This window comes from Siniperca chuatsi, linkage group LG12 (assembly GCF_020085105.1).
Source record: "Siniperca chuatsi isolate FFG_IHB_CAS linkage group LG12, ASM2008510v1, whole genome shotgun sequence".
In the NCBI taxonomy this organism is placed as follows: domain Eukaryota; kingdom Metazoa; phylum Chordata; class Actinopteri; order Centrarchiformes; family Sinipercidae; genus Siniperca; species Siniperca chuatsi.
The window spans coordinates 10,643,432-10,714,936 of record NC_058053.1 but is presented as its reverse complement, the minus strand read 5'-3'; the positions used below and the strand labels follow the sequence as shown (position 1 = coordinate 10,714,936).

The window sequence follows — 71,505 nt, the reverse complement described above, 5'->3', positions numbered from 1 at the left end:
ATGTCCAACAATTCCTTTAAACCAGAGTTTGAATTACACAACAAAAGCAACAAAGCAACACAATTTCGAGCATAGGGGGGTCTGTCAATAATGCTTATAACATGATTGACCTCCAGTGATTGTCCAGACATGTGCAGGGTGTTTTGATGTATCATGGCTCATGGGCTGCTTTCACCCTACATTGTTTTGACTATGTATTCTCAAAGACCAGCTACTGGAGTGATAGCACATTCAGTTCAGTTCTTATCATTTCTGTCACGTATTAAAGCTGACTATCCTCTCTGTCCATCATCATGCAGTGAAGACTTTAGTGCCCTTCCCAATCACACACCTTTGTGAAGCAGGTTTCTCCTTTATATTAGCCACAAAAACACGATATCGGAAAAAGTATGGATGTAGAAAACACCATCCCATAGCGATTTGAACATACATTGCCAGATTAGTTATGTAGAAACATAAGGCCAAATTTGTCACTGATGAGTTTAATTTTATATAAGTAGCAACATTCATTTGGAGTCGTGTTTCTGGTGATCTGACTGGTCTGTTTTGGTCTCCACTAAGTCCTGAGGGAAATATCTGTCTCTTTAGCTGCTAAATTCTCCACTACGTTCACCAGCTAGTCGCTAACTTTGTCTGTCTGCCGTGGTGCTGAGCAGGTGGCAATCAGTTGATTTTTAAAGCTTTTTCATTGAAAACAGCTGCCTGCTGCTGTTGAAAACAATACTGTGAGTGCAGTGAAACTGAACAAACAGTAAACCCAAAAGCAATGAGCCAAAAGAAGCTCAGCTTAGGGGAATTTGAAAAATGTTTCAACTTGAGTTAAATTTTGTTGTTGTTCTGGATGGTATGACTTCATAAATTAACAGTTGTGGGTGCAGAATGAAGAGTTTCTGGAGGAAAATAAGAGAAACTGGAGATGCTGGTAAGTTTAGAAATCAGACTGTTTGAGCTGTCACACAGAACTGCTGCTTGTTGACACAGCAAACGCCAGTCAGGAAAATCTTCTATTGACTGCTTTTGGCCAAAAGACACAGTCCAGAAAAACCCTCCAACAAGCCAAATTTTCACCTCATTTTTTTTATCTAAATGCAGCTCGCTCGTTATTTTGGAGTGAGAGAGAACACAGACTCCCCAACCAAAAACGAGTGCTCCACACAACATCACTCTACTCCCACTCTTTAAAACACACACAGCCAATTGATAACATTTTGTTGATACTGGGATACATTTTTCAGCTTCAGAATGCATATTGCCAAGTGTGCAAAATCTCATGCAATGATATTGTTACACCAGCTGCTTGAGAGTGTCAGTTCAAATTTGACCTAAGGTAACATTTCACTGAAAAGAGAGTGGAGTAACTCAAAGGAATGATAAGGTGAGATAAATACAAAATGCATTCTGATCAAAAGCCAATCAGTCATTGCCTCTGAATTGTGTTGCCACTGTGTATTGAGTTAGAATAAAAAGAGAAGATTCACTTTTTCAATTCAATGAATGGCTCCAATGAACAATTTGATCTATTTGCCACAGAGAGAGACTGTGCCCAAAAGCTGAACTGAAGTTTGGCTAAGACCTCAAGGACATGGAGCTGATGGGAATAAAACCACTCAAGCCAATGACCAGATTTAGAAACAAAGAATGCCAGGTGGTAGTATATAGTTTTAACAAGCTTAAAAAATAATTATTTCTCCAGCAGAGAAGAAAAAACAACACACCCACCTCTCTCAGGCACTATCGTCTCAAATCAATGCTCTGTGTTCCCGTGAATATATAGAAAATATCAATGGTAGAAGATGCCCTCATTTCCCCATTCAGTGAGTATGTGAGTTTGTTTGAGGCAGCATGCATTGTCAATGCCGTTCATCAGATTGAACTGGTATTGTCTTTATCTGCTTCTATTTTTTAGCACTGCCTCAGTTGTTGCTGAGATTTGAGAGTGACTGCTATTCAGAGTGACTCATCTCCTCTCAACTGAACTAGATACACACTTGTAGTTGTGTACGAGTAGGCTTTTGAGCACATGTGTTTGCATGTGTGTGGTCTTTTTAGTGTGTGGCAGCAACCTCTATTGTCCTATTTGTGAACCCACCCTCAGATGGGGCACTTTCCGTCCCTCCCTTTGCGTTTTTTGGCTGGACTGAGGGAGCACTGAGCGGAAGCCAAACCCACTGCAATTTGCGGTAATGTGTTGACTGGCACGGACCTTTATAGTGTCTGACTGATAAGTGCTTTTAGACGTTTGAAACCCATGTCAGTTTTTAGACTGATGCTGCCAGGATTTTTGTGCTGACACAATATACTTGGGTTTGACTATTTATATTCCAAAAACACCCCTGAAAAAGAATGCATGGGCAGTGTAATAAGCCTCTGAAACAGCATTTGGACCATCAAAGGACACTTAAACAAGCCAGTAAAAGCCAGGCTAATGAGGGCAGATGCGTACATGGGTTTTGCAGCTCCATAAGGCAGAGTGACACAGGTTTCATTAAAACCTCCCACACAGTTAGTAGTAGTTAGTAAGAACAAAATGCAAAAAACTGTTATTTATAGGATAAATTATTTGTTAGGCTGCACTTGAGGAACTGCATGTATAGCATCAGTATGCAATTCAGACAAAGGCTGGACAGACATGTGTGATAAATGCAAAGTGAGTCTCAGCATTGTCACTGGACAAAATGCTCAGAACAGCTTTTCTTACCTTTCACTGTCAGTGAGATGTTGACTTAGCTTGGAGAATTGCCACTATTTATGGCCACACAAGGTGTTTAGTTATACTATAATGGGCTTTTAACAGTTTTATTTTTAAAGAAATGTTTATATTAAGTTATTCTATTAAGAAAAAAAATGTTTTTAGCCGTGCAACGGCATAATTCACCACCTTGGTCCAGATTGGAATATGTCAACATTTATTGGATGGATTGTCATGCAATTTTATACAGTCATTCCTGGTTCACAGAGGATGAATCCTTGTAACTTTGGTCATCTCCTTACTTTTCTTCTAGCGCATCCAGCAGGTCAAAGTTTATCCTGTAAAATATCTTTAATATTGAGTGAAATGCCTCTGCAACTATTGGATAAATTGCCATGAAATTTAGAACAAACATTCATGTTCCCCTCAGGATGAATTGTAATAACTTCGGTGATCCCTAAACATTTCATGTAGTGCCATCATCAGGTACATTTTTTAATTTGTCTGACTTTGTATGACTACATACCTGCAAAACTAATTGCATTACCATCAGCCTCAGTTGTACTTTATGTTTAGTGCTAATCAGCAAATTTTAATATGCTATCAGTCTAATCTAACATGGTGAACATTAGCATGTTGGCATTGTCATTAGGATCATGTTAGCATGCTCAATGCACCCCTGTGCCTAAGTACAGCCTCACAAGTCTCAGAAAAAGAGAGCAAATAAGGGCTGTTTTACCCATAATATAAAACATCCAGCTACAATACTGTTCACAATGTGGAATGTGTGAAAGCCTGCACAGAATAATGCAATCGAAATGCAATTGCCCTGCATTATGAAGCTTTTAATGTTCGATTTTTGTTAAAACTGAGCCAGAGTGGTGGTGATTCAGCTTCTTGGTAATTTTTGAAGCTGTGGTTTGTGTTGGTGGTGTTGTATAAGGTGTTCCTGAGAATGCAGGCTGCTCATGCAAGAACTTGTTTCGAATACATTTAATATCAGCGCTAAAATCCTCGAAGAAAACAGTAAGAGTTACAATATTACATCACTTGTGAATTAGATTCAAAGATATTCACCAGTGATCAAAACAAGTGCTTTCGTTGTTTGCAAAATCATGATTTATTTGTATGTGAATCTGCCTCTACTTCTTCCTCACTAAGTCTGTCAAAACCCAAGGCAGAAGTATGGAGAAACTGACTTTTAGAAGAAAGTTTTTTTGTCTGTTTCTGTATACATTCCTGTGTGTGTGTGTGTGTGTGTGTGTGTGTGTGTTTTACTAAACCTGTCATGGTACAGCTGTACCACTCCTAGTGTCTCTGTTGTCTATTTGTCCCCTGTTGGTACTGTGTCTGTGTATGTGTGTGCTGGTGGGGCGTGGCCTCCGGTAAACCTCCACTCAGAATCTGACACACCTGCAACTCATCTGCTGCTACTCACCTGTTCTCCATCCACCAATCCAGACCATGCAGTATATCTACCCGGCTCTTCTCGTCAGTCTTTGCCAGATTGTCTGTCTATGTTAGTGGTACAATAGCTTGGCCTCTGAGTGCATTGCAGAACGTTTTCCTGCATGTTTCCTGAGTCCACGACTAATCCTCACACTCCTTGTGTTCGGGTTCGTTCCTCAAACCAACACCTGCCTCCGATCTGCTCACCGGCTTCTCAGAAGCTTCTCACCACGGGTTCACCTCAGCTCCACTCCAGCCAGCTGTCCTCGCTCCGCCTGCCTGATCTCACCAGCTACGCTCCAACCGGCTGTCCTCGCCCAGTCTATCTGTGCTCATGGGCTGTCTATCTCAGTCTGGGAATCATCCTTGTTTCACGGAGCTTCCCTCCACACACCTGGCTACTTTTCAACTTGTTCGTACAATAAACCAAAGACTAACTACTTTAACTCACTGTTTTCGTGTCTTGCTTTTGGGTCTAGAATCTCTGTACTATAACAAAACTCATAACTGTAAACACAAGTTCACACTGTAGGAACCAACCACTCTAAGCAGCAGCAACTTCCATTTTCTACCCAAAACCTCAATTTAACCCTAACCTAATAACCAGTGTTATTTCAATTACCATATTTCAAAGGTTTTTTTTTTCCCCCTTTACTTATTCAAGGAAACGATGTTCTCATGTGAAAAATCTTTCAGTTATTTACATAACTATACTAGTAAAATTATATGGGTTTAGCTATAAAAACGTAGCTTTATAAAAACACGGGGGGGTGACAAACTAGATGTTTGCCTTTAAAAGCAGGAGCTTTCCAAAAATGATTAATAATGCCCTTATGTCTCTTATTGTGAACAAAAACTACCTAAACAAATATTCAGAAGGTGCTCATATATACATCTCAGCTTGAAGACAGTTACATCAAAATAGAGTTTTTAGGGCTTCCTTCCTTGAAATTAATGATTCGCCAGAAAATGTCCAACACTACTGTGGAAACCAGAAAAAGTGGTTCTCTCATACTCTGCATTTACTATAGGAAAAATATTATGTCATATTTTAATTAAGCAAATAAAGAAAAGCATCATTAATAATATAAGAAGAATCATATGAGCATTTTCTGCTCCACTGAGCCAGTGGATACAGAAGGGCTACCTTTAAGGAAACTAAACATACTTAAGATTAAGATTCTGGAAAGATCCCATTCTTAGTGACAAACCAAAGTTGACTCGATACAGTCAACTCTGGTGTTGGAGTCAAACACTTTATACATCCACTCATACTATGAACTCCTTACCACTTTTTGCTGCGCTATAAAAACATAAACATTTCTGCTTTAGTCCTGAACATAAACAGGTCAGCAGACACCCCAAGGTGTCGTTTTCTTACAAGGTCTCTATTAAAAAAACATTAATGAGCCACACTATTGCACTGCGTAACATGTTAATTCATCAACATTGGCACTGTAGTTTATTTTGAGTCAATCCCAGTTCATTTTGAAAATTAAACTAGGTATGTGTGGCTCTTTTTTTAAATTTACGTCGAAACATTGCGCTTGGGGCAGCCACAGGCAGGGTAGAGAAGATGGAAAGTATTGAGGGAATTCATTTTTTTCTGTTGACAAAAGGAAAAATATAGAATAACAGCTTTAAGTGCTTCACATCAAAGACACTGTGTGTCCTTGTTGTTGTTTGACTCTTAAAAGATTAACAGATAAACCATGTTAACCTTAGTCTAGTTAGCACATCAATGATCGCCAGGGAACAACAACATGCTAGTGGTGCAGATTGTTGTTGCTCAGCCTTCAGAATGCGTCCTGTGTCAGCTCTAACAATTCCCTTAGAGGGCTGAAAATCATTAGGTAATGATTATGTCGTGATGACATTAAAGAAGCCGTGCCATCCATCTGTCTCTCTTAATGACTAATAGCTGATGGTGGAGAACACAGCACTCTTATGTTATACAAGTACGACCTGGGGTTGTTTTGCGCTGTCTACCTTCACTACTGTTCCCACGCTCTGGATAAAACATTTGGTTCAAATTATTTGTGTTGCTCTTGATATGCAATTGTGTAGGTGGTGAAATAGCTGATTTGTTTTGGAAATAATGGACTCCAGTTCAGTAAAACAGAAAAACGATATTTGAATGCTCTTTTACCAAGTGATCCTTCATCCTCAAACCTCTAATTTATCGAAGTTCAAGTCATTGAAGGCATGCGGTGTGTATACAAAGGAAAGAAGGAATTGAAACCATTGTAAGTTTAAAGACTGGATGTCCCTCAGGCTTTAAAAAAAAATAAATCAACATGTAGATCAGATATGACACGAGGCACACACTCGCAGACACACTCTGATTCAAATAAGCCCTAATCACCACCAGAGCTGTGTTGTGACACATGAGAGGCTGGTATCTCTGCAGGGGTGTCATCACAACTTAAGCATCTTTTACTGATCTGATACTATGTATCCACCCGACTCCAACTTTGTTTCAAATACCTAAAAAGCCAGAGGAATGAAAGAGATATCAACACTCTGATGAAAGTGATGTCATATAACTACTGAGTATCCTCATTTCTCTCAGCTTTTCTTAGAGGTTGCTTAAAAACTACACGTGTGAGAGGTATGGCATTGTGACTTAGTGGTTACAACTTCTGATTCACAGCAACAAGTTCCTGAGTTTAAATGCTCACCCCGGTCCCTCCTGTGGACAGTTTATGTTCCCTTTGCAGGGTTGTTCTCCGGTTAATCCAAAGTTATGAAAGTCAGGTGCACTAAAAACAGTCCAAAAACTCTCATAGGTGTGAAACAGAAGCATAAGTTAGTACTGCATTACTTCGAAGAACCTATAATTTGCATCTCAGGATAAGGAATGGAAAATGTATGTAGTACATGACACCATTACATGCCTATATTGTTATTAAGTTATTTCTGAATTCTAGTCTCTCCATTGGAATTGTGAGTAGATGAGAATGTGTTTTACTTACATACAGGAAGGTTGGGGTTGGGTTTTTTTGTTATCTCTAATAAAAGTGGGTATTGCCTGATTCCAGCTTAATTACCTAAAATGTTCTCAATAATCTCTGTTGAATTAAATAGCTCTAAAACATGCACAGCTTGAGACAATTCTTCTCTTTGCTCTGTCTCCCCTTGTTTCAAATCTTTGCAGCAAGACAAACACATTGTGTTGTCACAAAAACAACATTGAATAAAACATAAGATTCTCAGTGAGAAGGCCATACTGATGTAACCCCCTGTTATTCTGAGCTATTCTATCTTAGCTAAATGAATAGCAGACAACACACCGCTTCCATAGTCTTGCAGAATAACTACAGAGTTTGTGTGGCACATCTGCTGACCTTGTTACATAACTTGCATGACGACATAAAGGAGTGAGTAAAATAGGATATACAGTAGTGGGAGTAGACAAGCAAATCCTGTATTTTTATTTTTACCGTTGTTGTTGAAGGAAACACATGGACAAATGCAGTAGATATTTTTTGAAGTCAATGATGATTGTTGGGTCAAATATTTTGACTAATTTACCACTCAACATTAAAGATTCAGAAATGGTCTTGTGTTTGTCATTGTTAATAAGCAAGGCAGAATTAAACTGGCTGAGTTCAGGATAGTGAGAAGCACCACACGCATGGCTAAACTGTGGATATAGTTAATTCATTTTTTTGTTTAATCTTCAAAAATGACAAGAAAAGAAAAAAAAACATCACTGCTAATTAATAACAACATGGTTTACTGTAATTTCTCTATTAAGGGATCCTAATTATGTCTCTTTCTATTACAGAATTAAAATGAAACCTTGGTGTGACTATGAAGGTTCAAAACAATGAAACAAAAAGATGGGAAGATGATTAGAAGCAGTTTGGAGATACATATTAGGTGAAGATTTTTGATACTTGGCATTGAAGGGTAGAACTATAGTTTTCGAAGTGACAAGAAAAACAGTAGGACTTGATGAATACAGTAATGGACCAAGATCCCTCTCAAAAGTGGGTTAAGCTTCTGCCAGCTGGCAGGAAGCTCAAAATTCTCTCTTTCAATTTCACGAGTTCATGAAGCATGATCTTATTGTTTACTTTGGACAACTGCATGTCCAAGGCCTCAGAGGAGAGAGTGCAGACACATGCTAGTTACATTTATACATTGATCATTTTATTAGTTATTAAGGCATTTATAAAACAGTGTGACTAACCCTACAATGAAAAAAACATGAATCTTTCATACTGCACAGTCTTTTGCTGCACCTTTTCCTGTTTTCCTTTAAACTCTGAATATCTGTGTTCCTCACACAATATACTGGAAAATGATTAATTAATGTGAACATGGCACACATTTGAATTTTGTAAATTTAGGGCTTCCTTCAGTTTGTCTCCATCTCATTATTATACTGAAGGTTTTTATAATAAACCCACAATAATCCTTAAATGTAATACAAAAGTTAAAGCTGAAATAATGTAAATTTTTGTACAATTATATTGTTATTATCTTCCTGTATGTCGGATGAACGCAACATGATGCATTGCTCTAAATACTCCTGTTGTTGTCCTGACGAAAATGCCAGTGCTGTCTAACATCATTTTCAGTTAATGAAATATTTACAATCACTTCATTACTTGGTTGGTTGATGAGATTTTCACTGCATACTAACAAACAACAAGAACTTCACAAATGCCAGGCGCTTCTTCATCTTTGCTGCAGTGTGAATGTGCGTAAACATACGGATTGCAGCTTATTTTAATGGATAAAAGCAACTAAAACCATTTGGTTTAGGTGAGGAAAAGACAGTGGTTTAAAAATAGTTATATGCCCTTCCACTCTCCACCTTCACTTTTCTCTGTGCTTAGTGAACAACAACAGTGGTAGTATCCCCTGCATGCACTAACCTTTCAAATGTAAATTGCAAATGCAGACTAACTGCAATTTCATTTGGATGTATTTAAAGATGATGTGTTTATTTATACTTAAGCAATAGCTCATGACAGGCCATGGTATTGTGATTATGTCACAGCCAGGGGGCGTTGTTCGGCCCGACACAATGCAAAGTCTAATTCAAAGAAGAATAGGGGGTCATTACAGCGTACACCCATTAACAACTGTATACATTATTATAATTGCCATTTTTGCATTTACTTGCTTTTTGTCATGTTTGAAATACCACATTGATGGTGTCAAACCTTGCTTGAAATAATTGCTTCCCCAGCAAACAAAAAAGTTCCTAATAAGAAGACAGATGTGACAAGAAAGTTTGTAAGGCAACACATTTCTGAGTGATTATTTCCTGGCAGAGATGATAAATTCTAAAGAAGTTAAAGTTTTCAAATATTCTAGCTGTGGCTGCAATACTATAAACATATAGTGAGTGTAAGCGTTTACTACAAAAACAATAGAATCATCATTAAAACCACTTACAATATTTGCTCACAGATGTTGTAATACATTCTTAAAAAGTTATGGCTACACATCTCACACATGGCTTTTCCCACAGGACAATTTGGGTTTAATTTTTCTATGATCTTATAAAAACAATGGTTGAATTACTTCACTTTCTGAGGGGCATTTCATAAAGAAAAATCAAATTTCTGTTATGATAGTGTTGTGACTTACCAGAGTTACTCAAGCACAATTCTCCCAGGGAACATAAGGGCTCTTACCGCCCACTGTACAGCTACTAGACGAGGAGCAACTGTAGCAGATGTATTTCAGGAAGGAGGACTCCATTTTTTTTTTTAACTGAGGTTGGTTGGAAGCTGGTGTACTGCTGTAATGCTGTTGTGTGGCTGCAGGCAATAGTTTTGAGAAACAGTCCTCGTCATTCTCTAAAGTCGGCCTTAAGACTTTATGGCTGGTAACTTTGTTTTTAATGTTGTACAACCACAGTCCTCACAGAGCCACTCACACTTTGCAATTTCATACTATGACTTATCTCTGAGGAAATTGAGCATTTGTCCAAGAGTCACTTTATATCCTTGTTTGATCTTTTTCTCTGTCAATTCTTGATTAAATTGTTTTTTTTTTTATTATCATTTTATCATTTGGCAGCAGACATTTTGTTCCCAGTGACTAATATAAGCTTGAGCTTCACTGAAGTGTTGTTGTAGGCAGCAGCCATCATACAGCTTCATCACTGTATCCAAGACAAGTGACTGCAATACAGAAAATGTCTGGCTTAATAACACATTTATTTTCTTTTTCAGCCTTAAGATGTTAGTTTTTTTTAAATTAAATTAAACAGCAAAATAGCTCATGGTGAGAAAATTCAACATTACCCATCAAAGTTCACGTGAAGAATGTCAAGGAAAATTCTGATTTCACCAAGGACAAACTGAGGTCCACCATGCATTTATCAAACACACTGTGAATCAGTTATTGTCTGTTGGGTGGGTTTTGTCCTCTCTCTTGTCAATCCTCAATACAGATCAGCCCACACTTCACGTCCGATGGTCCACATTTGTTATCTCCAACAGCATGCTAAAACCAATCTACATCCTAACCATCAGTCAAGGGAATTTGAACATCAATCAGTTATTTCTTACAGGAAACAAAGTGACTACACATTTACATAACACCCAGCTAAATAAACAGCAGAAAGCAGCAGTGCTCAGAGGGAGGTGAGTTGGGAGATTGATGGAAAATGTAACACAACACCTCCAGTTCGAGATCAGGAGCCAGCTCATTTTATAACCAGTGTTTTCCAAGTCCCTAATTGTGACCATCATCCAAACCCCTAATATAACCAAAATTACATCCACAGGCTCGTTTTACATTAAAGCATTTTCTGGTACCTTCCATATTTGTTTCGACTCTTTAACGGACCTTTATATCGCCGCTCTGCATGAAACCTTCACAGATTTCACACTTTCTCTGTAAAATAAGTGAATGTATTACTGTGATACTGTGAACTAACTTGTTAATGTGAGCAAAGTGCATATTTTAGACATGGTGTACTGTTGCTATAAATTCACACAGCCTCTTCTAAAGAGCATTTCATGTACCCCTCTTATGTTCGACACAAGTATAAGTTCAGATGTCCACAATAAAAACCAAACTGCATCCCACTGGAGCTACTACACATTTACATCAAATGAGGACATTTGTCAACAGATCTTCACATTACATTATGAAACATTATGAAAAAGTGACTTAATTTATCCTCAGAAATGTTTCAAGATAATCCTGAAAGTTCAGCTGGTCATAACCCTCATAAAATACTGTTCTGCTTAAATAACCTACTACAACACATTTTATATTCATGACTTATCATTTTCATGTTTAAATACTCAATAGATTAATAACAAAGAAGTATTAACTTATATTAGAAATCATGAAACCATGAGAACTTCTGGTAAAAGAAGAAAATCACTTGAAGGGGATAGTAATGTCTAGTTTTCAATAGTTTGATCAAATATTTTAGTTTAGTATTTGTGTGTGACTACATACATAAATACAATACATGCATATCCTCTTTTTTACACCTCTTCTTTTAAGCCCATTTCCACCATATGGGATCCAAAATTAGGCTTCATGAATAATAAATAGTGAGATTAGAATGAGGTCACAATGAACCACAGACACATATGCGACCTTTATGGTGTAGCTTATCAAGTATTACAGACAATGTCATATTGACTTGTTAGAGAACACGCTTGTCTCCTTATTAGCCTTGGTTACTGGAGGGTTGTTATTACTCTTATCTTGTCTTCACACCTCCTCCTTATTGACGCACCTCTCTGAGCTCTGTCTATGGCCAAGAAGCGCGCTCTCGTCTGCGCGCCTCCCCCTCCGTCGACACAGTAAACGGGTGTCGGCGTGAACGTCGCTGAGCTGTGAATGGACTCTAATGGGGAATGTAATATTCTTCTGCCACTGCCTGGTTTCTTCTGTCATTTTACCTCTGCAACGGAAGCCGGGTAAGTTAATATTTTGCCGGTTGTACATTCATTGAGAGACAGGCTGGCATGCAGTTTCTGAATTTATGGACCAAAATTGGGAAGTAGTTTCCTGACAGGCGCTTTATGCGATGTGTGCGAATGAGGTTTAATTGATAAATATGCTGTTGTCATCTTAATTGGCTTTTGAATACTGTACTCATCAACGTTGTCTCTGTAGGCTACATTTGTAACAAGCAGAGCGCCCACTTTGCCTCCACCTTTGTGCTGAGCATAACTATTTTCATGCAATAATACCATAAAGTCAGGGCTGGATGATCCCATAGACTCCAGCATAATGTATCTATGCATCTGTATCTTTCTAAAATTTGTATTAACGTGTCTGTGGAGTTGGATCCAATCACAGCTTCATTTTTCCCTCTCAGATCTAAGACAGTGATTACTGCACATGATAATCAGAGTGTGCTTTTAATTATGTAAGAGAGAACCCAAAAAAACAAATATAGCTGCTAGCTGTATAGAGTGATTTGTATTGACTGACTATTGCCAGGATCTTTACCAGACCTGGCTCACCAAGAGGGAATGATGATGAGGAGATTCCTCTTCTTCTGGAGGGTTGATCTGAAAACAAAGGCTCTCTAGTGGTTGCATATATGTATTTGTGAATGTCCAGTATGTCCACATACTGTATCTGCTCAAAACTTACTTTATTAAAAGTAAGCATCATGCCCTCCAAATACCTGCTGGAATTCACATGGGGATCTGTTTTGCTGCAGTGAAATGGTTCTTTGACCAGCAGCAGGTCCACTTAGGGAGCTTTCCTGGACCAACACATGGAAGATCAAACCCACAACATCATACGAAGTGTGGTCAAAAAGGAGCGTGTGTGTGGTAGTAATAATATGAGAAAGGGAGAGCATTGCATGTGAGGGGAGTGTGTGTGTGCGTTGCAGCATTTGTGCAGATTTCAGTTACTATCGGTACGATAAAGAGACAGTGAGGGACAGTGAGGGAATCACAGGGTGTGTGACTTGCAGGCTTTTTCATGTATAGTCTCAAGGACCGTGCATGTGCACACATCTGAATGTGTGTGTGTGTGTGTCCATGCAACCCAGTCAGTATTGGCCAATTTTGCAAGATCCCAGATTAGGTTCAATGGCAACGTATTTTAATGCCCAATGAAAATATTTTAAATATTCTTGCTTTCTTCAGTATCTGTGTATGGCAGCTATGGTATATTTAAGGTTAGGGGAAAAACCACGGGTATGGTAAATATACTATGGTTTTGGTTTCGGTTATGCAACAAAAACTCTTAGGGAAAGGTTGTGGTTACAGTTAATAGAAATTGCAGTTCTGTGATGGGATGCAAACTCTGATTTTCTGCATGAAAATTGGACACGCTACATGCCTGTCCACCATCCAACCTCTACGCACTTTCTTTCTACCGCTCTACATAAAGGACACGCCACTTCCTGCAGTGGCTCTGAACACTGGTATTGGATGTACATATGGACATAACTCCCAGGATACTGAGCTGGTTCATGCATGGCCACACTGCAAAGCCGTAACAGCTCTAGGATGGTTTTTAATTTATGTACAATAAAGCCAACCATTTCCTTGCAGTGGAGGACAGTATTGAGGACCCTTTCATTTAATGACTTGAAATATTGAAGGTCTCGACACTAGGCTCGTTTTGGCCGAGGAGGAACATTTACTTACTTAATTACAGTTGGGGAGTTATCTTGGAAGGAAAAATAATAAGACACCAGTGATGAGTAGCAGAGTCAAACCAAGGACACATTGTGGCTGCTGATGATAAGAGGCCATGGAGGAGCGAGCATATGAGGATGCACCAAACCCACTTTTGAGACTGATACTGATGCTTGAACTCAGGTTATTGACCCAGTGGTCTTTTTTTTTTCATTTGAGTGGAACTGTTTAGGATAATTATTTTATGTTTAATATGGGACTGTAGCTACACATGACTTCTTAACTATAAGTGGAGACGTTGGTATTGGTGCCAATACCAATCATTTATATACAAAACACATTTGGAGACAGGAATCTCACCAGTAACTGTGTATTTAAAATCTTTGTATTCCTTCCATTTTTGTGCTCCCTTTGGGGATCATTAAACCTTGATATCTCTCAAGCTGACACATTTGATGTCAGACAATTGCAAAGAAACAATCCTAGTGGCCATTTTATTGAGGGAACTTTGCATGCTTACGTCCTAAAACTGCACTTCCTTTACAGCTTTAATAGTAATAATAATATTCATTTACATATTACTTAAAAAGGTTAGAAAGTGCTTTACAAGGAAAAAACAGTGAAGGCCATAAAAATTGAGGCAAAAGCAATAACAGCAATCAAAACATGAAACACGAGGAGAATAAAAGCCAATTTAGCAACACCAAATGGAAAACATAAAATAGAAAGGGTGCAACAGTAAAAACAGAAACATACTGTATGTCATGCATTCACAAAAGCTCTCCACTCCACTAATTCTCCCAGAGTGCATTACAGTTGTCCAGGTGAGAAAAGATAAAAGCATCTTTACAACTTTATGTAAATCTGCATATTACATCAATATTTTCACATCATTGACCCCAAAAGTGAGAGGTGGCAAATTTGAGAAATCCTGAGTGGTGATTTCAGTGACAAGCGAGAGAGAAAAGCTCTATGCCTCTACTGAATCACCTGTTAACTGGGTGTTGTGGCATTGTGCTATGAATATTTTGCAAACTTTGACTTGAATTATAACCTGTGACAGCCAACAGGCAAACAAAATACTGTAGATGAGCCAATTTGAAGGTGTAGAAGACACCTTATAAGCAATATAAGGTTGCTTATATTTACAATGATGTTTAAAGAGTATTTCCACTCTGTATATTTTGTGCTCGGGTTAATGTGTTTTGTTTATAGCCTAGTGGAACTCATTGCTGAACTAAAGGTTTATTGATCTGAAATAAGACTTTGTTTAAATGTTAAAAGGTTTATAATATTGTTTGTTTATATGGCTGGTACATGGACAACCTACACAGCTCAATATGTTTTAATTAGACCCACTGTTTCTGTTTTTATACCGCTTGTTTTGCTCATACCTTACCATAGCTATTTGCACTTTTGTTAATATCAAATAATGCAACCACCCTCAAAGTAGAGGGCTTTATGTTCTTTGACTGGATGGGAGTGTTTGTTCGCTGGCTTTTACTCTTAAATTTAAGTTAAGTCCTTTCCTGTGACAGAGTTGTCTTTACCTCAGAACATAATTTCATTAGAACAAATGCAGTTTGTGAGGCTGAAATGCTCTTCTCTTACGGTCCTACCATGTACTTTAGATTGATGAGAGGAGGACATTTTTCAAAAAAATCTTGGCTTGTGTAGCTTTTAAGAAAGGCCTTTTAACTGAGTTTGCTCTTGGTGTCTTTCTATTTCCCCCTAGCTAACAAAGCTCAGACAGATATCTGATGTACAGCTTTTCACTGACATGTCACAGAGGCGAGAGCCTCCATCAAAATCTGTCTGGATACATCTTAGCTATTCATGTCAGACAATGAAAATAGGCCTTTTTGAGCTTTCTGGTTCCCTTATGTGTCTGCTAGCACTGCCTATTGTGAAAGTAACTGCATAAATGCTTCTCAGCTACCTTAAAAGGCCCATAGTCTTCAGGAATCAATCTTTAATTAATTGTCAACAATCCATGACAGATGAGAATTCAAATTAGACGTTCTTATGCCAACGTTAGCTGCCAAAAGTATGCAAATCCTAGACAGCTCTCATTGTTTTTTCATGGATCTTTGAAGCCATTTGAGGGGTCTTCAAAACCAAGACAGCATAGAAAACATACCAGTACTACTTGTTTGTTTGTGTGTGTGACAGTAACAGAATAAGAGACAGGTGGAGGGAGCACCTATTTGCATGATGTTATCTTGTTAGCAGAAATTAATTCTGGGGTTACACAATAACTTACTATGTAAAGGTGAACTACAAGCTAATGTTTAATAACCTGTAGGGGCTGTAGGGGCTGAGGTAGACCTGAAGAGACAATCCATCAACTGACCACATCTAATAGAGTGATCCCTGTCTGAGAGATGGTCTCTCCCCAGGGCTCTTACAGGAAATCGACTCCTAATGGAATAAGAGTAAAAGCCTAATGCCCCACTAGCGCCGCCCAGAGGCTACAATGTCTATTACATTTCACAAAACAAGAATGTTGGATGGAACTGACAGTTTTAAGACACAAAAGGCTCATCCGCTATAATCCGTACGCATCCTTTTGCGTTAGAAAGAATCTTACTAAACTGGGGCCTGTTTCACCAAATTTGCAACATGATAATTTAATCCTGTTAATTTTGACACATTTCACCAAAAAAATAAAATAAAATAAAGTCCATAATTGAGCACGTCAGTGCCCTGTAGGATACGCAAATTTATCTGCAATTGAGTGACAAACTGCGTGTGAACAGTGTTTTCGTAGCCTCGCTAGCCTCACAGCAATCTTGGTTGTTTTTTTGTTTCCAAGTGAGAAATCAGATTCTACTTAATTTTTTTAATAAAAATATGTTTTTCCCCCTTGTCATGCACACTCCCCTGCAATGGCTCTATCTATCTAATCATAACCAAAACTAAAGATGTATTTAGTTGCAAAGTCAAACATTTCCACTCAACAAGTTCTCTAAATTAGATGACAAAATACGTTGTTTTCCCATGCCCTCTAGAACGACACAGTGAAGCAACTTTTTGATCTGACGCCCGTATCAGCAGGAAGACATCGTTTGTCTGTGCCTTCCAAATCACTGTTGAAAAATACATTTGTTTTATGATGTGACAACACTATGGTCAGGTTTAGGCACAAAAACAACTTGGTAAAGTTTAAGGAAAGTTCATGGTTTGGGCTAAAAATAAGTACTTTGTTATGGTTAAGGGACCTTCGTTGTCATGGTTACAATAATAAACGCTTGGTTTTAGTTATGTAACGATCGTGGTCATGCTTTAAAAAACAAAACAAAGTTGACTGTCGGAAACGGGAATCAAACAGCACTCTCCTGTGTTAAAGTACGATTTTTTGATGACCCATCCATCCACCCCAGCATCCTCCCGATGCAGACTTTGTCGCTCTATAACAACGCCATCTGACTTCCTCATTTCCTCCTGTCATAATTACTACAGCTAGAGGACTTTGTCACTTGAACATAAACATACTGTATGTTGTTTTGGGGCACTTGCTGAAACTACTGATGCTATCATCTTTCTTGGGAGGACAGTCTATTTCCAGTTTATCCACAGGATAAGGCTATTTACAAAAGAGTTTCCCCTCAGGGATCAATTAAGTATTTTTGATTCTGATTCTGATTTTATCTCTTTATTATTATCAGCAAATCCTGTGACATTAACAAAACCCACTAACCAGGTTTGTCAAGATAGCCACAGCCTGAAACACAATATGTCTCAGTGCCATAGCGCTCCATTGATGTCCATTGTAACGCCACATGATTAACAAGTCGTCCAAGCTGCTAACAAGAACAAACAGTGGAGTTTATGTCTGGCTTCCATATTTATTACATCCTGCAATTACTTTCCCATCTGTCAAGTTCTGATATATTTATTAATAATAGATCAGAACCAGAACCAAACAACAAGCACAAAGTGGCTTGTGGATACTGAGAGCTGGTAAGGCTACACCAGTTGTGTTTTCCAAACGTAGGTACAGAAAGGATGAACTTCTCTGTGGTTTTTGAAGGACAGACAGACTGACCAACCAGCATCACCATCCTTAAAGCTGTGTTGCTAGGATGGTAAAAAAAATCTATATGTCAGAATGAAATTAACAGCAGTGCAACGTACATAATTTACTCTGCCTACATATGCCTTTATGTAATACATAAAGGCCATTAAAATAGGATCCACACAAAGGACTCATCTCAGAGCTTCTGTCAAATCACACACTTGACATCTATGAATACTGATGGTTGAAATTCCAGCTCTTTGCTTTGATTGTTGGCTGTACTCATTGTTTTCCTCACAAATATTAGCCTGGTGTTTGTTGTGACTTTGATCACTTTTATTTGTGCTGATTTTTGGGTGAGCAGAGCCATTCCCACAAACACAAAACGCTAAGTCAAAGATCAAAGCCAATATGTTAGGTTATTGCTTGGTGAAGACAGGACTCAGGGGCACACTGTTGCAAGTCCAGCCTTGAATGGCAGATACAGTAAGCGATGCATTCTGAAAAGGAGTTCAGTGCTCTCCTATTAAAAAGGCCAACAGGTTTGAATACAAATTTCAGAGAGGCTTTTCCCAGTGGCTCTCTGCAGTTTGGGTTGGGAACGACTACCAATTATTAAATCCCTCTGCTTGTAATTCCATTTTCGGTTCAGTTTCAGCTGCAGACTGGCACACAAGCTATCTGTCAATTCAGGAGTTCTTCATGGACCATTGAGTGTAAAACTGTTGAATACATTCTGAATGCTTGATAAATGAACAGTACTTGATCTGATGTTGCAAAAGTGATGCGCCCAGTTTTAGTGCCTCAGCTGATTCACACGCGTAAGAGTGTTTCAAAAAAATGTATTTAATTGTGCAGCACTTGTCCATAACTCATTCCATGAGAATTCGCAGTGACCTCAACGACTCATTCCAGTTACTTTCAAAGCTGTTAACTTCATAAGTGTGTGAGGGTTGAAGATGCAGGCAGGTTAATGTGTGCGTGAGTATTTGTATTGTCATTGCCACATCAGTTTTATGAACTTCTTACAATGTGCACCACATCACTCTCTTTCTAGCTATACTGCATAAGTATGAATGAAAAAGCACAGTAAGTTTGTGTGTTTTGGGTGTGTGTGTGTGTGTGTGTGTGTGTGTGTGTGTGTTTATAAGACACAGAAAGACAAAGGTATAGATGAACATTGGGTACCTCTTGTTGTGTTGCCTAAAGAGTTGCCTGTTTTGTTTTCTGCCAAAGCATATCTCTTGCAAGTTTGTCCCCTGAGCTTTTTAGGCCCAATTGTATTGCTCTCTATCTGTACTGGAAAGGAGTGACACAAACTGTAGGGAATCCCATTTATAAAATATTTTTTACATTGGCTGATTTAAACTGTGTTTGTTTGGAATGTATAAAACTACCCTAACTCAAACGTTATCAACAGAAAATCCAAGGCATGCTGCACTACAGATGTTGGCCAGGAATTAATAAAATAATTAGTAAACTAATAAAGGTTTGGTTTGAGTTATGGATAAAGTACATTAGGTATTAAATGGGAAGGAGTTGTTGTTTAATGAGCATTTCCTAATCTATCATCATTCAACAATTAGGAAATTTAACTTCTGACCATAAAGGGTTGGGTTGGTCAAGGCTGGGTTTACAAGAAGCATCCATTAACTGACTTCCTCACTGGCTTATTTACAATTAAACTAATATCACTGCCCATCATTTTAGAGGGATCTATGGTTTAAATTGTGACAGTATAGTATTGTGACATTATATTGTTGTAGACTTTCTCAGCTCCCAAGTTCGCAGAATTGAATACATATAAATAATAGAGTGAGGTAAATAAATGACAGGGATATAAAATATAACGAACTTTGTATGTTTTCTGTGTCTCCAAATTTTGACCATTCAACATGGGCTGATAAAATAAAGTGTTGCATGCTCCTGCTAACCTGTTGTTTACTCATGTTTTTAAAAACATAGAAAATCCAAGTTATTTGACAAAATATTTCAGATTTAAGCAAGAAATTAAAAAATAGCAAGTTATAAGTGCATTTTTTACAAATACTGTTACCTTTTTTTAACAATTATGGACCATATGTCCTCCATCCTCTATCAGGAACCTCCTCCGCACATTAGGAACTAGTCCATTTAGAGATGGCTCTAGTCTGCAGAAACTTTAGAGTTTGTATCCCACAGTGATAATCCAATGATGTATCAGATACAGCTCTGGCATTTCAGATACAGTCCGTCATTGTCTATATCATACAAACAAAAAGAAAAATAGCTTATGTTGCATGGAAAATTAGAGTGTAACAGCATGAGTATATGAGGACATATATACCAATGTTAACCTACCATTTCAGTGACCAGTTCAAGTCACTACTGCCTGAATTGGTTGTTTTACAGAATTGAACTACTGAAAAGAATTGCTTTATGCATAAGCACATTTCCACATTATCCAGCATCATTTGTCTTATCTGTACTTACCTCTTTGGCATGTGTCTTGCACTGCAGTAATGTGAATTTTTCTCTTAACTGTATGTGCTTACTGTATCTCATATTTAATGTTAATGATTTCAGTGTTAATCCTTTCAGTAACTGCTTCTTTTAAACTTTTAGTACCAACAGAACTATCAAGTTAAACTTTCTAAAAGAGAATTAAAATGATTTAATGCATTCAATAATGAATTAAAGATAATAAAAATGAATAATTAAATTCATGGTGTTAGAGAGTGGTAGAGCTGAATTTGAAGAAGAAGAAAAAACAAGCAATACATATCATTGCATCATGTTGTTTCTTTTTGCAGTGATCTTTCACCCAAGCTGGGAGGATCAGGAGTCGTCAGAATCCAACCAATCAGTAACTTACAGTAGAAGTTCACCACTCCAAGATGAGGGACTAAAGGGAACAACTGATAGGATCTGACTATTAAAGACCATTTGTACATATAAACTCTAAAAGTCACGTGTGTAATCTAGCATATTATAAATGTTAGAAATGTCTTCAAGGTATATTTGCCAGTGGTGAACTGAGCAAAGGCTAAAGGACTCTGATAACGTAATTAAATTGGTCATTTGCAATGTATTCAACCCCTGCAGCTATGTTAAATTCATTCTCCAGCTTATTTCAATTCTAAACCTGCATGCTGCTGCACTCAAAGCCTTTTCTCTCACCTTGCAGGTTTTAATCACTCATCTGTTTCCAACAGTGGAGAGCATGCAGCTTGAGTCAGCAGCATATGAGAAGACAATTCGGTAATTGAATTTACCTTTTTCAGAATGTTTATAATTTTTTTCTAGAGATCCACCTAGAACAATGGGTGCCAAGAAACTGCTCCTTTTCTTTTTTTATCGCCCAGTTCCTGTCCTGCATCAGTACATTTTCCAACATCACCCTAATTAAAACATTTCTTACCAGAATGAGGCTGTAATTTCTGCCAGTCTGACCTTGATCTGCACCAAACAGCTACAAGGAGACTTCCTGAAAAGATGGGTCAATTTCCAAGCCTAACTCTTCCTGACTTCTGAGACATCAGAGTTTAGTGTTGAACAGCAACCTTTTTAATTCAAGAAACGTCTAAATTCACATTATCCTTCTCATAGTGTTGATGTTTGCTAGATGTCAGTATGAAACAGAGTAGTAGTGCAGTAGTGGGATAAAAGAGGACATACCAATAAAGGACATTTCCGCATGAACAATGTTTTTTCACATGAGTTTTTTCCCATCAGTTTAGCCATTTGCTTCATTGCCTCCACCCAGTCCATTTACACGAAGGTGCCCTCGTTACCGGGTAACTCTTGTGGAAATAAATGAACATTGGCAGAGGATATTAGCTCCTGCTGGTTTGAGGAACTATGCATGAGGTGCACTTAAATGAAATTCATGTGGCTGATTATATCAGTATTTAGGCTAGGTGTGTGTGTTTGTGTGTGTTTGGGGGTTGTTTATGTTATTTTCACATAACTTTGAAATGATGCAAAATGTTTATTAATGATACTCAAAACTGCTGTTTCTATACACCTAAGCATAAGTCTATGCATATAAATATGTGTGTGAGTACATGTATGCTTGGTCGTAACATCCACTAGGGCCAGGGGACATGCCCCCCCCCCCCCATACACAGTTTTCGAAATTCCGTTTTTGACCCCCCACATTTTTTAATCCAGCGGAACGCCATGGTAGCTCTGATACTCTAACGTTGGGTCCACTTGATTAGTCTACTAACCCGGTGTATACCACCAGGGGTAACCAATGTGCTTATTTTAGATAAATTTGATGGCAAACTCCACACAGCTGATGCAACACCGGTGTATGCCGGGATAGTAATCAAGTGGACCCACTCTCGCACTGTGAGTCGCAGACAGATTGTGACAATAGTGGTAACGTTACTGGTAGAGTTTTGCGATATGAGCGTCGCCAACAACAGCATGTTTGATGAATTGATCTGTCATTGATTAATGGACTGTAGCTAGTGCAGCTAGTACACAGAAAAACGGAACAACATTCCTCCAGGACCATGGTGCAATAGAATAGAACAACACAACACAGAGCCACATGAGACTACACAGAACCAACTAACTACACAGACCTACACAAGACTACAAAAATTACACACGTGCACAAACAGTGCAAGACCAAGCAAAAATACTAAGACAGTGCAAAAACTAGTGCAAAAAGATAGAACAATATAATAATTAAAAGTAGCTGTAAATATAAAAAAGAGTAAGTGTAAACATAATTGCTGTACAATCAGCGCAAGACTGTGCAAAATTACAAAAGATAAAAAAACTGCTGTAAATGTAAACATAAAAAATACAGTGTTAGCAGGAAGAATGCAGGTGGTCATTTCAGTACTTCCAAGGGGAGTGGAGTGGTGTATCATCATGTCATTTACTTAAGTACAAATCTGAGGTACTTGTAATTTACTTTGAGTTTTCTAGTATTGCTTCTTCTTCAGGGGAGTTACAATTTTAATTCATCAAGACCATACCTTTCCACTTTAACAGCATGATTAGTGACCCTAATAGCTGTAACATTTGGGCATCAGACCATTAATTATATCACACTACACACCCACTATGTTACATATTTAAATAAATACTCTCATAAATTCAAAATATCATGTTGCTCTTTAACCCTAATCTGGTGAGAGATAACAACATCTGCTCCTTCCTGGCAGTTACTGTGGGCAAACAGATTTCTTTGAAGTAAATGGCACGGATCATATGTCAGACTCCAGTTTCAGCCTTCTGACAACCCACATTTTTATCTCCAAATTATATTTCATTTAGAGGCTGTTAGTAATAATATGACAAATTAAAACACTATTTCCAGAGAAATGCATCATATCCTGTCATGCCCACCTGATTTACCATATTTAATATCTGGTTTTGTTGAGGTCTTGTTGGTAAATAGTGTGTTTGTGTAAAGACTCACATCCTATACTGGTGAAGTGTAGGATGTAAGTCTTAGGAGAAATCATCTTCATTTTTCTGAAGCTAAATGAAATAAAATACACCCTTTAGCTACATCATGTGATAAAGGCAAAAGGATGCATGGCACACTAACCTCTTGTGGGTTAGCCCCCAAGCTACACACTTTCTAGTTCTTTTTGTTTGTTATTATTATCAGCAAATCCTGTGACATTAACAAAACCCACTAACCAGGTTTGTCAAGATAGCCACAGCCTGAAACACAATATGGCTCATGTTTTCTGCTCCAACTCAGGGTGCTCACAATAATGAATAAATAATTGTACCTTTGACTTAAACTGGCTGTTGTCAAAACACATTTTAAAGGGGTATACATTATGAACATCTATGTGGGCCACAATTAAATAAATAGCGCATACTACTTCATGTGGTATGGATAAGCAGATAATTTATAAATGTGCCAATGTATTGTAAAATCATTTGAATTATTTAAATTCCAGCTATTAAGCTAGACAAACATGTATTCATTCATAGTTGACAGAGTTTTATTGGAGTTTATTTTAATTTCTTTATAGCAACTTTTCATTTCATAACAACAGTTTTGGGGCAGCTGTGGCTCAGCAGGTAGAGTGGGTTGTCCATTTACCAAAATGCAGTCCATTTTCCCATTGACAGTCAATTAGATAGACACAATCACAACAACTACCAGCTAGGTCATGCACACAAGGACAATGAGGTAGTGCACCAGCTTTTTGGTTGGTAAATCCGCAACACGCAAGTTGGGTGACCCCTTCAGACCCAAAGGGGTCTAAACATGTGATTTTGGGATATATAAATAAAACTGATTTGACTGAGGGGCTGTGTAATGTTTTGAAATATGTAATGAAATCTAAGCATTTTTACAAATCTGTCTACAGACAACCAATATTTTTAAGTTTTTGTGAGATTGAGCTGACAAATTTTGCTTTAAAATAGGCCCAGTAGGTCTCCATTCATCTCCATTACGCCTGGATGGTAGCAGAAGTTTATAGAAGTCTAGCTACGCAAAGGCAATGCCACACAAAGCTGTATCCCACAGTAACCTGGTGATTTGGACATAGAGAGATGATTGGTGGGACTGGGCAGTTGTGTTGTCAGGATGTTCAGTGATGAGAGGAAAGTCATTTTTCATGCAACTGTGGATGTCCAGTGCCTCCCACAATGTCGCCATCTCCCAAATGAGTTTGCAATGTGAAAACTAGGAGAATACAGAGTATTAACTGAATAGTTTTATGTTTGATGTGTGATTGTTTTGCTGTATCTTGATTTAAAGGCACTTATATGTATCACTATCTGCCACAAAGTAAAAAAATGTTCAAATCCTGTAGGGGCTTTGATCAAGGTAAACAGTGGATCAGCGTGTTCATTGACAATGTGCTTTTTATGCAGCGCTTTCAAATTAAAGACAGCATATCAAACATACTACCAGTCATGCTGCCTTCAAACGACTCAGTCAATTTAAAGGGACTGCCTTCATGGAGTCTGAAAGAAGACGACAGATGACAGACACTAGTAACAATTTTAAACTGCTTTAAGCATGTATTGCTGTAGTCGCATTAAACTTGATGTGGATCCAAATACAAGCACTGATTGGAGAATCTCTCTTATTCACTGCTCACTGGAAAAAGGCTTGAGCGGATGCTTTTTCCTATAATTATGGAAAATGTCTAATCAGTATCTATTTGCTGTACCACATGCTACAGTATTTATGCTCGCTGGTGAAACCACCAAAGTATGAGCTGTGTTTGGGAAGTTACTTTGTAGGTATTACTATACAGTTGTAATGAGAATACTGTAGTCATTACTCAAGGAGGAAATCAATCCTATTACTTGTACTTTGTAGAAGTCATGCCAATCCTGAGCTGTCATTTGTGTCTGACAGACGCTGATTGTACCGTAGACATGGGAAACATTACCTCCTCTTTGCAGCCTGATACAAGCCTTTTCAGTTCTCCCTGTTACTGCTGCACAACTGGGTGAAAACTAATCTCAGCCTGTTTAGCAGTGATTGAGTCAATCCCCCTATCATCTGTAAGAAGACAAGGTGCAATTCTGCCATTATGTTTCACATCTAAATGCAAGTGCTTTGACACAGTGCTTTGTCAAGTTTGCTTTCTGTGGACAGCTAATTCTGACCGACCAGACTCAACTTACATTTAATGGTGAAATGAAGATTATAGTTTCTGTACACACTGTAAGCTACATTGTCACATGTCACCAACTTTCCAGAAGCATAATGTATTAGTCATTCGTAGTGTAGATATTTGTAATGGCTGCATGTATGTGGCTTCATTCAAATTAGGCAGTTTAATCTAATGTATGAATGTATTTATCAGCCTAAAAGTTCACAATAGTGAAGTTTAAGTCTATACTGCATTAAATTTCAGGAAGATTCCGTCTTAAAAATTAATTCCCGTCTGAGGTTGGGCACGCATAAACCAACTGCACAACAGCTACAGGAGATAGACATACAGACCTACAGATGCTTACAATAAGGACGAGTAGCTCCTGTTCAGCACAGTAGGCTGTTTCACTTATTATTCATTTGGATGTTTTTCAATGAGGGAGAAGTAGTAGATGTAATTTTAAGAAATTGTAACAATCTAATGTTAAATACCAAACATTTACACACAGTATGAAAAAAAATGTGTGCAATGTACATATCATCTACAGCAATTGAAGCTAGTTCACACAACTCAATCACAACACTGACTGCATTAAAATAATTAACATTATCCATTTTTGTGGACAAATTCAATGTTTACTTTGATGAGTGAGCAGCGAGCTATCGACTTTATGCCACCTATCATCACCTACACCTGCATATACTGTACCTGGCATTATAACACCTGTAGTAGTAGCGTATTGAATGAAAAAAAAAAAAGATGCACCACCTCTGGTGAGTGCTTGGACCAATTCCATCAACTTGAGTCCTCAGGGGGCATCTCACCAGCTGATACTTCTGCATGAAGCAGGTAGAGAGAGCTGACAGTGGCATGGTGTGCGTCCGCTTGTGCAGTGAAATCCCAGCTGTGATACGTATGAAGTGATCCAGTCATGCTTGAAACGAGGACACAGGTTAATGAGTGAGAACAGTGACTGCTGCAAAGTGGACATGACTAGTTTAGTCCACTCAGGGTAATTGGAACAATATCAGCCTTTTGGGAAATGCAGGTCAGTGAGTGTGAGTCACTAAAAATTAGCAAATTGGCAATTAGCACATATATTGTCTTTTAGTCACTTGTCATTATAATCCCAATTTCTTTTTATTAATCCTTGATACAGAGCAACATTTTCTTAGTAGTGGTATCATCTGTCAAAATGTGATTAAAAATGTATCACAGTTGAATGAAAAAAAGAACATTAGAATATTAGGGAAATGTCTAGTACAAGTAGTTAGCCCTATACTGAGCCCTTTACTTCATATCATCCCATGCCATTACCATTTCCCAAAAATACAGTTTATTATGTTACTTTGTCATGATCATGTTTTAATGTTGGTTGCAGAATGGTAGAATTCATCTTTACTTTCACTTATATTTGACATTTATTTCAAGAAAAACAAAAAGACAAAAGTGTTTAATCACCTTAGAGGGAGCCCTTTGCAGTATTTCTTGTGGCCAACTTTGTCATTTACCTCCACCTCCAAATTAAATAGCTACAGCAGATGAAAATAAGTAAACAGAGCAAATAAATGAGAGTAGCCGTGCCCTCTTATGGTGCTACATTTAGTCATCTATTTTGCATCTTTCCAGAGCTGTCAGTCACACAATGAGCTTTCACACAACTCTCCTCCTTCACAACAACACTTAGCAGCTTGATGTCCTGCCTGGGCCAAACTGTTTGTGTTGCAGAGATTGTACTCCATGTGATAGATGCAGCTTCCCTGTTCTTGTAAGAGGAGAGAGAGAGAGAGAATTAATGTCAGAGGGTCAACACTCTTTTCTGTGACTGCAAACCTTTTGGAAATTACAGTGATACTGGTGTTTGTGTGTGTGTGTGTGTGTGTGTGTGTGCGTGTGTGTACAGTATACACGTGCTGGTCTAAGGTTGGTTTCACGTTTGCATATACGTTTGAGTGAGAGACGACTAGTTGTGGATGGATTAAACAAATCTCTATATCTTCATCTCTGAATGCAGAGGAAACGTTTTAAACATGTTTCTGTTTCGTCAGCCTCCTTGTTATCTGCACGACCTGAATCTGTTGTTTGTAGACAGCAGAAGCATCATCGTGCAGTATTTCTTTTGAGCGCTGAATAAATCTGCTAATATTGCTGATCAGGGAGCCTATTCAAAGTTACTGAACAGTATCAGGGTGTGCTGCTTCTCATCTCTTATCACCCTGTCCATAATGAGTAGATAATTAATAATGTAGCAATACCATAAAAAAACTAAATTGAAAGTTACTGTATAATTTTAAAACAATGTGGCTATCAGTCAGCGAATGAAGCTCTTTTCCCTGTTCACTGAATTCCTGCAAGGGCACTGGGTTTTGTTCTGAATAAAAGCAGAGAGTAGATTCACACCGGCTCAGTGGAGCTTATCTTCAGATGGCCTTGAACAGAAAGCCTGTGTTTTAGAGCATTTCAAGACAAAAGCAGATGATTTCTTTGTTGCACATAATGACAGGCTGACAGTGTTAATGCATACTGTCAATCACTGCATATACATACAAGCATGTACAGACACACACTCTTGTAAAAACATGCCCCGCTATGCCCGATACTGTATATTTAAATATACATTTGTTCACAAACAAAAAAAAAATCATCATTTTCAGATGCACAGCTCAGAAATACATCAGTGCAGTGACATAGAGCGCAACAGAAGTGCAGCAGTAATTATCGTCTATCTCTCTGCGCAAAGTAATCTGCATATTAAGTACTGTTAGGTTTTCTTCCAAATTCATTCAAGGGTGAATGGGAAGAAGTGTAGAATTGCATTATAACACAGTGGAAGGAAATTTAATTGTCTTTAAAGACTCAAATAACAGGTATAATGAAACAAATACTCGACATTCGTCCACTTCACAGTAAAGCAATTCGTTCTGGAATAGCTGTGAAACCATTTGTATTTTAAATGTAGTTTGCAGCCAGTGAAGCATAATGAACTGTACCCGACTCTTCACAGCAAAGAGCTTTATTAGAGTGTTTGGTGAAACTTCACTTTAGGAAGTAATTTTCTTGTACCATGCCTGAAAATCAATTTTCAAACCTTTGCTAACAGGCCAGAACTGCTGTTTTCAACACTAGGTCTGGCACTATTAACAGTGAGCTGGGGAAGCAAACAAGAGTTTTATCTCCTATAATTTTTGTGTTCAGGACAAATGCCAAGTAAACCTAATTTGTTGTTAAAGAAATAAAATACACTGCTATGGTTCTTCAATAATCCAAAGGGATTTTTTGTGCCAGAGTGCTTTATAAGTACAATAGAAATGTATTATTATTTACTTTTTTTTATACAGTAAAATCATCACACTAAGCAAAGAACACCTAGGTGACTCAGTCTGGCCTAGGTGGCCAGTGCCCACACCTTGAATGAAGTAGCGAAACAATACTCATCATATGCCTCTGCACTGCTCTTGGTGAGTTTCACCTACATGTGTACTGCAAAAGGTTCTCAATATTGTCATGATGATCAAAATGATTTTACATCTGATGCTACCTGGAGCCTTTTATTTAATGTGTACTGTAGCATACTAGTAGGGGTTAGCTATGGTCCAACAGTAAAAACAAATTTTGGTTCAAGAAGGGGCTTTGGAAGTTTTCTTGGTAAAATATATTAGCAGGCACTTTGCCATGTGTTAGGGTGAACTGTGAACTCGAAATCTCTTATCTCATTCAGTTGTCATGTAGCCTTGCCACCCCGCTCACCCGCCCATACCGCCTGGGAATCAAATGGTCTCAGTAGAGACCTGACAGTCAGAGTTTGGCTGCCTTTGCTCCATCACCACATTAAGTAAAAGTACTGTACTTCTTGTGTTTCTATAGCAACAGTTCCCACTCATGTCTTCAGGATACTGAGCAATGCAGAGAGTGAAGGGAAGCTGCAATGACAATCATTCCTGAGCATTTTGATTTAATCATAGTGGTTGTTGGTAAATTAATGGTCGGCCAATATAAATATATTTCCAATATACAAAGAGTGATATTTTTGGATTTAAGCAGCCGAAACAGAATATTTCTTGCTGATGTTATATAACTTTAAATGTAAGTACATTCATGCCAATAATTCCAAAAAAGTTATCACCAAATATTAATCTTATTGAATTTGAAAAGCCTCTGAAACAGCATTTAGACCACCATGCTATGATAAAAAGAACTCAGGATAATCATATTAATAACCAAGCCAATGAACTACGTTAATAGACTGACCCTAATTGAAAGAGCAGAAATCACATTGGTGAACAGTTGATCAGTTTAGAATAAGAGCCACCGATCCAGTCTCAGAGAAAGCGATTCACATGAATTAAGTGAATTTAAATTCAAACAGACATGTAAGCATTAGGTTCTGAAAAACCATTCACTGCATTTGCAGTGATTTGTACTGTTGTGTAGGTGTTCTCGTCCTTGGCTGTACCTTTACTCTCTCGTTGCTTTTAAGTAACTCTTTTTTTTTCTCTTCAATCCTCCGTCCCTCCCTATCCGGCTCTCTCTTTCTCACAATGTCTCTGTCTTGTTCCCTCTCCCTCTCTCTCTCTCTCCCAGGTGTTGATAAGTGACAGAGGTGATGTGATGGCAGAGCTAGCAGGCAGCACAGATCAGAGCAGACTGTCTGCTGCACACTGAACCAACTGAATGCAACACGTTAGAGCATAGACAGGTACGACTGGATTGCTAGATTTTTATTTTTGGAGTTTTGGCAAACTTTTGTGGGCAAGTTGAAATAAAGGTTTTCAAAGCATTGCCAACCATTTAATGTTTCAAGACCTTGAACAAGTCCATTATCTTTAAAATGTTTAACATGTTGAATGAAAACTTTATGTATGAAGTGCAGAAAGCAAAATCAAGGGCAATAAATGTTTTGATGGAGAAGTATAGTACAATTCCTGCAACAAGTGGATATTATAGCACTAAAATGTTGACTGACAGATTATAACCAGATTAAATAATGCACAATTCTCTTTCCTTTCTGCTTGCAGAATGGATTTCCCCAATTGCACTGAAGGGGTTTTTGCCACAAGCAGCAGTGGCAATGACTCACTGGAGACCACTAAACTCCCTCCCAGTAAGGTCCTGCTTACAGTGACCCTGTCTGTACTGGCTATCCTGACTACATTCTTCAACTGCCTGGTGATCACAGCTATTGCAGTCACCCGCAAGTTGCACCACCCAGCCAACTACCTCATCTGCTCATTAGCAGTGACCGACCTGCTGGTGGCGGTGCTGGTCATGCCCTTCAGTATCATGTACATCCAGAAAGAGAGCTGGGTCATGGGCCAGGTGGTGTGTACCATCTGGTTAAGTGTGGATATCACCTGTTGCACATGCTCCATCCTGCACCTTGCTGCAATCGCCATCGACCGTTACAGGGCCATTACTGATGCAGTGGAGTACTCTCGCAAACGCACTGGGGCCAGGGCTGGGGCAATGGTGGCAGTGGTGTGGCTTTTATCCATCCTCATCTCACTTCCTCCACTACTGTGGCGGCACTACAGCGGGGATGCAGCGCAGGAAGATCAGTGCATCATCATCCACCATCACATGGCCTTCACCTTGTACTCCACCCTCGGAGCGTTTTACATCCCCCTGCTGCTCATCCTCATCCTCTATTACAAAATCTACCGGGCCGCTCAGACCCTCTATATGCGCAGGGAGGCCAGCCGGGCTAGCCGTCACTCATGTATGACCAACGGGAGCATGATCCCTTCGTCCTACCCTGCTGGAGATGGCGACGTCGATGGGGGACCTCGAAGTCCAGAGCCCATAAGCCCACCAGAAAAGTCTTTCTCTGAACCCTCAACTGAGGAACCTCCTCGTGAACGGGTGCGCGTATCGGTAAAGGCTTTCCGGTGCAAGTCGCGCCGGCATGAGTCACGTAGTGAGTCACGTCGGAGCCAGTTTTACCAAGGACCACGGATCTCAGGCTCACGGGAGCGCAAAGCGGCATCTACGTTGGGCTTGATAATAGGGGCCTTTGTCATCTGTTGGTTGCCTTTTTTTGTCAAGGAGGTGATCGTCAACACCTGCAGTTCTTGCAGTACTTCGATGGAGATGGCTGACTTTCTGACATGGTTGGGCTACCTCAACTCGCTGATCAACCCCCTCATCTACACCATATTTAATGAAGACTTCAAAAAAGCTTTCCAAAGACTCGTTAGGTGCAGTCATTACCTCTGATGGTTACAGTTATGCATGATCATACTCATACAACATCACAATACACATGTAACCAGGACGGGACAAACTAAAGGCTGGAGGTCAGAGAATACTGACTGAATACTGACTCAATGTGCCTGAGAGAGAATAATCTCAAAGAGGAAAAGGATTGAAACCCATTTATAGACACTCCACCGGGCACTTCAACAGCCTAAGTGGCACCAGCTCAGCAGTGAGCTTTGCAGCAAAGTTCCACATTGAAATCCAAGTCCCACTATTGATAGAACAGCCTGAGATTTTCTTGATGTAATTGGGGTCTTTCAAGGGACAGTGACTTGTTGGTTGTTAGAAAATGGGCCATCGCTGACCTTTTTGAGGTCTGGGATCTGAGCATTAGTGATCAGCCCCATTTAAAGGTCTTGAAATAGCTGGCCATTATATCTGTTAAATCTAATGACCTCCCCTCTATCCAGTCCAAGCTGCTATAGCTGAAATACAGAACATATGTAAAATACCACAGCATACCAAGTTGTGACTTTCTGTGGCCATGACGTTATGGGCGGTGACTTTTATCTGATTGACTGTCGCAGTGATTGTTAACAGAAATAGTTGTTGAATCTGTTATGTATTCAGCCACGTAAAACATTCCAGCAAATATATAATATAAATTTGTAGATTGTTGAAGCGTCTTGTCAGGTAATAGTAATAATACTGGCTTAATTCATTTGACAATCCGAAAGTGGGGCTGACCTTACCATGCCATGTTTTAAATGTTTAGGATTAACAGCTTAGAATGCCTTCACTGTGAAGAAAATGTTTTCATGATCTAGGACCAAATCATACCATTAATAACACATTCTTTATTATTATTAAAAAAAATAACTTGGGGACCAATATAAAAAATGAGCTTACTTCAACTTTCACTACAAAAGGTTAACTTTTGGAGAATGTATTAGGGTTCCAGGTTCTATAAGACACTGCCACTTTGATTGATGTTTTTGCACAACCATTTCCTTTCAGTTATTTCTTAAGGTAGCTATTTATTTATTTATCTATCCAGCATCCATTAAACACCCAATCCCATCCCACTCCCACACCATAGCCAGCAGCAGGTTAATGAATGTGAGAACCACCAATGGAGAAATACTCGTTAAATTAATCCCACTCAAGTACTTGGAATAGAACTACTATTTCTTTACTGCCTCCAAGAGGGCACATGATATGTTGATGGAAATATTGTGGATGAGTCAAGTGCGAGGGTGTATTGTATGCCAGAGAGATAATACAAGGTGTGTCATATGCTTACATACATCTCTGAAAGTATGACCAGTATTTATATACTGTTTCTTTCTTTGTCTCTCACTGTCTCAATAATTAATAATAAACAGTCCACATATGAATGATGTTCCCGTTTTTCTCTGACTGAATGATAATTGTCTGAGTGAAGATTTGGTAAGTGAGTGATATGGGTACAGTATATCCCCTATGCTTATGGAGAGCATGGTAGCAGGAATAACAAAAATGATAACTCATTGATAATGTGTATGTGCAAATGAATGCTGTGATATACTGCAACCCCATAATTCAGTCTGCTGACTGTTAGATGTGAAAAGACAGGATATTTTCAATATGCTGATGTGATGTTGCCACCTTGTGGCTAGCAGAAAGACTGCAGACTTTCCAGTTGGCTGTGATAAACTGCATCACTCTCTGTTACAGCCACAGCAAAGAGCTTCATGACTTGGGAAAGATGGTTTTGTTCATTTGGCCTCAACAATCAAACAAATAAAAGCAATTAAGAAAAAATGTTTCATGCTATGTTTCATGAAAAATATGTTTGCTTGTAATAGAAAAATACACAAGAAATATTCCAAAAGCAAAAAAACACAACAACTAAAAACTAAATCCCTAAATTCACTCTAGCCTATGCGTGATGGTGAATATTTTCCATTGCATCCACATCTTACCCATCCCTCCCGTCAAAGCCATTAGTTAACCTTCATTGACAGAGACACTTTTTCTTACAACAAACTTATTGTTATGATCATGTTCAAATACTGTTGTCTATTTTGAAAGTGAGGGAAGAAAAATGGCACTTTTACTCCTTTTCTCACCAGTTTGGAATTCCCAGTTCCAGTTCCACACACCAGGTGCAGGCAGCAAAGTGCTTCCTTTGGTACACATGGTGTGGCTAGCCGTTTTACCTGTCGGTCAGGAGCTTCACCAAGGAAGGCTGTATAAGTGGTAGTTCACGCTACCCCTTCTTCATTAAGGCACACCATGCAGGAAAACTGTACAAGCAGTGGGCGTCACTAGCAACGAAGAAAAAGGGTTTTCCGCTCATGATTCCTGCCAACCATGTTCACTGGAACACACGACTACCACAGAGGAACCACTGCCAGGAATAGAGCCTGGGTCTAAGCTGCGATTTGCAAGTGTTTTGTCCCTGCACCACCCATTAAAGTGTGCAATTGTTTCAAAAGTTTTCACAGAGTTTGAAATATAAAACTCACATGCCATAATAGCATTTGGTCTATGTCCATGTACACACATGCTTGCAGAGTGCTTTCACAAACCCTCTGAGCCCACACCTGTTATGAAAGGGGCTTGCTGCCCAGTCTGCCCCAACAGCACACAAACAACTGCAGCGGCATAGCTGTATGTACACCCCCCAGGGAACATCAGTGCAGGCATCAGGCACAAAGTCTTGTCTCTTTCTCCAGCATGGTGTGGAGAACAGGATACCTCCAGCTGAATCATCAGAAGCCCTAAAAAATTTTCTCATGGGTAAAGAGTTTTTCCCTCCTCACCAATAATAAACAACTACAAGGTACAGGGATACTGTGCGCAGGGCTCTTTTCTGATGTTGATGTTACCAGTAGTATTTCAGTTGACAGGAATTTAAGAGAGATTTGCCTATTATGTTAAAATTACTCTTTGGAGGGGGCTTTGAAAACTAAAGGCAAGAGGCCTCTTTCACAGAATTAATTTTGACATGTCACGGTAATAAAATGAACACCGGCTGTCATACTATCACGGCTCACTGGGACACTTGAAGAGAGCGGAGCCATCGTTGTTGTTGTTAGTAACACCTGTGCTTTTCCAACTATAACAAGTCAGAATGTTGCTCTGACCTATTATAAGAGTATATGAATTTCATTATTAACATCTGCAAAGGGATTCTACAAAATCTGACCTTTCTTATTTCCATACATGTGGTGTTATTTATACCTGATTGTGCATGTAAGCTTTGCAAACCTTATTTAGCAGTCTTCCTTTTTAGGCAGCAGGGCTCAAAGGACTGTTTTTTGTTTTTATATTTTTCTTCTTCTTTTTTAAAAAAAAAAACCTTTCCTCTTCTTTCTGCTGTTTTTTCTCTTCTAAAACAACCTGTCTGTGACCAAAACCTCAGTCAACACAGGCCCCAAGTGACATGGTGTAATACTCAAATATGGGGATAATTTTTGAATGAAGGTGACACCATTGCAACCATCTAAAGATCTGATTTTTGACTTTTTTCTATGTTTCTTGAAATGTAGACCCAGCTGAGAAGAATCTTTCATACACTGTAACCCAATCGGAATACCTTAACTTCTGACTGTATAATGTAAAACTAAGTCAAACTTTCATCTCTTCTACATAGGTTCAACATGTAATAATTCTACTTGGTTTTAATAGTTATCAAAATTTGAGCATGTAACACTCACAAATACCTGATTGTAAATTCTACTGTAAACATTTTCCTTCATATCTAAGGCAATACTCATCTGATTAACGTGAAATTAAATTCACAGGCAGAGAATTTGTTAGATGACTACGTAACCTAAATGTCAACCATTTTTTTCCTGAAATTTGGATTGCTATCCCATAAATAAAAACAAAAATCAAAAGTTTGCACAATCGTCTAGTCTCGTCAATCTTGATGTCCTGTTTGTAGTGCTACAACAGTCAGATTTATTAATAAATACATTTGAAAAACGAGAGTTAAAAGTGCATAACGTTACTGTGTTCACTGTGAAGAATATAACTATTTCAAGTTTCAAGTCTCAGCAAGTTGATTTTCATGGGGAACGCCGCAAGGTAGGGATAAAATAAAAAACGTATGTTAGGCCTACATAACTTACTCTTTTTTTGACAGTGGATTGTCAAGATATTCACATTTTTCGCTCAAGATTATTTCCGCCTCAAGTCAATGGCATGCATTATGTAGTATTTTGCCGATGTGGTTCAATAGATAGAGATGACGTTAGGCACTTTATTTATACCCGGGGGGAGTTCTCAATAGGCCCATTTGTAAAATAGTTTTATTTTATTCAATCAGCCTTGGATGGTTGGATATGGAGTGCCTGCTAACCAAATAATTACATCGCAACAGTCGCCGGTTCGATTCCAGCCAGGGACCTTTGTTGCATGTCATAACCGTGATACCCCTCTTTCTCCCCGTTCACCTCTTCTCTTGTCACTATCAAATAAAGGCAAAACATTACCCAAAAATGTCTGGATATGATTGTTTGATATATATTGTTAATAACCTTAAAAACTTTATTAGTACGTTTGTAATTACGCGGTTGCCAGGTTGGTAGTGTTTTGCTTTGGGGTTAGGATACTACGTTACAGACCTGGCAACTTTGACTATGCGCTGGATACAGCAGACAGTATGGCGGACAGCGAAAGTGATTTGGAAACAGACGGGCTTGAATTAGCTCTGGACACATTGTGTAATAGACACTGCAGAAATCAGTCGTCTCTGAAGAGCAAAGGCTATTGCTCTGAGTTTTGTGAGGTATGTTATAATCCATGTTGTTAGATGGTCTACCTAGTCGGTGTCTGTTTGTCGCTAACGCTACTAGCTTCGCTAGCTAACGTTAGCCTACAGACTAGCTCTATTTATGCAGTTGAGTAGCTAATACTGTGGCATAGCCCGTCAGAAATACAACATAAATTGTTAACAAAATGTAGTTAGATATAAACTGTGCTTCTGGCTAGGTAACTTCGTGTACTAACAGTGTTTTTCGAGCTATCTGCCTGATATTTGATAATGCTTAGCTTTATAGCTAGCAAGTCAGTTAAGGTAAGCTAATTAACGGTATGAGGTTAACATAAGTTAGCTAACGCTATAACGTTAGGTCCTCTAAATAACACATGCCTCTAGCGAACTGTGTTCCGCTAAACTATTGGTTATTATCAACACTTTGTTTTAAAAATTAAGAAAAGCACACCATAGCCTGCTCTTAAATGCCAGTAGTTGAGATGAAATGCCAGGTTAACAGTTAGGTAAATACAAGATTTGACTATAGTCACCAATGGGAAACTTGATTTTTTAGCAGTCATGTATCAGAAGTAACGTTAGTGTAAACACTACAAGGTAACCTAAACTTACTTTACGCCACAAGTCAGTGAAATCATTGTATGTCCCCCGTTTAAGTCATGCATTAGTTGCTGATTTCAGTCTTGTTAATACGACATAGTGAACCACTAATTCCTTTATTCCATCTGAATTAGCTACTACACTGTCCACAAATGTTGCAACAATTGCTGTCCCACCTTTCGGAGAGGTCTCTGTTACAATGGATATGTCAGAGTTATAGGATGGTAAACTGTAAAACATTACAAGATATCACACCACAGTACAAGAAAGCTCTACAGCGTTAAGCGTTTGCAAACACCTGTTAAGACTCTGTTTGAGACAATATGAAAGTTAGGGAAATGGTTTATTAGATGAGTAGTTTGTGTCATCATGTTGTGCACAGGGAATGTTATAACAATGTTACAATAAACGATATACTGTATGTATATATTATTTTTTGCCAAGATTCATTCTGTAGATTTAACATTCTAACTGTTTATTGTGATTAGGCAGGCACTTTTGATGTACCACAGACACCCAAGTGATTGTCTGTATTGTCTAGGTGTTGTGGCCAATCAATACAAATGTCCCTAACCGATTCTTTAACTTTTATTCATTTTGAAGGCAGCACACTATTTGCAGTCAGTGTGCAGTAGGGTTAAACAAAAGGGCTTAGTTTTGGATGGATGATGGTTTAGTGTTCAATTTCCATGGCCATGACATTGGTTAACCAAATTAGACTGACATGACATGTATTGTCAGCACAAATAGCAGTCAACACATATAGTGCCTACTTAATTAGGAGGATTATTAATGTCATATTTTAAAAATAAATCCATGGAATGTCGTGTTTTTAACAGATTAATTTCCCCAACCAGAGCCACCAGTTACACCTGTAATAAAATACAATCCAAACTCAATAGTCAGGTTTTCTGACCAGTTAGCTTGCTGCTAAAGGAGTATAGTTTTAGTAGTGGTTAATTGTTGGCTGTAAGTAATCTAATTTTTTTTTCCCTTTATCAGATGGTAGATTGCCCACCATTATGCATTCCAAAGCAGCATTACATACAAAGCCTTAAAGAGCCAATGTGGTCAAAGTAATAACGACAAATGTGTCTCCACTGAAAACCCCTACCTCTGTATTTACAAGTAATATCCACAGGTGACATGCTAGCACACTGAAACAAACCATGTCTGAATGTGCTGAATTTTTAAAATCAAATGTTTAAAAAAATATTGTGGTGATCAATTATAGCCCATTTCTTTTAAGTAAAGTAATATGTGTAGTGTTTGGTTATAAGACTCTGTAAGAACAAGATAAACTATTATTGTATTGAAATGACCAAATATTTTAATGTTTTTATGGTGTTCTACATGTCTGTGTTCTTCCTGCACAGTTGGTTGAGGAGTACACGGGACAATGGCAAGTTCCTCTCCCTCAGCTGAAGGTGCTGCGGACTGCACTGAGCAGTTTCACCAAAGCCACTGCTGCCTTCCCTGATGACTGTCAGCACATCCACTATGTTCTCAGCAGTCTGGCCTTGTAAATAGTTTGTTACTTGGAAACTGAATATTTTTTGTTCGTCATCATGCTATTTCCCACTCTTATTTCAGTAACTGTTACCAGAAAGCATGACACATCAACTTCATTGTAGAACCAATTACTGCAGCCATGTGTGGCTCCTAATGGCAGCTTTTAATGTTGGCGTTCTTGTTTACCAGCATTTGTTATCATTTTGATTGGAATAGCAAATGCATTTAAAAAACTAGTTGGTTAAAATGTCTCATCCCTGATTGTCTTACAACTATACAGCATACATTTTTCTTTGTAACTTAAGAGCTGTTTAAGAGAAACTGAAAAGGGTAAATCAGTGTTTAAGAGTGTAAGGTATTAGCATTTACATTGGGGGACAATGTTTGTTGATGTTTTGAGGGGCAAATAAACCTTAATGAATTCTTAGCCCACACCTTGAATATGCGTAACCTAAAAGTAAACAATATACCATAGTAAACATGGCAGCCTTATTTGCTTGTTGTTAAGTGAAATGCTGGAGCTTACCCTTTTAGGTACATTGTCCCACAGCAATAGCATACTAGTGTTATCTTTTCTGCTTATTTTTACAAACCCACTGGAATGAGAGAAAAAAAAGCTTTTTACCTGAATCAGCTACTAAGTAGAGACGTTCTTTGGCAAACTAATGTTCCTCTCATTGTCTTGCAGGAGCTTCTTTGAACTGATGCTGTTTTTCAGCAAAGAAGAATTTGTGGAAAAGCCTTTAAAAGACATTGTTGATTCCTTTCAGGTGACAAAAACTGATCCCGTCTCAATCCTTAGTTTTCTAATATTCACACAACACATGTTTACTTTCACGTCCAAGACCCATCTGCTGTACCTGCCATTAGTTAGCTGTGAGTGTTAAGTAAAAGTTACCAGCACTTAGCCAAAACCACTGCAACACAGCCAGTCTTACCCCAATGTTTTATGATCAAAATATTAACTAACTACTACTACTACTAACTACTTTAGTGTTTGCTACTGCTGATCTATCTGTTGTAATTTCAATCATTTTAGTAGGCAATTATGAACCAGTGTGTCTTAATCCTAGTTGTGATTAGTCAAAAGTCTTGTGTTCTGAACCAGTTTTTTGCCACTATTTGTAGGAGTGCCACTCTCAACTCCTGAGGCACAGGAACATCTACCTTCAGCATGTGAAGCAGATCATCAAAGCAGGAGGCCCATGGGAGAATCCAGTGCTGCAAGGAATCCTGAAGGAGGCAGACTTGCCATTAAAAGAGGGTAGGCTCATGACCATATTTAGTAGCTGATATGGCATACACACAGAGAACACTGCATTGTCAAGTGGGTCACCCCACTCCTGTGACCAGACACTCTAATGATAAGACCCACTGAGGTTGTGTCATCAACAAACGTAATCAGTTTAATGGAGAGGTACAGGTAGAAGAGGATCGGTGAGAGCACACAACTTTGTGGAGCAGCAGTGCCGATTGATAGGGAGCGTGACAGGTTGTGTTCTAGCCTCTCCTTCCTGTCTATCATTCATTAATCACTATCACACTGCCAAATGGAATTCAGCTGCTGCTGTTTTTGATGGATTTGTTCTGAATAGCTGTGCTGAATGCATCTCTTAAGTACGCAAACATGACTTCAGCATTGGAGCCCCAAGTGTCAGTGTGGTAGGCTGAGGTTTGCTGCACTTTTAGTCAGTTTCAGGATGATGCAGTCACCCTATTTTTAAAAAACTATTATTGAACTGGTGTTGTCCAATTTTATTCTTGCAGGCTCTCTAGGGTGTCATGGCTGAAAGTTATCAAAATATTTTTGGTTCCTTAAATAATTTGACTACCATTGGCCAATCGGCTTTTGGGTGTGTCATTTATGGTATTTGGTCAAATCTACAGTAACTTTAAAATGCTCAGTCTGGTTCCTCCTGAAAATGCATTGACCTCATAAGCAGCTGATTAAATGTTTTTTGCAAAATTAGCAAAAAACAAATTCAAACAAGTAGCAGATTGTATGCTGTTTCTTTAAATTATATGTATGTTATCCCTAAATAATAATAAACCTAAGATTGTACAGTACATGAAACACTTTCTCACTTTCTTTTAGATTTCTAATGACACCAACATCAGTGTTATCTATTTGACATCACCCTAGCCCACATTTGTATGTAAATACCCCCATATCATATACATTAACACATGTAATTCCCTCCCATGCAGTTGAGGACTACTTAAGCTCAGAGTTGCCAGTATTCTTTGAGCTGCGAGTTCGCTATCTGCAGGCCTGTGAACGAATGCAAGAGGCCAAGGCCCTGGCTAAAAGCTGCCTGGAAAATCGCGACGCTGGAAAGCATCTCTACTTCCATCAGGCCTACCTGACCTGCCTCTACAAGGCCTCACTGCATGAACACCTTCATAAGGAGGTAAGAGACAAAGTGCAAAGTATTAAGGATGCGATGCATTGTGGTGCTGTGTAGATGAATATGTTTGCCCCTTCAGATGGCAGAGATGGGGTTGGTGGAAAGGCTGATACTTAAAAACAAGAAATAGCTGCACCAGTCAAAATAGGAAGCAGAAAAATCTCTCTAAATAGTTGATATCAGTAAATTGTCAAATATATAAATCAACCAATAATTTAATAAATGATTTAAACTCAAATCATTATTATGATGCTGTATTAAAATAAAAACTACATTTGTCAAACCTGTGTGATTTAGGTGAATGGGCCCTGTAATTATGAGCAGATGATTCTTGTATTCCTTGTGTCCCTCTATCATTGTAATGCATTTTGATTTACTTTGTATTTGGTTTATTTTTTATGCATGTATGTGCTTCTACATATCTTCTTCCTTAGATGGCAGAGATAGATGGCCGTAATGCAGTGGAGATCATCTGCAACACGGAGAGTGTTGAAAAAGATGAGCTTCTGTTGTCGCTGTGTAAAGCTTTCCTTACCCAGCAGCTACATAATGGAGACATGTACTACATCTGGTAAGAATGACCTTCAGACAGATACATCACACTAATACTACACAGGACTATCCTCCTCAGTGTTCGTAGTTGATGTTACTTTCAGGCTCTGTAAATTAAATTGTTTGTTATAATATGTGTATCAAGAATCTTGCCGTAAGGGGAGCTGTTGGCAGGATGTTTGGTTCAGTACACCTCTGTTTACTCACTTAGGAATTAGAACAGTTGTTAATTAACACATAACTGAGCTAGATGTCTTTGACTTGTCATCTGCTGCCTCCTGCAGGGACCTGGTGTTCATCTGGAGCAGGTTGCATCTTAGGGCTCATCCCTCCAGAGAAGGCTTCTTGGCTGAGTGCTTGCAGTTGGCGTCCTCTGCTACTAACGTCAGAGCCATCTTCCCCTTCATCAAACTGGTCACTACAGAGGTGCGACGACTGATGATGCTCACAGCATCATCTTTTTCCATGTTGTGCTCCTCAGGACAAACGATAAGAAAATATTTGGCACGTTGTTTGAAGCTTGCATCTGAAACATGTATGAACAAAGTGACAATACTTCAATCTGACAAGGATCTTACTCACGCCTCATACCTGAGGAAGATATATGTCAGGTCAAAACATCCTTTACACTGTATAACTGTACACTGCCTTCAGTTTGGTTTCATCAAAAGAAAACAAAGCATTAAGATGGCTCGAATCTGCCAGTGATAATGTATAGAGGACAAAGTTGAAACAAAAATTACAATTTTGTTTTTAAATATAGCTGAATGTGTCATTCCCTTATGTTAGAGATTCTACCATTTTACCTTGTTTTAATCACTAGTGTGTTTGCTTTTGGTCAGCTGGGGGGTGAAGGAGTCCAGGTCTGTGTGGAGCTTTGTGCCAGGGCTTTGCAGCTGTGTGACATGCCGGCTGACAGTGTAACCCGGTCCCTGGTCTGCAAGACCATCGCTTTCCTGCTGCCTCATGACCTGGAGATCTGTCGAGCCTGTGCCCTGCTGGTCTTCTGCCAGGAACGCAGCCTGGAGGCTTACCGAACTGTCTGCCTGCTTTACATGCATCCTGACCAGGAGCCGCATCCCAACAACAGCCCTGTCCGGACCAGTGTTCGCTTCCATATTCTGCAGGTCAGAGGGGGTGAAGAGGGAAATATATTATATGGTATAGTGATACAGTATATTAGCAATATGATTTGAGCCTAACATTTGTACATCTTTATTTTCCAGATGCTCAAGGAGCGCCTGTGTTTTGACCCTGAGTTTTGGAACCTCCTGACCCTCAGGACACATTGCTTAGAGTTGATGAGTGACAAGGTCATGAAGGCTGCAGTTCTCAGTGAGATGGAGGAGGAAGAGGAAGAGCTGTTAGTAAATAATTGTGTAAATGACTTATGCACTCAAGGTTTCAATTCCTGCCAGTGCACTGAAGCTACGTTTGTGAACCAAGACCTTCCAGAAAAGCAGACTATGGATGGAGAGACAAAGAGAAAGTGTGTTGCCCCATCAAATAATGCTCTTCTGAAGAGGAGAACTTGGAGGAGAAGATTGCGAAGGAGAAAACAATCTATGTCTGACGATGAGGCTGACCTTGGTGATGATCCAGAGATCAAATACAATCTCAAATCCACCTCTTTAGGCAATGACCCTATGTATTCACTTAGACGCAATCACACTAACATGGAAAATTCTGCTTCTGTAAAACTCCCTCTAAACCGCAAGAGAGAATACTTGTCTAGATGTGTGAAAAGCCAAATTTTGAAAAGGAAAGGTCAGAAGAAAAGATGGTTGCAAGGTCTTCCAAGGCTGGAGCAGGTGCAGACAGTTAAGGAGAAGAAGGTCAAAGTTAAAGGGAAAAAACGGGGACGGAAGCCTTTATCGAAACTGGAACTCTCCTTCCCTGATAATGAAATATCCCTTACAGAGGAGGAGTCTGGTTTTGAGGAGATAACTGACACAGAAGACAAAGAGCAGGATATGCCTCACCTGGAGAATGAACTTGAACAAAAGAGTGAACAGAATGAGAATCAACATGAGCAGATGGATGATCTTGAGAAGGAAAATGGATTTGAGGATCATACTGACTTGGTCTGTGGTAGCAGTCTCAGTGAACTAACCCAAGAGGAATCTCAAACACCGTTTGGTTCCAAGCTTGGTGAAGGTCCTCCTAGCGAGCCTCAAGCTGCTGTTCCTGCTGTTGAAGCAGACCCTGAGCTTGATGGTCCACCCTTAGAATTATTGGATTGTCCAATAGCACTGTTACACAGCTACTCTCTTAAATCCAAAAAGCCTGACGGTGAGAAACTGCAACCTCCAGAATCTGCAGCATCAGATGAGCTTAATGGCGACACAGAACAGGAGCCCCAACCCACAATGGAAACAGAAGTGTCCAACACAGAGGTCAGTTGTTAGTCTGTAATTACCCTCCCAGGAATTTCACAATATAGGTTCATAATTACTGGGCATGTGTATTTCAAATGAATTCATCTTTACCTTGTCTAACTTGTTAGATGATGCATTAGTAGCATTTTGCTTTGATTAAACTATACTGCAGTGGAATGGGTGTGTTTACTCACTCTTTTGAAAACAGATATTCAGGAAGAATACTTTGACACACTCATGTCAATAAGGAAAATAGAAAGACATGAGGGGGTTCAAGTGCCTTTTGTTTGGAATCTTATTTGATATTCTGCTGAGTTTTTCTGTTGAACTCATAGCACTGATTTGAGATCACTGGTTTGTTGTCTTTTCTCCAGGTGATAGCCAAGAGAACGTGGAGGGACAGAGTACTCCGTACTCAACAATATGCCCACTTGATGTACCACTGCAACTTCTGCCACAAAGACTATAAAGGCTTGAATGTTATGAGGCACGCTCTCTCACACCTGAAGAGTAGGAAACTAAGATGTATACTCTGTGGAAAACGCTTTAAACAGCTTCCTTTTGCCAAAAAGCATGTTCTGGACCACATTGATGAAATGTGCAAGCAGAAACCCCCTGATAAGGAGCTATGCACTGAGAACACTCCAGCTGCTAATGGAATAGTGGATAATGTGGAAAATCAGAGCCAGCCTCTGGATAAAAATCAGACTTCCATTTCTGATGTGGAAACTCCTGAACAGAAACCTGGAGGTAAAACTAAAGTGTCAAGCCTCAAGAGGGAAGATCGAATCATCAGGAACCTCCGTACCCTCATCAAAAAGACATCTGTGCTTCACAAAAAGTGCAAGAACCCTAACGCAAATATATTCAAGCAGGTAGACTTCAAAGATGAGCAGGTAATCATTAAAGATGGCCTGGTGATTGTAAGAGATCAATCTGTGATGGAGAAGGAGGGAGAAGGAGAGGGCAAGGAGAGGCCAGCAGGAGAAAATGGCTATGGTGTCGACATCACATATCACTTGTGCCCCTCGGAGTCCTGTGATAGAGTATTCTTGAGGATCAGCGCCACACTAACAAAGCATGCTATCAAATGCCATATTAGCGAAGACAAGGTGCTGGAGAAGACTTTTGTTTGGGCAAAACACAAGTGCAGCCTATGCCTCAGGTAAGATGTACAGTATATCGTGCATTGCAGACGTTTAACGTGACCATCTTCACATGTTTATCCGCTCTGTTATTTAAAAGTATTTGACTGTGCAATTGTACAATTAAAGGTGGGAAATAGGATGACTTGTACACCGCAGGTATACATTTTATTAAATGTGGGGTATGCGATTCTAATCCAATACATGTCTTTTTGTCAAATTCAGCGAATATCTCCTCATGGTACGCTAGCTGTCCGTTCAGTGTGTGCGCTGAAAAAAAATCCGGTGTTTGTACACAGCCCTGGCTCTGTAAATGGGAAATAAACAAAGTGGCTTGGACCGAGCCACACAACACTATTCCAGCCATTCCAGCTATGATTTGTGTGTCAGGTAACGTTAAATTACTTGCTCATGGACATTCAGCTTACTTTCTAGTTTACCAAGATATGCTGTTGTTGTGATGTTAGCTATAGTAGCAGGAGAGTTGTGAGTATCGCTGTCTGGAGCTGCTGTGCTGGCTCTGAGAAACCGTCTCATCCACTCTGGCTGTTAGCTTCGCAGCAACTGTAGGAACAGCTTGCTAACCCACAACCTAGCTAACGTTAGTTAAATTACTTGCTGTGTCGTTGTTTGCTTTATGGTATTTGTCATGGTATTGGTTTTCTCCAGAATCGCATACTCCACCTTTTATGTCCGGTGTAGCTGGTCATATTACTACAGATTCCAAATTCTACATCTAGATAGCCAAAAACAGGAATGGTGGAAACTGATTATGAATCAATCAATATCACATATCTTTCCTTATGAGCAAACGCATGTGGGACAGACAATGTAAAAGTTTTGGTGCTTTTTTTGGATTCCAGACTTTTAACACAAACCATGTTCGGAAACATGTTTGGCAAAGACAAAGTCACGCAATACGATTACAGATCACAACTAACGTGTCTGCATGTTGGGGGAGGGGGAAAGAAGAAGAGAACTTGATTAACCTGCCAACTAGGGGTGTAACGATAGTTAGTAGTTCATACACAATATAGTGTTCATGACTGTACAAAACTCATTTTATCATCCTTAGGTGCCAAATGTACAAGAAGGGCTTTCGAATTTCACCTTTTTAAAAAACAAAAAACATTCAAAATAGGTTATTATTTTTATTATTTAGTCTTGCTAAAGCTTCTTTACTGCAAACTAGGTTTTTGAGGGGAGCTTAGTGTGCTGACTGTGTTTTCCTCCAACAGGCAGATACAGTTTCTTCAGCAATATAAGGACCACATGAAGCTCCACGATACACCTCTCCAGCACTTCTGCTACCACCACCAGTGTAACCAGCGCTTCTTGACACAGCAGGAATTAAAGGACCATGTCAGAACCCACCAGCCTTTCAGACCTCAATGTCCATTCACAGACTGTGAGAAGTTATTCTCAAGCCTTCAAGGTCTCTATGACCATGAATGGAGACACTATATCCCAGCGCCTCAAAGAGAGGAGCTAGAGTTGGGACCCAGCAGACAGAAACAGCAAAATGCTGAAGCTCCATGGAAGCAGAGAGTGAAGGTTGAGGAGATATGGTTGCAGAGTAAAAAGGGGCAGACAGAGAGTACAGCCCTTGATCATGTTGAGGCCTCTAATCTTGAAAATTTCAGAGAAATCAAAACTGAAGATCAGCCTTGTGATGCAAATGTCCTGGACAGCAGTCAAGACCTGTCTAGATCTGATAATTGTTCAGAGAAAACAGTCAGCTATGAGCCCACAGATGAAAGCAAAGCCACTATCAATGGCTATCAGAATGAGACAACAAACCAAAACCAAATGTCAGAGGGAAAGAACTCCACTTCCCATACTGGTGCGGCTGCAGCAGCTCCACGTAAGAGCTGTCGAAAAAGAACACCCATCGAGTGGGACCCCTTGAACGTCCGAGACCTTGAGGATTTGTCCACTTTGGCTGAGGGAGTCCAGCAGAAACTGGGAGAGCCACACATCACTGAGCACAAAACATTCAAACCTGAAGATCCCTCCTATGCGACTTTTGTCAAAGCCCCCTTCATCCGGCCGCCACCCTCCACCTACCTGGATGAATCTCTGCTCTCAATGCGCAAGAGGAGGTCCACTGATGAGGCTGCTCCAAGGAAAAATGTTTACTGGAGCAATAAGAAAAAGAAGGAGCCTGCCCCAGAAGAGCAGCAGGTGGTCAATGTGGCCCCTGAGCAGAAGATCAGGCATCGCTGCGACAAATGTCTTTCCTCCTTCAGCAGCGTAGAAGAACTACAGAAACACCAAGCCCTTAACACCTGCTCTGCACTCTTTGGCTTTGATTCTGATGATGAAAGTAAGTATGCTTGATTCACTGATTATAAAGCGTATCAAGCCATTTATGTATGAATATTTCTACCCCCTTGAACCACTAATCAATATTAATCAAATTTTTTTCATTTTTTACTTTTAGGTTAGTGCTAAGTGAAGAGGAGCTGTAACTGGAGTGACCATTGTACTCTGCCACCTTGCTCAGGGCACGCATTCAAGATCAAGGAACACTGGAACCCTTTCTTAATACTCAGATACAGCACTTATTTAATTCTTGGATAACAGTTTTTAAACAAAGGCGAAATATGTGCCAAAATGGTTTATTGGAGTACTTTTTTGTCTCCTAATTTAATTCTTAGAACCTTTTGAAGCAATAATTTTGACATCTAAAACTAGTTTTCAACACATCCACAAAACATCGTCAGTGTGCGCTCTGTCAAGTAGGTACAACAATAACAAATCTGTGATGAATCTATATATTCTCATAAGTTGAAATTCATCCACCTTTTCAAACAATATTGGTTATATAAACTAATTTTGTTTTCTCAGCAAATCTAAAAGTAACCCAGAAAAATGCCTTGGAAGTGATAAACCAAATGTCCCAAGACAACGTCCCTAGAATGAAAAAACACAATAGTTGTCCGTGTACTCAGTTACGTACAGCCTTAAAATAACTTGTAATCGCAGTTTTCCTATTTTAGACCACAGAATGCCAAACCTTTGCCAGATACTGTGGTAAAGTAACACATGTAACCTTCAGGAAAAGGATTGTGAACCTGCTATGGGAAAGATATTGCTCATCCATGTATTTGCATGGCTAAAACGTCATTATTGAAGCAACTACATTTAAATAGCACTTACATTTTAACCAGGGCTGAATTTCAAGCTTATTCCACGGTACATAATAATACATTTAATTCAGTCATTCATTTAAGGAGGCGAAGTTTTGTATGGATAAATGAAATGCTTTTGCCTTTCCTAGCATACTTTGGGTAAAAGACAGAAACACACTGTTGGGGTCACTAATCCATCACATTACACGTCTTTTGTCATAGGTTATAAGGTACCTCTAGGTAGCTTGATAAACACTCACCCATTGACCCTTGCTTTCCGTCAGCTGCAAAATGCTTTCTTGGGTGTAGTTTGCACCATACACTGAGTCAGAAGTTTCATCTGTCACAGATATACAAAGCAATGGAGAACCCCCCTCAGTCCTTTCCCATTAGAACTTGGTATAGCTACAAAAATGAATGACTTGTCTAGAAGCCATTTCCTTTACATGGTGATGTATTTTATTTATTTTTGGTTGCCTTTAAGTCTGACCTGTTGACACTATGAATTACATATCCATTTGGCCCATATAATGAAGACCTTAACAGTCAGGTAAAGTGAGCCTGAAAGAATGTAATTTTTTTAACCACAAATTTACATATTTAATTTGAACTTAAGCAGGCATTCTTCTTTTCTGAATCAATTTGATTTAAATCATTTTACATCTATTTTAAGCCTCTCTTTTTTACAAGGTTTTTAGACAAATGGCTGCCCAACTAATTTCTTTCATGGACAACACTAACTTATTTTACACTACAAAAAAAATGGGTTTGCATTGTTGATCTGGCTTTGAATTTTTTTTTTTTTTCCTCATTCCTTGGTGGTAGTGGGTCTTCCATCACACTCAGAGGGACTTCTTGCACATCTGGCTGCCTCACCTGTGGTGTTGGAAAATGATGGCAGAAACATGGCATTATTAATGGTCTCAGCTTAATATCTGAAAGTCCTATCCTATTTTGTCCTTAAGAGTATGGATTTTACATGCAGTATATCATAAGCAGTGTTTGCAACTGTATGAAATATTGTGAAAAACCATGTTAAGTGGTGGCAAGATGAGCTCAATGCGCATTGCCTTCTCTTAGCACGTTTAATTATTGTAGTCTTCCAAATGAATCATACTGAGCATTGGTCTTTGTAGAGAGGATGTATACAAAGTCTCACTAGAGGTGACAATAACATTGGACATGTGTTGGTTGTTTCCACATCTCTATACAGTTTAATTGTGTGTTGTCAGCATAATTTGTGTGGGCTGCTGTTTTTGTATGTAAGCAGGATTGTCAAGATTGGGTTTACCTTTGTTACAAGTCTTCTGGTCATGGTATGACACAGGAATCAGTCTGCCTTCATACTGTCACACTATTATTCTGTACAGTATATGAATTCACGATTTTATTAGTGCCAAGACAGAATCAGTGTTAGACTGTAGCTAAAGATAAACATTGAAATCAGTAACAGAGTACCAGTTTGCTTTGAATTTCAATTTGTCAAAGGATTTCATTCATACGTTTAACTTAATGACCATGTATTTCATTATGTAGAAAATTTCACATTGGTTGTTTATGTATATACTTTTGAGGTGGTTGATTTGTTTAATAACTTTTTAATGTAATGTTTTTTATGGGACTGTGCCCTTAAACTTGCTTATTTATATGTAAAAATGTTAATAGATTGGATTTGTAAAGGTAATGATTCCCCATCTATTTTTCTTAAAGAAAAAGTGATTCCATTTGTTTGAATAAACAAATGAAACAAAGTCTGTGGTTATGTTATTGGTTTATAATATTTTTGTTGCACATTATTCACATAAACAACCAAAGACAGTTTTTTCCCTTTAGCCAGGTAAAATGTTACATGCAATGAGATTACACAGTAAAAGAGACAGCAGACAGACTCATTATATATTTTTTATTTTTAGTTTGGCATTGCATATTTACTATTCAAACATATTGCTTCATTGTTAACCCCAGGAAAGAGGAAAATAGAATGATCATATTAGAACTGCTTGTTTAAAAAAGTTTTTGCATCACATTTTCCTGATACATGAGGTAATTTTGAAAAAGAAAAGGGATCATCAATATACATAAATAAAACCCTTTTGTTCTGTTCATTTTAGCCCACAAACTGGTTTCCCCTTTTGTTTTACTCAGTCATTCAATGATGGCGATAAGTGTAGTAAAGCCAAGGGGGCACTTGTCACTGAAGGCATGTATTTGCAGAAAAAGTGCAGTCTCTGATGTTTAACTATGGCTGGCTTTATCAAACTTGGGTTTGCACTATTGTATTCTGATATTAGGGTCTAAATGACACTTTGTCTAACTGGGGAGGGAGTAAGTGTTAAGGTCCAACTATTTCTTATGGCTGAGCTTACAGGCTAGAAACAAAGTAGTGACACAGGCTGCTACAGGCCAGCATTCAAGATTGGAGGGTTTTCCAGTATCTCATGCATCAAATGCATTCCAGTTTTAACACATGCTAATTTACCATATGCTTTGGTGCTGCTTATAGCTGAAAGACAAAAAAAACTGACAGTTCTAGTAATGTGCATGACACAATGTCTCTGCAAAGGAATAAGGACTGTGCAGAATAAGCTGCAATCATTAAGACTATACACAACATGCAGCATATAGTGCATTGATGACATCAAATAACTTAATATTGTTTCCACTTATTTTCCTTTGACCTGAGATAAAATCTTTGAATTACAGAAACAGAGAAAGCCCCTTAAATAGGTTTTTCTAAGCCACACACTCCTTATAACCATATACAGTAATTATATTAATGTGTAGCCATCACACTAGAAAATGTATCACATTAAAAATGAAGAAGTCTTATGAACTTTTAAGGCCAGGTATTATGGAAAACCAATGAAGCTGAATTTCAATGTTGAAAGGGAATACTTAAAGGGATTCTGTAGTTTTGTAGGCAGAAACTCAACACACCACAAACCTGCAAACTCTAATCAAGACTTAAACTGCTACATTTCTTTGTATTCATGAATACTAATTTGAATAATGAAAAATATTTTCAAAACTGAGAATTTTTTTCAGTTCGCGCAGACACCCTGGAATAAATAAATAGCGAGATAATCAGCCCATTCTCCTCATGTGGACCAACAGTGAACTTTTGTCTTTGTGAAAAAAGTTAAATCCTGTCTCAACAGAATTCACAGTTGGTGATAAACATGCAAAGTGTCAGAGTGCATCCCAAATGGGTGTTGTTTTGATAGATATTTCAATAATTCACAATATTACTATTTCTTTTACTAAATAACTGCGCTAAAAACACAGCAGTAGCACTTTTCCGATTTCAAATGGAAGACCTGGATCAAAAAGAGGGGTCAACAACCACATGGGTTCACGTAAAGAAAGGAAGAAACAAAATATCACCAGGGGTTAGAAATTAAAACTGATCAAGACATGCAGAAATCTGAGCGCTGCATCTGTCTTCACTCTAAACAAAGACACAGTAACTGTTTGTTTTTTTTTAAATTCAGGGACTGGATCCTACAAAGGATGCTGTTCAAAAAGATGGAGACTTCAAAGGATCCATCCCCCTCATAGCCCCTGCGCCACACTACAGTCCCAGTCCAACATGTGGGGAAGATAAGTAACAGTAGCAGCATCTAACCAGATTTTGTTTGTCCAATGAAAAAAAAGAAAAAAAAAAAAAGCTTGATACCTGGGTCATAGATGTTTAGAAAAGGAAATGTTCAGAAATGTCCTTACAAAATCTCTAACAGCTTAAAACATCTGGTGTTTTTCAGCCACAAGCGGAGTTGTGTTTATATTTTAGTATTTTATATCCACTGGGCGTAGTGTTAAAACTGTAACAGCTATTACTTTCTTTCCCTGTAGAAAACAACATCAATATTTAATATGGCTTGTCAAGGCAGCGTGTTTGGATCTCCATCTGCTCTGATTAAATGCTCCACATAAATAGCCCAACGAGTGTTGTATTGGACAGAGAAGATCGTGTAATCTATGACTCCTGAGTTGCTGACACGGTGTTTAAAGACTAGGACTGGAGAGAATGGAAGCCATATTGATGATTGTTATAACAACAGTATGCTTTCAGTTAGCTTTCTCTGTGATGATTTACTCAAATAATTTGGGAAGTGTACATTGGGAATGTTAATTTTCAGGCTTTGACACGTTACATAGGACATTAATAACAGAAGTCAATAACATGCTTAATGTGCATTTCATCCTATTAATTATGCTGCTGCAGTACCAGTCTGTGTGCAACTTGATTTCTAAAATAGGCTTGTTACTTCAAACCAATAAAAACTGAATGTACAACATACATACAGTGCATGACTTCCAAACACAAGGTGTATGAGCTTACAATAAGCTAAGCCGACAAGAAAAGTTTGATTCAGTGGTACAGTGCAAACACGCCCGTCTCGCCACTTGGATTTACAGTTTGTTTTGCATAAAAACATTTGCATGGTTGAGGACCATCACCATCCTCCTGGTTTTTAAGTAGATGCAGCTCAGTAAAAAGTAGACAGATGCAAAGAGACATAGCACATAGCTGCACGTGTATGTATTTGTGTGTGCATCTTCAGTGTGTACTGTTGGTGCTCCAGTCGTAAGGGAGGAAGCTGACTTTGATCTTCCCAGCAGAAAGGACACCCTGCAGGCTGGTCTTCTTCGGAGAGTCACCCATGTGCTCCACCACCCACTTCAGCAGCTACAAGAGAGACAAGGTGGAAGAGAACACACACAGTGAGGTTCATGGTTGGCTTGAATGTTAGTGCCGCAATATGAATATTTTTATATCACCGTCTCTATCACACTGACATATTACTGTTACTTAAAAAAAAGGTATAATGTGTAACTTTTCCACATTAAAATGTCTAAAACGATTAGATCTATGTTATATATTTTCCTGAGTTGTGTACTTACATTATCCCAAATGTTTTCAAATGACCAACTGTTATGTCTGTGAATAAGACCACAAGCTTGGATAAAACAAGGTAAATAAAATAATTAACTTTTGTAATATTTGCTCTTAAGATGTGACTGGAATAGGTAAGTCCAGTGTAAACATTGCATAAATTAGTTTATGACCAACTTTGCTTGGTCCTCAAACATGAGAGCAGCAATCGATGACCACATTTCAGTCCGCAGCCATCATTAGCATCACAGTACAGAGTACTTTATGTGTAAAGTACAGAAAGGTAGAGAATTCAAATGTTGATTCAGTGTTTATTCACGACAGTTGGGAGTCAAAACTACCTTCTCATCAGTGCCTCCAAAGTCAGCTTTGTACCACTTGAATATCTGACTGAGTCGCACTTCTCTTTTCCCAGAATCCACCACACAGCCGTCGTCATTCTCCAGGAAGGCCTCAGCCGCTATGCGGAGCTGGCTGTCAATGTCCTGATAGGGTTGAGTAGATCAGAAATCAGACCATTCAAGCTCTTAGTATTTACCAGATATGTTGTACAATGAATGTAGATAACTTGCAAAATTAATGTAGTTCTTTTTGTTTGTATGTTTGCATTATTGTATTATTCCCTACACTTAACTCAACTGAATACTCTATACACACACGACAGGTATAGTTTTCTTAATCTCTCTGTGTTATATTGTATAATGTGATATTATTTACATGTCAGTTATTGTGGTTAACTGCATTGTTCAATAAAGTCGCTTTATCAATGAAAGATCATTACACAGTTGAGACACAATGAAAAAGAGGCCGCAACATACACTGGCACATATAGCACAAATAGATACAAGAAGTAAACACTGTCTGTCAAGAACACCAACAAATTTAGGAAAGTATTGTTCCGCTTACCTGTGGAGTGTATGTTTTAATTGGTGGGCAGCCCTTTGCGCCACAGTTCAAGGCAAAGTGAATGAGAGGCTCACCATCCGGAAGGGCCACCTAGTGGACAACATGGGAAATAAAATTCAACATTAGATTAGTTATTCCACAAAAAAAAATGTCATTGGTGAATCAGTGAAATGTTCAGCTGTGATTCAACAGAATGCCTGAATACTTGAAGGCGCGGGTCTGTTTTGGAGAAGGGCCTTAAAAGCTGTGCGACACCTTTTCTGTTCCCTCTCAGAATGCCATTCTCAATGTCCTGTAATGTGAACACTTCTCCTCCAATCAGGTAGCTCACATAGTTGAAGAACTACAAAATGGGACAGAGACAAATATTTTTAATGAAATGACATCCATTCCTGCTTAGGTATGTGAATTGAATCCAAAATGAAGACCATCTTGAAACGATAACCCTTTTGCCTAATGGATGTGAAATCACAACAAGTTAAGATAACGTGACCATTTATGCCATGCATTCATGCCGTTTAGTATGCATATGTTTTATCTTCATCATGTTCATGTTTTATCAGTCCAGATGTAAAATAAAGTATGCTAATATCAGTGTAAATCAGCATGAAAAATCTTCACTATAGAAATATCGGCTGAGCCTTATTGTTTTCTTTACATACTTTTTGCAGCACAAGTATTTCCAAACAAGCTTAATGATTTCTCTAAAGGATACCTTTTTTGATAACAACAGCTATACATAGAGATACCAGGAAATGCTGTTGCAATGCCTAGGGGTTCCAGGAACGCCTGTAAGGAAACTCTATAGGGACTCTGTGGAATGTGGTAAGGACAAGGGATATGAGGGTTTTGGGAAACACCATAGCATTTTTAAGTGCAGCTGTGTGATCTTACTCTGTATCTTTGCCACATGTTGGTGGGGGCCCCCATGCGCAGGTACCCATGGATGACCAAGGCATTGTAGATGTTGATGAAGAAGGCCAGCTTCTCCTCGCGGCTTAGCGAAAGCAGCTCCACCCTCTGCAGCTGAATGGCTAGCTCACAGTAACGCTCAAAGGCAGGGTTCACTGACATGCCTTTGTAGTCTACAGACTGTGGGTGCAAGGAACACATACACTCATTTTCTCCAAATATGGGGGAAGGGGGGTAAAGTAACCACAGAATTACTTGTGCGTGACCTATTTTGTTATTTGGTTTGGCTATAGCAATGTACAGTAAGGTTGTGTAGTAAAATCTCTACAGGCCTCAAGACTAAAGCACACATTAAACCTGTGTGTACAGCACTTTGCTCCATCTGTGCACATGGAACATCAAAAGAAACTAATATATAAGAGTATGCAATGTATGCCACATAATCATAACCTTGCGGTTAAAAACAACCAAACATACAGATGAATACACTCTGTGTCAGAAGCCCCGAGTTAAGGGGGACATTACCTTGCCATCAGCAGAGAGATGGTCAGAGAACAATTTCAGAATCATCTCCCGTAAAAGCAAAGAGAGCTCAGCAGCTGTGAGAGAGAGAGAGAGAGAGAGAGAGAGAGAGAGAGAGAGAGAGAGAGAGAGAGAGAGAGAGAGAGAGAGAGAGAGAGAGAGTAATATTTGATACATTCAATAGCGTTTTCTGGTGAGATGAACCAGAACCTCAGTGTTTTGTTGTAATGTAAAATCAACACAGTTCAAAGCTAGATTTCAAAACATTAACGATGAGCTGGGACAAATTTTGGGGGGTGTTAGTGGGCGCTAATAAATAACAAATTGCGTAAAGTTCAGGCCAATACTGATGTTATATAAATTTGATTATTATTAGGAAACATTGCAGATAAATTCAAGAGAAAAGCAGCCAAGCATTAATAACACTAACGCTTACAAAAGCAGTGATTATAATCACCTCTGTGTTGTACAGCACGGATTACCTTGTTAGTTAGCCTCTAGAGGTGTGCAACATTCAGTTATAAATACAACAATACAAAGCCAGGCAATATGTCTTACCACCACCACAAAACAAGACTTTTGAGAAGCAATGAAAACCTAACAAGTATTAATCTGTCAAAAGATAACACTAAACCCGCAGAAAAACAGAACATAGTTTTGAAATAGGGCTTCAAGGATATATATTTTCAGGCCAATTTTTCCTTTTTTCCTTACTTCCAATCAGAATAAGTTCAGGGGTTCACAGGTTACTGATAAACTCTATGACTAAATTATAGGACTGAATTTACCAAACTATATTTCATACAATATATTATCAAACAAACTGCATCATTTTTGACCAAAAAAACCTTCAAGACCAATGTATTAGCTTTTTCTGGAGCTTTCAACCGTATCTCTCAGCCTTCACCCGCTGATGGAATTTGCTCAGTTGTCACGGTGACAACATTAACAAGTGTGAGAATGATAACGACACCATGACAACTGAGAAAACGCCATCCACTGATGAACACGGTGAATTGCAGTTGAAAGCTCTGCAAAAAAGTGAGTAAGTGGACCTTTAATACTACAGGTATTTCTAAGGTCAAGAATAGACTTTCATGCTCATACTGCATCGTAACCATCATACAGGAGGTGGAAGTCACTGATGGAATAACCACTTTTTAATGAGAGGCCATTATTTTACATATCATTAACCCCTACTTCAGTTCTTACCACCACAAAGCTCACTGACCACACAAACCCAAGCCAACCCAACCAAAAGGATCATATACCAAGCCAGCAGCAAAGAAAGGACAGGGGTTAGAGAGCACTGGAGGACACCAGTCAGAGTGAACCCTGAGTGCGATATGTGTATGCCCCACAGCTTGGTCCAGTCCTGACCTACCCTGGATGGGACTGCAGGCTGCCGTCTGTCCTGCGTTGAGGGCTGAATGAGGGTCGTCCTCCAGCAGCCTGTACAGTGTGTCCATGGTGTCTTTTCCTTCTCCAAAACTGCCATCCTGCTGCCCACAGCCACGCACACTGACCATGTACTTCTTCTGCAACAATGCTTGGCCAGTATTACAGGCCTCAGCCCTGGCTGGCACACACATGGCCAAAGTCAAGGGTTGACAGATCTGGATTTGACTATACTTTGCATGAATCAGGGCACTTTGAGATAGTTCAATGAGTTTCCAGATTGTTCTAATAAACTTCTACAAAATCAAACTGACACAACACTGAAAGCCTGTTTTACAGAAGGCCTACAGCCTTACTTACCCATGCCCTTCTCTCTCTGCAGCCAGTCAACCAGTTGATCACCTGAGAAGCTCTTTTTGTAAATTGTCAGTCCCCTCCTATGACTGCCAATCACATTGCCATGTTTGAGGTCCTCTACCAGATCCGCCAACTCATCTCTCTCACACTTAAACTCTGTGAGGACAGGAATATGCCAAGCCACACAAGTACAAACACACACAAATACACATGTTCACAGTCATATGTATGAAAGTGTATGTGCAACTATGCAGTCCAGCACGTGTGCCAAAAAACATATCTGATTGGTGGAAAAGGAAGCACCAGAGAAGCACTCCTTATCCAGCATGGCTGAGTTATACTGAGGGGGCAAGGACCAATGGAATGAAAGCTTTAACATGATATAAATATGAAGGAATAAATTCAGTACTTGTAGGCACCTCTCTACCAAAACATAGCTGCTAGCTTGCTGCTAACTAACTAACTAACTAACTAACTAACTAACTAACTAGTGATGATGTTGCTACCACTACAACAAAGCTAACATTGAATTAAAATATTTCTCCACAGAAGGCTGTGTAAGTGCCCCTGTGAATAGACTTTGTTTACACAGCAGGGAGCTTAATAATCACATATAATGAGATACTGTGAGGCAGCCTGGTGCTGCTGGGCTCATCCAGCATATCAAGTTTCCTGTATCAACTCTCTGTGTTGGCATTAGTGAGCGCGCGCACACACACACACACACACACACACACACACACACACACACACACACACACACACGTGCTGTTACCCAAACATAGCACCATGTCCATATATGCCAGCACTTGTTGTAAACTATAGTTCTAACTATAGTTCATCTGAGTCAAAACCTCACAGTAAGAAGTTTCCCCCTCAGTGTGGGCCATTTCACTATCTGACAACCCATTTCTGAGCAGACCAAACCAATCCATCAACATTAAGCAATTTATCCATCCCACTGGCAGAAAACACTGTACAATAATGATGATGACTTAGGTGCAGAAAAAGACTAACTACTAAGTACTAACTTTGTCAGACCAATAAATCCCTCACCTCCATCGGTGTCCCCAGCCGTGTCTTCTGATTGATTCTCCTCTGGTAGTGGTGGAGCATCTGCTGGAAGAGGCTCGTCCTTGACCAGATTCACTAACCTCTGAAGCTCCTCGGGAGCCTGAGGAAGTGAAACAGATCAACACATACACACGAGTTTAAGCACAATTTGTGAATAATAGTAGATGCAATTATGATTTTCTCACATTGCTCAAAAATAGACATTAACGTTCACTAGTCAAACGGTCGTGTTTCCACTCCTTCTCACCAATTTCTGCAGGTCATCGTTGCCCCCTACATGAATGTTGTTAAAGAAGATCTGAGGGACTGTGTTGCGTCCTGTCAGCTCCTTCACCCTGGCTCTTAGCTCTGGATGCTTCTCCACATCCACGTCACATACCGGTACTCCCAAACGCCTCAGGGTGGCCTTAGCCTGCACACAGTGTGGGCAGCCCTGGATGGAGTACACTGTTACCCGGCCCAGAGCACTGCTCTCAAACTCCCCCATCTGCAGCAATAATGGAAAGAGAACAGAGCAAAGAGTTTTAAGCTTTAGCTGTCCAGAGAAAACTGGCTGAGCTCCATGCTTTTCCAGCAACGTTCTGTTTTACATATGTATACATTTACGCAGAAACAGTCATGCTGGGTCATGTTGATTTTTGCAAGATATGTTGATCTCTTTGAGAGAGTATTATAAAGCTTTGTTCTTCATGTGAATGTGTGTAGCTTAGTGATGTCTCGGTCATGAAAGAGTCTGCTCTTAACTGAACGATGGGAGCCGGCTCCCGTCTGAGAGTCAACTCCCCCGAAAAAGAAATGCATGATGACGAACAAATGACAGAGCAGAAATATTTTTTGTTTCATATTATATCATACAAATGTATAGAGTTGTGTAATTATAGAATATTTCAATGTATTGCAGATGAAGAATCTTGCTTATTTATTTCTTGCAACAAATAAGAATGTAACTTAGGCAGTGACCAGCAGAAGTGGTACTAAATGAAGAGCCGTTTGGGAGCCAAAAGAGCCGGCTCTCTGAAAGGAATGGAGAAATAAGATCCAGCTCCCTTCAAAGAGCCGTAATTTCCATTATTAGTGTAGCTGTGTAAGTGCATACTGTATGTGTTGTGTAGTAAGTTTATGTGCATATATGTATGATTACTTTTGTGGATATATACACGTGAAAACATTTCTCTTTTTTTCTACATTAAAAGGGGAGACTTGATAGTTTAAAAAAAGAGGTTGAACATTTTCTATTTATTCTGACCCCCTCCTTTGACGAGATCTGGCACATGGCTTACATATCTGGTCTATTTCTATGTACTAGCTGTTTTTTTCTCTCCTACACACATAATGGTGAAACTGTTTGTCTGACTGAGATTAACTGGTTCCAGTATGCGTAAGGGTCGTGGGTTTGGTCAATTTGTGCTTTGTGTTCTCCGAGGAAGGAGACAGTTCTCTAAATGCTTTTGCTCAATAGTGAGGGGATCAAGGCTCTGTCTTCAACTTTTTGTACTTTCAGTGATATCTAAATAGTAGTTTAGGGTGATGTTCTCCTGGCCATTCGAGGGATTTAAACCAGCAATTTCAGTCCTTTATAACTTCTGGAGAGGTGATTACGAGGAGTCAAGAAACTCTTTTTGCCTGACTTACAAAATGATCGACGCAATTTCCTCCCAGCTCATTTCTTAACAAGTCAATGTGATGTGTATTTCAACTATGTGAAATAGTAACTGATTTTGTATAAAGTTAGCTAATGACACAGTTCCCAATTCATTGTGACACAACTTTAGGCCAGCAGTCAGTCAGCATTACTCTTGGCTAATCGAGTGCTAGATCAAACCACACATCATGTTGATTTTAGCTTGTAAAATAGATCAAGGTCCAAGGTTTTGTCCTGATCTCTAAACAGATTTGCCTTCTTTATTGAAGATACCAGTAGCTAGTGCAATTATATATGGAATACGTTAGTGAGACCTCTCAATTCCCATATAAATGGTTCCCGAGCAGTGACTTCACAACAAAATCTTCTAATTTTAGAATTGGTTTAATACTATTTTCCACGTGCAATTCTATTAGTGCATTCCCCTGGAAGTTGGTTATATTTGATACCTATTTTGATGGAAGATGACTGCAGATAAACCAAGCAGTAAAGCTAAACTAACGAACTAAACAAAAGTTAAGGTTGTGTGAGAATCCCGAATTGTAGAATGGCACTTATTGTTTGAGAAGTTTAATTTTTATGGATGTAAACCATTACCGACAAGCACGGTTATATACAATTCACCAACTTTTTTTTATGTAATTCAGGATGTGGATACATGTGTTTGTTTCAATAAATGAACAGCAATACAACCGACAAAACAAACAACAGTGATTAACTAAATCATTACACAACTATTTTAGTAGCACTGGATACAGCGTGAACCGTATAACGTTACTGGGTAAATTCTGGAATGGCGTTAACAAGCTAATGTGGATGTTTTAGCAAATTAACGTTACCTTACCTTTCAGCGATTGACTCCCTGGCTTTACTCGGGAGTACAATTTTAAATCGTACAGCTGATCCTCTTAGTCCTGTAAATTAAAACATATTAGTTATGTGTAACGCCAGCTGAGACGTCGCTTATCTTGCAGGTAAATTACCCAGCAGCACTGACAGTACATCATCACTGCGCAGGCTAGCGCACATTAGCCTATTAGCTGCTTTAGTTAAGCTAGCTATCTTGTCGAATGATGCCTTCATGTGCTCCTCGTAAACTAAAATACTCTATCGCTGTTTACTATAAATCATAATACCCATAATCTCAATTACCATTACAAACCACAATAATATGTTTTGACATGACAGCAGATTATTGCCTCTATAAACTCAATTCTGCCTTTTGTCCTGGATGAAATTTTCCATTTTTTATATGGCCAATAAAAAGACACAAAATTGTAATTATCATCTGACCATAAAGGAATTACCTTAAATTGTATCAGTAGACAATACCAGGTTATCCTAAAGGACACAACGGACAATGTGAGACACTTTATTTATGCTGTTTCTGCCATTCCCCCAAGACTGGTCCTGCCCTAGTGCCCTTTCAGCCCTGGACCTCTGCCACCAGTTTCAACTTGAGCCTAACAGACTGCTGGTCTGTTGACAAGCCAGGGTTGCACTTGTCTTTTCAATGTGATGTTTGTCATCTGATTATGCCAGGGCACATAATGCAATGTTTGCACGCTCTATGATCAAGTGTTGGTTACGCTGGAGGTGGCCTGACTTCTGCTCAGATGTCATCAGCAAAGGAATCTGGTAAAACCTACGAGCAATCAGCTCCAGGAGGAGGCCTCTGCTGTCCACTTTCCATACATGATTATTTGGCCTATAAAACAGTGATTTAGAAAACCAGTGAACATGAATAAGCTTGAAGTTATTCTCCGCCTTATTGTTATTTAGATTAACTTATTATTTATATTGAATATAAAAACAGGTGAAAATCGAACATAATCATTAATGCAAAAATTGTAAACTAGGACCTAAAAATATGTGTAAAAATCAGTTCAAACAATTTCATTTTATAATCCTTTTGAAAAATCTGTTTTTCAACTTGAGACGGCAGTGTTTCCTACAACCGTAAAGGCAGCAAAGGTTCCTACGATACCATGGCTTTGTACGGAACGTTTCCGAGTGATACTTGTTCCGGTACGGACAATTATCTAGTAGGACAAACATACACGGCGAAGGAGAGCTTACATTTTTGTTTTGCGGTGTCGAAGATGTCAGGACTGTCAGAAACAGAGCGCGCTGGGTGTAAAAAGATACTGAAATTTATGTCAAAAGGCGACTTACTTTCTCTTAGCCACACGGTCACCAATAAGATGATAGTTGTAGAAAATACTACAGGTATGCTTTCAATCTGTGCCAGATAGCAAAGAGAAAGTTAGCTAGGATAACGTTACGATTAGTTATATTCCACTTTCTCATATGGCAGATGTAAAAAAGTTCATGTCAAATACAATTTTGTATTTGAAATTAAATGTTTGTACAAGCGGTTGTTAAAATATCCACCACTGTAAACACTTTACGGCCCGTACGCTCCGTCCAAAGCTGTGTTCAACTTGCTTGTTAACAGGATAAACAAATATACAATGCATTAAATCTTAGACTGACACCTTATGTTCATCTGTTCATATAGAAGCTATGGAAACAATTCTCTCCTTCACTTTAAATGCTGAGGAGCTCCTGAGAAGGAAGAAGGTCCTTCGCGACCTCATATTCAAGTACCTGGCCCAAGAGGGCGTGGTAATGCCCCCGAACAGCGAGAAACACCAGCTGGTGAAAAGGACGCTGGAGCTCTGGTCGTCTGGAAAGGTAGGGACAGGAGGTCAGGTCAGGACAAGGAGGAGCTAACCTTTTGAATCACTAAAAATCCTTGTCAGATGGGAGCGTCTGCTCAATAAAATGTTCTAGTTGCAAGCTTCAGACACTGCAGGACTTTTTTGCATTGCTTTCCGTAAAGTGATTGTTCCAATACAACTTTCTCTGAAGACTTTCACCAGTTCAGCCTTTGATGCAATAAGGTGCAATGTTGTCTCCCTACAAAGGAAATGTCCATTATTAGCGGTTGACACTGACAGCATGTGTTATTAGAACTTGTCTACCAAAAAGTACTCCAGGCACAACTTAGCAGTGTATTTGAGTATACCAATAATGTCTCATTCCTTTAAGGACATGGTTGACGAAAGCCATCTAGGAGAGAAGGATGAGACCAGAAAGAGACTGCCCACAGAGACAGTGTCTGAGTCCACAAACATGAAGGATGAGGTGGGCTTTGACCCATTGGTCCTTGGCCAGCAGTTCTGCCAATGGTTCTTCCAACTCTTAAACAGTCAGAACCTCTCGCTGGGCCAACAGCCCCAGGACTGGGGACCACACCACTTCTGGCCAGATGTGAAGCTATGCCTCCTCTCCAGGTAAGAACTGACTAACTGCTTGGTAGGGCAGGGCTAGACACTAACAGTTGCCAGGTTGCCATTGGCAACCATTTTGAGAAATTGGCAACCAACTCTTGGCCTTTGGTTGCCATTAGTGGCAACCACTTTTTAACATGTAAAAAAATAGGGACAGCAAACAGCAAAACATGCACCCCAAAATAAAATTTGTGTATATAAATATATATATATTTGTTTGTTGCATTAGTGATATTTATAATACTGTTGTTGGACACATGGACTGCACCAACTGTCTCATTTTTCAGCAAATAAAAACTTATACCATCATAATAATTTGAAAGATGCGATAAGCACAATTCTACACATAGGGACTTGAACTTGACCTGTGTTTTACACTAGTTACAATTAACTTGGGGAAAATAACCCAAAACTAAACAGTAATGACAGAGTTGTGCCTCTTTCTCAGAGCTGGCAGCGAGCAGATGGAGGACTTCCTGGGTGCTGAACTGGTTAGCCTTCGTCTCCTGGCCTTGACCAGGGAAGAGCGCCTCCTCCTCAGTCCCAACCTGGAGCCTCATGGCCTCAGGGCGCTGGCCTCCCCCCATGGCCTGGTACTGGTGGCCGTAGCTGGGACCATCCACAGAGATGAAGCCTGTTTGGGCATCTTTGAGCAAATATTTGGCCTCATCCGCTCCCCGCTGGAGAACAACAGCTGGAAGATCAAGTTTATCAACCTGAAGATCAGAGGGAAGGATGCTCTAGGTGGGACAGAGATGGCAGCGCCCACCTTGAGTTACAACTCTACTGAATTGCAGTTTCTCTGCAATTGATGACACTCTTTCTTTTATATTATTTACCCAGTTTTACCCAAGGTTTGACTGAGCATGCTGTCTCTAATGTACATTTGCCCAAACACATTTTCTGAGGCAGTTGTCAGAGATCGGAACTGGCAACTTTACTTACACAAACCTCCTCTCCTTAGCAGTCATGTCAAGATGTACAGGTAGGTGGACACTGTTGCATCAAAATCTACTTGGTAGGTACATCGTTGATGTGACATAAAACATGACATAATTTGAGAAAAGGTTCCCTTACTGTTTTCTGCTTTCCAGAACATGAAAGTCTCTGCTGCATCCTGTTGTAGAAATATTTTGCTTCAAACATACTGTAGTTTGATGCAAAGCAAGTTTTGCTTTTGCATCATGTGCCTTATATAAGAGAAAATACAAATACAGACATGGACGTGCTTTTGTAAATATGTATCATATCAAATATAAAGATTATATTAACAGTTGTGTACACTTGTGCTCTATGATGACCAGTAGGCCAGGTTGTGTGTGTTCATATGATAATACAAAGTCAATTCAAATTGATTTTGAACATAATCTAAGATCGCTGTGCTTTCATGGGATGAGTAAAGGTCAGCCCACAATGTTTGCAGATGTATTTGATTAGCATTGTGTGAAACAACAAAGTGAGTGTAATCATGCAAAGGTCTGTGGTGGATATATCTAAATGTCTAATATTTAGGCAGCGAACAGATGGAGGAGTTCCTGGGTACTGAACTGGTTAGCCTTCATCTCCTGGCCTTGACCAGGGAAGAGCACCTCCTCCTCAGCCCCATGGCCTCAGCTGGGGCTGTAGCTGAATGAAATGTATATATCAAAATATCTAAAATCTGATACATCCTTTCTGTACTGCAGCATTTGACATTGCAGTTTTACACCAGTTTATAGTTGTTATACATTTAAATGCTGGGGCTAAACATAGCTGTATTTAAAAGAGCTCAACCCTGTGCAATTTGGCACACACTTGTCTGCGGCAGACAGAACAAGGAGTACTTTGAATTACTTTACTTGTTCATACAGGGTCCAGATACTGTGCAGTCCCATGGCTCAGCTAAGTGTGCAGCATCAACTGATGCTGTATTATAGGCCCTAGAAAACCTGCATAATGCATAATCACATCATTCACTAAATTATTGTCAAGATGAATGGATCCTTTTTCTTTCTCACAATGTGATGCTCTATGTTCATTGTGGTATTTCACTGCAAAGAGAGATGTGTTCTTCTGATTGTCATAGTCAGAATGGATGAGTAGAATGCATTTATGTTTCTTGTTTAATTTTTGTGACTTCCACCCCTCATATACCAGCAGAAGGCAAGCATGTGTACATTGTGTACATACCATAGCCTGGCAGCTTAGTCAGTGGCTCTCAAAATGTATGAAGATTTGTTTAAGGCCAAAATTAATATTTTTGGATTTACCATGTGGTCAGGAAGAAAACCTCCATCATATTTGACTTTGACATTTTTTTTAATGCCACATGACATGCAGATGTGTTGGTCCAGCCCTTCTGGAAACAGCTACAGTTCAGCATTTGCTGTTAGAAATGATGACAACAGCAGGTCTCTCCTCACTGCACGCCTGAGAGCAATACTCTACAGGACAAATATCAGGAGATCAGGGTGATGAGGGTTAAGAGTCAGAAGGCAGGAGAGGATCCAGCCTCTTCATCATTAACACAGGACCTTAGTGTACTATAAAACAGCTGAGCAATGACTGACGAGAGACCTTAACAGACTCCCATCAGCTTTGAAAATGCAGGATTTATCCCCATAGGAGCTTTTCCTTTCTCTCTAACTGGTATTTTTAGCCACATTTCAGCTGCATAATGCAGCATTTTCACTGATATGCTATGAGTTATTTGCCCCATTAAGTGGACAAAACAATATAATTAATCTACAATACATTTCATAAGCTCCAAATTGACTCCTTTTTTCTGAAATGGATCTGGTTTTCCATTGATTCTACTCTGTCATCCTAGTCGGGGCATATAGGGTCTGGTGGGGCACAGAATATGCCAGTATGACTGTGGCTTTAGTGGGAAATGTTACATGTGGGAAATTATTCTTGGCAGCTGTTTTCAAAGGCCCCTGGAATAGTTAATATCTGTGACTGGGTCGGAGCCGCATGGCCCTTTGTGCTTTACTGGGCCATAGTTGTGGTGAGGGGAAACCACTGCAGTCATTGATCTCAGCCTGTTCACCTCTCAGAAAGAATAATAACAAGCTGCTCGCCTTCTGTCTTTATGGCACTTGGCTTCTTTGCATTTTAATAAGCGGTTTGGCCACGGGCGCAGCTCTGACGCACGGGTTCAAAAATACCGCTGCAGTGGCGTCTGCTGATGGTTTTGACTCTGAGAGGTTCTTTCCCCTTCTCTAATAGGGATGTGTGTTTCTCATAAAGAAACATGCTAAAACTTAGATCCATGGCTCTTTGAAATAGCTTATGGGTGGTGAACCATGGAGACTGCTGCTTTAATTATTAATCCATTTTTTCCACCTTTTCACATTTTGATTGTGACTGATTGGATGTTAGGTTTTAGGAGAAACAGCCTCATTACTTATCGAAGATTACTTTATTAAATGCTTCATGCTACAGCCATTTTTCACTCACTGCCAGTCTGATGGCTTTACGGATCCATTAATGCCAAAGTGTATTTTTTTAATGCCTTCAGCAGTAACTCTTAAAGTGGGGCATGGGGACACCCAAGGTTTTCTCAGGGAATTCAAGGAGTCCTTGAAGTGGTTCTGGGCATTTTGTTCAAAATGAGGAATAAGTCTCATCTTGATAGTGTTTATTAATTTAATAGAAATTATCCCAGATAGACAGAATAAGACATGGGTTTCACTTTCACTGTTAACGTCCAGCTTACAAAATAGACATTTACTCAATACTACATACATATTATTACATATTATTATATATTATATTTATTTTCATTTAGTCATTGATACGTCTATATGACTGGACCTCATACCAACATGAGGCCAGAAGAGGGCAGACAAGCTACACCAGAGAGAAGAAAGACTTTGATCCCTGGCCAAGAGAAGAGTGGGGGAAAAAATCCTTTTAACACTATTACAAGAGGAAACTCATCAATTCCTAAGAGCAATCTGAGTGAGCTGATGTTACCAGGCAATTTCTGTCTGGCCACAGCCATGAGAAAAACTGTAAATTTTTCGAGTTTGAATTGTCCTCCATTAAAGTAATGGGGTTCTAAAAGAGAGACACGTTAAACTGTTGCAGTAGGCACAAGAGCACGTATTTCACAAGTTATTGAAGTGTCAGTAATTTATCGGTACCCGTGAAGGTGTCAGAGACAGCTTTAACACAATGCTCTGCAGTCTGCACTATCTGGACAATAAAGAACTGGATTTATGAAATGGAAGAGAATCAATCAATAGGCAATGATATTTCTCCTGCTGACAAAACATGTTGGAGGAGAATTCAATCAAAGTTTGATGGAGTTGTTTTGTCGTTTTGTTGGATTTGCCCTCCCAACCCAGCAGTGTTTCATAAACCAGTACACACACACTAAAAGTGCACAGAAACAACCACATAACTGAAGGAGGGAGGTAATGAGGTCAACAGTGTTTGGCATTGGTGTTAAAGCCACAATCCACAATTCTCCAACCATATACTTTTCCTGAGGAGGGGTTTTTACTTTTTGTTTGGGTTATGGAGTTGACAGACTGCTGTGGCCTATTGCAAGATTATTATTAAGATTTTATTTGTTCTACCGCTGTACTTCTACACAAGTTAATCATCCTTACATTTTAAGTTGAGCTTAACAACAATATTACTGTTTTGAGTGTCCCCACATCTATTTTGTTAATACCCAAAGAGAAAGACATGACATCACAACATATTGTCCCATCACTTCTTGCCACAAAGTAGCGGTAATGTCCTGGAAAGGTCTACTTTGACTCAAGATGCAAGGCAAGTAATAACATTTACATTTTAAAGACATTAAACAAAGAGGGAATGAGTTCAACAACATTGTAAGATCTGTAGAATCAGGTTTGGCCTCATGTTTGTTTGACCTCACGTGACCTTTAAGCCCTTTTTGGGAATGCGCTTGAGCCTTTATTTTATGTGTGCATCACAGATTGCCCCTATAGCATCTCTCTTTATTACATTCCCCGATGTCTGAGCTGACATCATTGTTCCGTTTCAACACAAATTGGTTTGGACCGACGAGGCAGCCGTCACAGTTCATATCAGCCCCTCTCTTGGCCTGCCGGTGTATCCTTACACATGCATCATTATCTCACGTAAACAGTGGAAATGCGAGACTGCCGGGGGAATGAATGCCATTCAAGACAACAAAGCGAGGGCTGAGTGAAAAGATCCTGGGTGGTGACACTCTCGTTTAGCGTCAATTAAAGAAAACAACAAGCAGAGCCGTTTCCGAAGGCAGCTGGGTCCAATGTGTTTATTTATACTGAAGCAAATATGTATGCTTGAAGGAATGCATGCAGCCAAGGATGTTTCAATCAGAAAAACATGGAGGGAACACGGCGGTAACAAAAATGTCCCTCACATTGAGATGTACTTGAGCTTGCTACACAATGCCCTCCCCCCTTCTCTCTCTCCCTTTATCGCTTAATGTTCCTCTGTCTCTCTCCCTCTCTCGCACATTGTAGCACCACTGTGCAGCTTTGCACTGAGTCCCTTTCGTGTGCAGTGCAGGGGCCCCGGTGAGGGCCTTCCCTTGGCTCTCGAACTAAACAGAGAAGATGGTGTTATCAGAATACTGCCAGGAGGTTGTCAGCTCGTATTGGGCCAGGCTGACCGAGTGGCTGGTTGGCGGATGCGTGTCGATGCCAGGCTCCCAGCGCCTTCCCTCGGTGGACATCTGCTGTGTGTGGAAAAGCAGTGGAGTTTGTCTGTGGCTGCATCTTAATCCTCCATCTCTTCGGCTCCAGCCATGCCTGGCCGAGCAAACCAGCAGCTCTGCTCGCCTTGCTTGTATTAATTGCCCTTGCCTGGCTCGCTGTTTGCTTCTGATTACACTCATTAATTTCAATTCCCCAGGAAGCCACCACCACCGTAGCTGCCTTTGGACAGGCACACACACACACACATACTCAGACATGCACTCACTCCCCCATACATGCATGGACAGGCATACATGCATATTTGTATGGACACAATCTTGCATTTCATGTACAGTGTGAAATATTCAGCTTTCTTTAAATTGATTTCTTGGTCTTATGTTTGTCTTATTTGGCAAGGCCACATAATACTGTAATTATGGTTCAAAATATGGGGGAGGCAACTATAGAATAACTACATTTGGGTGGGTGAGAAATTGTTGGGAAAGTGATCTGAATATTACCCTCCATATCTATCATCTTAAATATTGTTTTTTAGTATTTTTCAGTGACTAATTCACTAAAAACAGCTGATTCATATCTTTAGCGTACAATGGAAGCTTCTGGTGAGTGTGTCTGTGAGTCTGTGGAAGCGAGTCATTATTAATATATGTTGACTATCATTACTTTCATGTAGCCAGTTTCCTGTGATCACATGCACAAATGCAAACACACCCTCTGTGTCATCAGTGGATGGCCATTTGTATGTCATTAGCAGCTGTGAGCTGCGTCTTCGTTCTACCTTGGCTGGTCTCTCTCTCTGTAAGACAGGGGACAACAAGAAAGCTCCTCTGACCTGCTTGTCATAAGTCAGTGTCCTCATCCCAGCAGGTGGACCACATCTGGTAAAACCCAAACATCTGGGCGGACAGGGTGGCCTCGTAATTATAGCAGTACTGCAGACTTTATTCAAAATTGGCAGGAAAAATCAATGTCAGACCATATTATTACCTGTGACTTGTTAAATTTTTTAAGCTCATACGCATACACTTTCTTCAGAGCAATTGTAGCATAATCAGCTAAAGTACGGCAGCTTAGTGGCAATACTGATGAGAGTCAGATTTTAAAACCTGTCCTTAATGAACAAACATGAAACTGTGTGTGTGTTTATCTAAAATCCACAAAATATCAGGCAATTTAAGTATCTAAAATCCACATAAACCACAGAGTGCATCATCCACAGTACTGTCATCAGCTTTTAGTTTTTTGTCCTTTAAAGTTGAGAATGACATACCAAGTGTGGCTGCTGCTCCTCCTCAGCAGCCACTAAGCCGACTTAAGGAGCAGTAAAAACCCTCCCATAATACCAAGCTGTGTGGCCTCTTGCCTTCTGTCACCCTATCACCCCAGAACCTGGGATTTTCTGTGAAAGCGGGGCTTCAGGACTGACTCATCAGACAGCTGTACCTTAAAGGGCCTAATGGGGGCGTCGCCCCGAGGGTCACTACCCTGGGCTGTGATTTGATGGCCAGGCACAAATAAAAACCCCTGAAGCTTGACAACTTCCTCGCTGAGCCCATGTAACCCAATTAGCGAACCAGTCCTCAGTCGGAGAAAATGAAAACATTCCGGACTCAAATTCCCAAGACGGCTATAGTCGTTTATTAAATCCATTTCTTGTTTCACCCTCTTCCTGAGATTTTCTAGGACTGATTTTAATGGCTCACCAAGGAGTGACTCAACAATTCAATGTCATGCCAGTGGGTTGCAAGTATACTGTACTCCTGGCTGAATCCTGCAGACAAGCCAGAGTACCTCACATCATTATGTTAACCTGCTAGTATCTTTTTAAAGGACACTCAGATAATGAGCACAGATTGCCTCAGCTCTGTGGGTGTTAAAAGACTACATTACCCAGTGGGCAGTGCAGACTGAGGGGCTAAAGATGCTGGAGGGTGAAGGCAAAGATGAGGGGAAGAGTCAGTGCTCTAGCAGAGGGTCATATTGATTGATAAAGCCCCCTGTGGATTGGGCTGTGGATTGCTAACCCTCCATAGTGTGTTTGTTGTGGGATACCAGACTGCTGCCCCGGAGGCCCCAAGCAACAGAGACAGGCAGAGAAAGACAGTGAAATCAATGACCATCTCACACAAGACTCTTATAGGTTCTTCCCAATCATCTAAAGTGGCTCCCTTGGCACCTCTACTTGCACCTACCTCCACTGAAAAAAACAGCATGATTTGTTAAAGACACTAGAGTTCAGGGAAGAATAGCAAGTGCACTAAAGCAGCAATCGATGACTGGAGAAAGACTCATTTCTCTCAAGAATAAAGGCATCATGGCATTATAAAGCAATACCACAAATTCCATCGTGTGAAAGATGAGGATGATGAGGAATTAATGTGGGGAAGGCTACATTTGCCTATTGAGACTAGGCCCCTTGTGTCTTCTCTCTCCCTTGTGGACGTCTGACAGAGCAAGATAGGCCTCCTCACTGCTGACAGCCAAATGTCCTCATCCATCCTCATCCAAGAGGCCCGCAGGCGTCATCAACCTCGTCTAGATTTCCCCCGACAAAACCCCAAAGCAGAAATCTCCTGCCCCAAGCCCAGCAAAGCGATGGGGCTGGGAGTGTCCCCGTGGAGCCTCTGTCAATATGTCATCATCGTCATATCTGCCAGTTGGCAGCATAGTAACCCGCTGCAGATGTGTCAGCAAAACAGTCTCCATTTTATTATTATTTCTTTCCACTGTCTATCCATTGCAGGATACAAATTTCTTCTCTGTATTCACAGGAACGGTCATAACTCAAGCAGCCCATGATGT

At 39.5% G+C, this 71,505-nt stretch overlaps 4 protein-coding genes and 1 long non-coding RNA gene across 11 annotated transcripts in view; 3 read left to right on the top strand and 2 right to left on the bottom strand.

The window, feature by feature from the left end:
- LOC122885686 overlaps positions 1-1,855 on the bottom strand; it is a 5,365-nt gene extending 3,510 nt beyond the window's left edge. Inside the window, exon 1 of the long non-coding RNA XR_006380171.1 lies at positions 1,720-1,855. This is a non-coding gene — a long non-coding RNA (uncharacterized LOC122885686). The remainder of the gene's footprint in view (positions 1-1,719) is intronic.
- A 10,062-nt stretch (positions 1,856-11,917) lies between these two features.
- On the top strand, positions 11,918-32,933 carry htr1fa (5-hydroxytryptamine (serotonin) receptor 1Fa). Of its 2 annotated transcripts, XM_044215653.1 has the most exons (4): positions 11,929-12,051; positions 20,925-20,998; positions 29,923-30,037; positions 30,357-32,933. In XM_044215653.1, the coding sequence occupies exon 4, from the start codon at positions 30,358-30,360 to the stop codon at positions 31,552-31,554; it is 1,197 nt and encodes a 398-aa protein (XP_044071588.1). In that variant the 5' UTR covers positions 11,929-12,051; positions 20,925-20,998; positions 29,923-30,037; position 30,357; the 3' UTR covers positions 31,555-32,933. The 2 variants fall into 2 exon arrangements, with proteins under 2 accessions (XP_044071589.1, XP_044071588.1); XM_044215654.1 differs by lacking the exon at positions 20,925-20,998 and having other exon boundaries at positions 11,918-12,051.
- A 3,199-nt stretch (positions 32,934-36,132) lies between these two features.
- LOC122885042 lies at positions 36,133-49,781 on the top strand. Its single transcript, XM_044215647.1, has 12 exons — positions 36,133-36,316; positions 38,278-38,423; positions 39,102-39,183; positions 39,542-39,677; positions 40,622-40,824; positions 41,256-41,392; positions 41,658-41,799; positions 42,216-42,500; positions 42,600-43,769; positions 44,126-44,916; positions 46,135-47,222; positions 47,340-49,781. The coding sequence occupies exons 1-12, from the start codon at positions 36,191-36,193 to the stop codon at positions 47,342-47,344; spliced, it is 4,311 nt and encodes a 1,436-aa protein (XP_044071582.1). The 5' UTR covers positions 36,133-36,190; the 3' UTR covers positions 47,345-49,781.
- A 138-nt stretch (positions 49,782-49,919) lies between these two features.
- On the bottom strand, positions 49,920-61,184 carry zgc:152951 (uncharacterized protein LOC569013 homolog). Of its 5 annotated transcripts, none has more exons than XM_044215649.1 (12): positions 61,046-61,184; positions 60,583-60,652; positions 58,344-58,583; positions 58,079-58,196; positions 57,026-57,178; positions 56,652-56,846; positions 55,271-55,344; positions 54,728-54,925; positions 54,039-54,176; positions 53,834-53,923; positions 53,269-53,412; positions 49,920-52,720 (listed from the first exon to the last, which is right to left on the bottom strand). In XM_044215649.1, the coding sequence occupies exons 3-12, from the start codon at positions 58,581-58,583 to the stop codon at positions 52,592-52,594; spliced, it is 1,479 nt and encodes a 492-aa protein (XP_044071584.1). In that variant the 5' UTR covers positions 60,583-60,652; positions 61,046-61,184; the 3' UTR covers positions 49,920-52,591. The 5 variants fall into 5 exon arrangements, with proteins under 5 accessions (XP_044071584.1, XP_044071585.1, XP_044071583.1 ...); XM_044215650.1 differs by lacking the exon at positions 61,046-61,184 and adding an exon at positions 60,722-60,787; XM_044215651.1 differs by lacking the exon at positions 61,046-61,184 and adding an exon at positions 52,936-52,972 and having other exon boundaries at positions 52,579-52,720; positions 60,583-60,789.
- Positions 61,185-61,750: 566 nt separating this feature from the next.
- Positions 61,751-64,307, top strand: lg12h3orf38 (linkage group 12 C3orf38 homolog). 2 transcript variants are annotated; one of them, XM_044215657.1, is made up of 4 exons: positions 61,751-61,967; positions 62,263-62,435; positions 62,793-63,037; positions 63,483-64,307. In XM_044215657.1, the coding sequence occupies exons 1-4, from the start codon at positions 61,841-61,843 to the stop codon at positions 63,844-63,846; spliced, it is 909 nt and encodes a 302-aa protein (XP_044071592.1). In that variant the 5' UTR covers positions 61,751-61,840; the 3' UTR covers positions 63,847-64,307. The 2 variants fall into 2 exon arrangements, with proteins under 2 accessions (XP_044071592.1, XP_044071591.1); XM_044215656.1 differs by having other exon boundaries at positions 61,753-61,967; positions 62,260-62,435.
- Positions 64,308-71,505: the final 7,198 nt, after the last annotated feature.

Excerpts from the sequence above, each read along its gene's own strand:
- htr1fa (XM_044215654.1), top strand. The coding sequence starts at position 30,358 with ATGGATTTCCCCAATTGCACTGAAGGGGTTTTTGCCACAAGCAGCAGT.
- LOC122885042 (XM_044215647.1), top strand. The coding sequence starts at position 36,191 with ATGGCGGACAGCGAAAGTGATTTGGAAACAGACGGGCTTGAATTAGCT. Across the intron at positions 36,317-38,277 it reads ATTGCTCTGAGTTTTGTGAG|TTGGTTGAGGAGTACACGGG; the intron begins GTATGTTATAAT and ends CTTCCTGCACAG. Across the intron at positions 40,825-41,255 it reads ATGAACACCTTCATAAGGAG|ATGGCAGAGATAGATGGCCG; the intron begins GTAAGAGACAAA and ends CTTCTTCCTTAG.
- zgc:152951 (XM_044215649.1), bottom strand. The coding sequence starts at position 58,583 with ATGGGGGAGTTTGAGAGCAGTGCTCTGGGCCGGGTAACAGTGTACTCC. Across the intron at positions 54,926-55,270 it reads ATCTCTCTGCTGATGGCAAG|TCTGTAGACTACAAAGGCAT; the intron begins GTAATGTCCCCC and ends TTGCACCCACAG. Across the intron at positions 53,413-53,833 it reads TTAAAACATACACTCCACAG|GACATTGACAGCCAGCTCCG; the intron begins GTAAGCGGAACA and ends CAACCCTATCAG.
- lg12h3orf38 (XM_044215656.1), top strand. The coding sequence starts at position 61,841 with ATGTCAGGACTGTCAGAAACAGAGCGCGCTGGGTGTAAAAAGATACTG. Across the intron at positions 62,436-62,792 it reads AGCTCTGGTCGTCTGGAAAG|GACATGGTTGACGAAAGCCA; the intron begins GTAGGGACAGGA and ends CATTCCTTTAAG. Across the intron at positions 63,038-63,482 it reads AAGCTATGCCTCCTCTCCAG|AGCTGGCAGCGAGCAGATGG; the intron begins GTAAGAACTGAC and ends CCTCTTTCTCAG.